The 72,089-nt window shown below is 28.5% G+C and overlaps 1 protein-coding gene across 1 annotated transcript; it reads left to right on the top strand.

Annotated features, from left to right (window-relative positions):
* The first annotated feature begins 46,310 nt into the window (after positions 1 to 46,310).
* On the top strand, positions 46,311 to 68,376 carry LOC113559631. The gene is given in 22 exon segments (XM_026965380.1): positions 46,311 to 46,455; positions 50,102 to 50,566; positions 51,348 to 51,486; positions 51,574 to 51,746; positions 51,862 to 52,019; positions 52,085 to 52,310; positions 52,458 to 52,635; positions 52,719 to 52,867; positions 52,930 to 53,096; positions 54,427 to 54,625; positions 54,711 to 54,866; positions 55,358 to 55,528; positions 55,627 to 55,844; positions 55,967 to 56,078; positions 56,144 to 56,383; positions 56,455 to 56,619; positions 60,798 to 60,879; positions 60,974 to 61,049; positions 61,822 to 62,094; positions 64,278 to 64,910; positions 67,822 to 68,151; positions 68,153 to 68,376. Coding segments are annotated over 22 exon segments (4,629 nt in total). The 3' UTR covers positions 68,327 to 68,376.
* Positions 68,377 to 72,089: the final 3,713 nt, after the last annotated feature.

The raw sequence follows: 72,089 nt of genomic DNA, 5'->3' as shown, positions 1-72,089 counted from the left end.
TGAAAAGTATTAAATTTACAACTTAATTTAATAATAACATAAACCTATTATAACCTTTTTTTTTTTTTTTTATATCAAAAATCCATTTTGAATACGTAAGTAACAAATATTATATATAAAATATTAAGGTTAGTTAAAGCTACCTATACGTTGAAAGGTTTTCATTTGGTACCTAGGTATAATCGTTATTCGAAATATACATTTAATGGCCATATCATAAATAGATAAGAAAATAAAAGTACGGAAATTGTTTTAATGAAAGATGAATTAAAATTGGTCTCTTTATGAATAATTAATAAACATAAAAACGAGTAAAAGGCATACATTTTGGTTATAATAAGCGTAAACTCGTACGGGTTTGTTTTTTTAAAAAATAAATCTACAAATGCTCTAACATACTGGAAATAAAATGTATTATTATAGCCATTAAGTGGACAATGAAAATACTGTTTAATAATTTTAATTTATTGAACGTATAAAATACATATAATAATGTCGCCAATAAAACAATCCGGATGTATACATACAATTTTCTTAAATCAATAAGCGTATAAGTGTTTCACGTTATAAGCTAATGATTTTACTGTAATTAATTTTATTTGTGTAAGTAGGTATTCCAAATACCTAGATATTATTTTTCGTATTTTTATAGTACAATTTTCAATTGGTTTTTCAAGTGAAATTATCTAAATAATAACCCGTCATTTATCTTAATATAATATTTTTATGGTTAACGTTTTACTGTACACAGATATTTAAATCAATGCGATATTATACGGCTATCGGGATTGAAAATAAAAACGAACTAATAAAATATTGTTTACTATACCTACATAAATAATATTATACATTGAGGCGTATCTATGAATATAATTGATCTGATATTTAACTATTAAATAATTATGATATTTTAAAAAATAAGAATTTATCGATAAACTATAAAATATATAATAACAATCAAATTCTTCCAAAACAATTATAATAAATCATAGTCAATCATAAGATAATCGATTCTAGGAACCGCTGTTATTATGTTATAACCCTTCTATAATAATATAGGGCATAATCGTATTATGTGTACATAATATTATATTTATAAACAGTTAATTTTTTTTTAATCTTTCGAGATGCTATCTTTTATAATATACTGTAAACTATTGAATAATTTATAATAATATGTGTATGTTTAGATTATAAGTTTAAACCATCACACTGCGTTAAAGTAAAAACGTCAATGTCTGCATGTCACGACCGCTAACGTCAGTAGTATTTTAAATAATACATAAGCAATATTCGACCGTCACTGAAGCAACTATATATAATACTGTCTACATTTATTACTATCAAGACCCTACGCATATAAGTACAAACGATTGTACGAGTAGAATAAATAGCATACAAAATACTAACATAGCCATCGACCTGTTTTAATAATTAATAAAAAAAATATCAGTATATAGACTTTTCAACAATATAAAACAAGGGGAGGGATGGAGGATTTTATTTATTTAGAAGAAAAAGACTACGTACCGTGATACTTCTAAAGGGTAGGTAAGAAATAAGTTATAGTAATATTTTGTTTTCAAACTATCAAATTAAATTTGTTTTACCATCCTTAAAATAACTACTGCTATAATAATAACAATGTAATCAATTCTATACCAAACTGGGCATGAGCGCATGACAGATAAGCTACGAGTTTATCATAATTTCAGACCGTTAATTTTTATAGATTTTCTCAGTAAAAATGTCCGCCAAAATTGTTAAGCCCGATAAGTTTATTACTCCACATTTGTTCAAGAAATTATTTTTTAAAAGTAATAATATATAATGGATACAATTAATAGAACAAACTAAAAAAAAACCTTTTTAAAAATTTCTCCACGCTTAAGCATTAATAACAGTAGTACAGTTTTTAACAAATATACAGTTATGCTTACGTCCTACAGGTTTATATGTTTTAAAAGTTGTGTTAAGTATTTTATACCTACTCAGTGAAATAATACACCCAAAACTTTTAACGTTTACAAAATTGCAACAAATAATATTGTACCTAATTCTTATTTATTTTAATGTGATATAGACATATAAGAAATATTCTTACTTCAAAACATAATGTTATAAACTTAGGGTATTCAGGGGCATCATTTCATGTTTTTTTTCGGGTGTGCGAAATATCAAGCCGGTCATTTTGAAATTTCACCTGGCCATTTAAAAATAGATATACTACGTATATGTACATTATTCTACTTATTCCAATTATTTCCATAAATCATGGACCTAATCAAAGCACCAACATAAATAGCACGATCTTTTTTTATAACCAATGTGATTTAAAGTTGTAATAATGATTGACAGTATACTAATATTGATAAAAATGTCAATATAAAAACTAAAATATTTAAAATACAATTTAATTTTAATCATATTAATAATCGTGCATTATTTCATCAGGGTACAGGCCATTTGAAACTATTTTAAATGTATGGGGTCCAACTGCACACCGTGGCCTCATCCCCCTCCAATGACGCTCCTGCTTGTATTATTATAATTTTTATCGACGATCTGAGAAAAATAATATTAAAATTATTATTATACTTTGATTATAATAATACATAGTTGTTGAACTTAATTGTTAACTTTAGCAATGTTACCATTCTTTATACATATGATTTATTTGTATTATTAAAATAGAAATATGTCATTTTTTATAGTTTAAGTTAATATATAATAAATACAGCAAAATTTTTATTCGCAATAGCAGACTGTTTATAAGCAGTAAATTTATTTATCTTTACCTACTTATAAAAACATTGTTTTTAGTAAAATAGTTAAAAAAAAAATACACAGGTATATTAGAGGACTAAGTCGCTCCCCTCGAAAAATAATCTTTGTCAGTTTTCATCAAGCCATCAAGTAAGCACTTTATCATTTTATACTTGTGCGCTTATACCATGTAATAAAATGAACAAAAACATTTATATCGTTTATCACACTAATACTAGTAACAGTACTTTACAATCATGAGCTTCTCAGTTTGAAATTGATTGAAAGTTCAAGACAGCTATATTGTGTTACCTTCTTTGAACTTTGAAGGCAATAATCATGATTTATGAGTTATGACTGTCCTATGTCAATCGCTAAAAGCCGTTTTATATCCTTCCTTCAAGTGTTTAAATTTTAATCGAAAAATAATGTTTATTAGATACAGTAGGTAAATATATTTTATCAACGATACATTATTAATGCTTAGTATTATTTAAAGTAATGATAGTGAAAGTACCAGTGGCGGATCCAAGGGAGGGGTAAAAGTGTAAATACCCCCCCTTGAGCTTATTATATTTAAATTTTATAAATTTATAAAAGTATAAAAATGTTTTCATTGATACCAGTTTGTAAGAATAAATTCTAAATAGCGAATATTATAATAAGTAAATAATATAAGTAATTAATGTTTATATTAATAAGTATGTTATTAAGTAGGTATGAATAGTATCTGATGGATATATTTTAATTACCCCCCCCCCTTGATGAATTTCTGGATCCTCCCCTGAAAAGTACTGTTGTAATTGAATACAATAATAAAATATTATATTAAAATGCGTATTTATGAGCGTGGGATGATTTTCTGTTCACTCCATTAAAAGAAAAAAAGAAATTATTTTGTAACTTTAGTCCTCCTAATTTCATAAAATTGAAAACCCTTTGCATAATTGTGTATTTAAAACATACTATAATAGTAATTATGATAAAATTAGTGTTACATTAAAACGAATTATTACTATAATTTATTATAAATTATATAAAGTTGTTAAAATTTTTGATTTGTTTCACTACAAAGTTCCATAGTTCACGAGACTATTAAAATCGTTTGCCATTAAATCTATCAACAAAGATATTTTTTCAGCAAGCACTTATTTTAATATCGATTGAATACTAAATTTTTTTTATTATTCTCTTACTAAATATTATGGTAATATGCCTATACTATAATAGCATTGATTTTTATGTTACAAAAAGATTTCTTAACGAGTGTATACACTGTGTTTATTTTCACGAGGATAGTATAAAATATGCACCCTTTTAGCAATAATTATTCAAATTTTATAATAAATAAAATACATCCATAACAATATTTAATGTTATGATTTTTAGTCTTATTTATGTAAGAATAAGGCCTTTAGTATACCAACGTATGTTCTAGAGAAAACGTCGGTTAAAATTAATGTTAAAACATTAATAACAATTATTGTTTGGTTTGATGGTGGTTCCGCTGTATAAAGGTTAATATAAATATATAAAACAGTAACACTTTAATTATATAATATAATATCAGAACATCCGCGGAGATATCCGAAATTAATGATACTAATTTTATACATAAACTGGTATATAAAATTGTGTAAGGTGCTTCACTCACTGTCGGCTGACGGCTAAAGACGGCTACAGAGAGTTATCTGTGATAATTAACATAAAAATGACAATTTATTATTATTTTTATTATTCAAACCGATTGGCCAAATTGCCATGAATATATCATTTAATTATCATCATAAATTATTTCTAAAGAATTTAGATCAAACATTTACCCGGAAATTGATTAGGACACTATTACATGAAAGTATAATCTCATAAGAAAAACGCAATTTGAGATAACACGTTTATACTATAATATATTATTATAAATTCACATAATACACTAACATTTTTAAAAGAAAATCTGAAATTTTGAAAAATTTTAATTATTTTAATACTAATTTCATGTCTCCTAAAAAAATGTATTTATTTATTGGTTCTTTACTAGAAATGTTTGGGACCAAAACCAACATAATGGAAAAGAAAATATTTATAAATGTAATATATTTTTATTACTCGTATTTATTAATAATTCTATTATTTATAACTTATTTACATTTTATGTTGTATATATTTTTAGTTTTTAACGACAATTTATTCCAATTGTGTTTACAAAATATGTAGAATACTATATGTGTTATGTGCACTAATGTATTAAGACTTTTAAAACAATTTTTTTACGAATAACATTAAATTAATATCAATTGTGTAAAAAGATCTATATTGAACATTTGTAGAAGAAGTGAAGTAATTTAAACAAATTCTCCATTATTTTTCAGAAAAAAAATCATCTTTCATTAACATTTTTAAAATGTCTCAGTGTCTCACTGATTCTCTACTATTGATAGCATTCCATAATGTCGAAATTTTAATGCGGATATCTTGTTATATAATTTCATCTATCTAAAGTAGAAAAATATCGTTTTTCGTGTTAAAAAAAATTAAAAATTGTCTACGTTTTCCATATTAAACATAGAATATTATTTTTAAAATAAATTTATTGGTTAAAGATTATCAACCGGTTTGCTATTATAAAATCAAGAAAAAAAATAAATATAAAATTAACCAAAGATTATTGACAAAATATTATTAGAATTTTTAATTTATGAATAAGATATATTATAAATAAATATAATTCAAAGAAAAGTAGATACTTGTTTTATATACAGTGTTCAAAATAATATATATAAATATTTGTATCTTTTTTGTAATTTTTAAAAACAAAACAAAATAAACATTTATAAGAATATATTTTTTTTAATGTTAAATGAAATATGGGTCGTGATTAGAGTAGGTGTAAGGGTTGCACCCTGCAGACTCTTTTTAATTATCTAATAATGTCTATATTGGGCTGCTAAATGTATTTTGCCCCTGATGGACAGCTTAGTCTAATACAACACTGTTTTTCGCCGACATTATTATTATATGTATATATTATAAATTGTCTACTTCGTTTTAATGACAATCCATGGCAAAAAATCAACTTGTATTAAAATAAATAATGATACCAACTTAAAGTACCTACTTGAAAATATAATGCGAGTAAATATACGTATATAACTCTGGCGTTACGATGAGTTTAAAAACACGTTTTTTTTAAAAAAAAAAAAAAAAAACCGTCATCAATATATGACGAATACTCTGCTATAGCTATATTCAATAGTGCTATGTTCAATCAAGTACATCAAATTGATAACGGATTTTAGTATTATACCGATATCTACTTTATGAAATACGTGCGATTTCAATTACTCATATTGGCTTATTCCGCGTCATAATAAATAGCTAATATACGGTATTTTAGATTGAATGTTGTGTAATGTGTATTGTCATAGATAATAAATATTTTATCATTATTATTTTTGTTTTAGATTAAATTATAAGTACTGGTACTTGATTGTTAGTATATTATAAGTATAAGTCAGGTAGGCGATAGCACTAAGTCATATATATATACACACACAAATATAATATATATATATATATATATATATATATATGTATATGTGTGTGTGTGTGTACTCTGTAAGTTTAACTTATAGAATTATACATCTGAACTTAAATTGTATGCAGTAAAGAATTTGACATAATTAAATATATTTTAGTTGTATATACCATGAATGGTCTAGTATTTATTTTTATCATTATAATAAATAATTTAGAACGAATATTGTACTTACCAATTCTTTAATAATTTAATAAAATACATAGGGATCTACATGAAAAATTATGACAGATGCTTACAAGTATAATACAACTTAAAATTAGTCTAGTTATTTTTTAATTTTTTTTGAGTTTAGAAAATGATAGATAATTTAAGTAACAGTGGAATGTTTCAGGTTCATACTATCTTAATATTTTTTGAGTTACAACAAAAAAACTGATTAGAAATCGTTGATTTATGCGTGCCAATTTCGTTAAAATTTAAAAATTAGATGATCAAAAAAAATATTTGTAGAATCGCTCTTAATTTTGTTTTTATACTTCTTGTAAGAAAAAATTATACTAACCCTTGTATTAGATTTTCAAACTTAAGTTATATATATTAAATATTTTATGAATTCTATTCTACAATATAATTTGAAAATATTAATAACTTTGATCAATTTTGTAAAAATTTGAAGTTTAAATGTTTGTAAAAAATATTATAATAAATGATTATGTATTTTTCATAATTTAGTTAATTTATAAATAACTTATAATAAACCTTGTAATAAATTGTAAAGCGGTTTTAGCTAAAAATAAAAGTTGTATCGTAAATCAATTTTAAAAGAGTAGAAACTTTAAATTCTTATAAATAGCATAAAAAGAGCCAGAATATTTTGAAAATAATTTTGTAATTAGTAAATGGTCTCTACGGTTATTCATTTGTGAGTGAAACAATCACACATCGTTGTAAAATGAATAATCGTCACTTCGCTTAGAATCTAAAACAACATCTTAGGTATATTAAAAATAACATATAAATAAGCATTTGTAATTTAAGGGGATTTAATCCGACCGTTTCTGTCTTTGTCTAACACACTCGGAATATAGACATTTAAACGTACCAATAGATTTAGTAAAGCGATAAGAAATCAGAAAACAGATTTGAAATTGTTTTTTAAGTCTACTTTAGATCGATCAACTGTTCAACATTTCTCTTTTTTGCTTAGAACTTCTTCAAAATTTTAAATATGACAATTTTTAATTTACACTCTTTTAATATAACTTTTTTGAATTTAAGGTGATAAAATAAAAAATGTATGAAAATCGATGTTAAGTAGACTTAACGAAAAATTCAAATCTGTTTTCAGATTTATTAGAGACAGAAAAAATCGGTATCGAATCCCCTTAGTCAAATATCGATCGATAAAATATAATAGAAAAAATTATAATTAGGATAAACTACTTCATTGAATGTTTAAAATTTATTTATAAAATACTCCAATAGTTTAAATCTATATTTACAGTAACATTACGGCAAAATAATAATGCCCTTCTAAAAGGACCATAAAATTGGGCTTCCGAATTCAAAATGTATAAGTCATGTTTTCTCAATAATTAGTAATATATTCAAAATGTATAATTCACCTCTTTTTAAGTTACCCTTAAAAAATAAATTAACCATATTTCATATTTTTTTTAAACTTTTATTACATCATAATGTTGCTTTTGGTAGAAAATATCACGGACCTCATCGTGTAGCTTTAATTTACGAAAAATTGGAAGATTCTTAGGTAAATATTTTGTTATATTAATTTTGTTTAATAATTATTAATTTATCATATTTTTTTCTCAAATTTCACTAAAACATTTTCTTTATGAATTCTTTTTAATGCGCAGTGTGCACCTGAATAATTCTTTTAACAGAAAAAAAATAATGCTGTTAATTTATAATGTCAAATTTTGAATATTGTATGTATAATTTATAATATATTAATAAACATATATAGAGTGATTCTTCAAGCTTGCTCACTTCCATTGTTTCCGCTAGTAAATAATTAATTGAAATTCTGATTTTTGGAATTTTTAAGTTGGTATGTACTTAAAGGACCATTTTTTTCAAAAGAGCCATCGCTTTTATTCCTGTAAATTATTAAATAGGCTATTTTTAAGATGTTTGATGTATCTAAATCGAAATTTGAACAAGTTATATATTTATTTCACTTTGTATACTAAGAATAATAAGTCCATAGCCAATTATAGGTGTGAAAGAAAATATTATTAACATTTTATAATTTGTATAAATTATCTAAGTATCAAATTGTGTAGATTGGTGAATACTATAAATTAGTCATATAATAATGTATAATATATAAATAAAACATAAATATATAAATTATATAGTATTAAATAATTTAAAACTTGTTTATCTTGATTATAGTACATGGGTTGATGAAAAAAATAAGCAATTATATTCACTGGAAATTTCTTTATGTTCCGATTATCTATATCTAGTTAGTTAACTGACCTATATTTACTTTTATTGATATCGAGAATGATATGGATTGTCTTAATAATTAATCATTTATAATAGGCATCTTACTTCAACACATAAATACCAGAAGTTTTACCAGTATTATACTATAACTTAAACTTGAAAATCTTAGAGAATGATAGACGATAATAAACAGATAGGTGTTTACCTATTTTTTCTACTACACTTTTATTGATTTGTAAATTGTTTTACAAATATTTAATATTTAATTATAATTTATAATAACAACCATTATTTTTTTTTACTCAAGTACTTATTATAATTACATATATATTTATATTATAATATGTGGGGCAGCCGCATTGGGGCTCAAGTCTGTCCCTTGCTGTCTTCGCTCACAACTCCCTCGTATGTCAACGCTGACCCTCGTGAAGCTTAGCTCCTAAAACATAAAGGTCACCACCGTTTTCATCTTGAAATTGAATATCTGTAATTTAAAATATTTAAGTATAAAACATGACTAAGATAAAATATACAAAGGTTTTTCAAATAATAGAGAGTTTTTAGACTTAAAGTATTTTATTTAATAAAAATAAATTATTTTATTTTTTGGTTTGTTATGCCAATGTAATATTATGTAGAATATAAAATATACAATTAAATATATAACTTCATTTATGATGATAATATGTCATCAATATAATATTATGTCAATAATATACATATTTTAAGATTTCGCATAAGCATTGTATTTTATACTCAAATTGAGAATTTTTTTTAGTTAATAGAACTTTAAAATGTCTAAAGAATAAATTACAATTTGAAACACAACCAAGAGTTTTTTTTACACATATGAAATAAAATAAATACAATATAAAATATTATTAATTTTTATAATTTTAATAACTTATTTTTCTGGACTAATTTTTGCAATAAAATAAAATACACATTATTTGATGTCGACTTTACGAATAATAATTACATACAAATCTTGGCATTATGAATATTTTACTTATAAATAGATATGATAGTATAGCTTACATAAATCATTGCAAATTAATTAAAATACATCATTCATTAAAATTAACTGCTCTTTAAAAAAAAGTGTTGCATAGAAACTCAAACCCCGCTAAGTCGATACAGTGAAGTTTTTGCTGTAAGGAAATTCTGAAAACATAGGATCTCTATAGTCAATATTGAAAAAAAACCATCTAACGATTACAAATTGAATTCTACTCTTTTGATTTATTTGGTAACGGTAGGTACAGTTTACACAGTGAATTCAAACCAAGCCTTGTAAGTTGTAGTAACAACCACGGATCAATAATGTTAAGTTAGTTTATTCCTAAATCTTTCGTTGAGCAGATATAGATACCAAGACTATAATACCGTTGTAGATACTCAACATTTTATAATATATAAACATATACTATCCCTTTGAGTTTTGATGATAATACATATTAATTGTGTATAGACCCTTAATGAAAACTATTCAATATAATGAATGATAGATTCACATAATGTGTAGTATTATAATACGCATGTTATACGGTACACATTTAATTTTATACTCGTGCAATGATATTTTTATTTTTCATTTTTTTTTTTTTTTTACTCAACTACTATATTATACACGTTGCATTTAACTGTATATTATGGTTTCGTATACCTTGCGCTTTTATATGTATATAAATAAGCTTGTTAAAACACGTGTGTGGTTCAATACACAATAAAATAACTTTGGGAATTTAATTATCAATCTCTATATTCGTGATTGTGTCATTCAGTTCTTAGTACGAAAAAAATGTATAATTATATTACTGTTAAATGGTACGGCAGTGATAAATTATCATCATTCAAGATAAAATACTAAATAAAACTCCAATTGTACAGTATAAAATAAACTGCATGTTATGTATAGCGTATATGCCTATAGTATAATATTAAATTTTAATTACCTATATACGCTATAGATATTATATAAGTAATAATTTTATATTTTACTCAGCATAATAGGTATAGCCTTTTAAGATTGTAATATTTATAACACATAATATTATGTATTACGGTGTATTTAATTACCAATGTTATAGATACAGTATTAATGTTTTGAGTAGAATTATTTTATGAATTTATAAGTGCTGATTTTTAATTACAAATTGTAATGTACATAGATAAATTGTGATGGGTTTCATATATTATAAAATTTAAAGATATAGCTTACAGGATAATTTCAGTGAATTTGATTGTTGAATAAATCACGTTTAGTTTTAAAATATACATCTATAATACATAATATACATATATTATTATGTATTATTGATAATTTTTATAAGCAAATTAATTTTGAATCATCTTATAATTGCTAAGATATCGAAATCTTATTTGAAGTCATCATTTTGAGAAAAAAAAATGTAATGCCAATAAAGTAAAGTTCAAATAATGTATTGTTTAAAATATACAATTATGAGTTTAACTATATGCTTGAAAATTTTCACTAAATCAATCCTCATCATTCTTATTAAAATACTAAAAAGAAATTGGAGTCTCAACCTTCTTCCCGTTTAACTTAACCCCATAACCATTAACCACACCCCAGGTGTACAAATATATTAAGGAAGATAATTCCTATTACAATTTTTATATTACTATTAAACAAAAATTGTATAAATCATTTAACACAAATAAACTATATTTTAAATTCTGAGGTGATTTATATTCTTGTTTCATTCGAAATGTATCGATTTTACAATGTGAATGTGTGTTTTTTTAGATTCTGGACTGACGATAAAAGTATTGGTTTTATAATGATGTGTTTGTGTAATTGTGCGTGTTTATCATCATTCATCACGTTTTGGAAGAGAAAAATTCTTCAATCTATACAACTCTAGTGATTTCTGGTGAAAACTATTATCAAGTTGATAATTTAAGTCAAATGTAAGAAAGTCTTATTAGGTACTTTCCTTAATAAGTAATTAAGAAAACTTACACAAATCATCGAAAAACTAGAATATATTAAATATATCAATACCAGATTTAATAAAATCGATTAAAGAATATACCAAAAATTAGAAACTTCAATATTTTTCCAAATATTTATATTATCATTTCCCAACATAATATAATTTTTAAAAAAAGTTGGCCATATTTGTGTTATCTATAGACATTGAAATTTTGACTTTTTTAGTTTTTGTATAATTTTTATTTGTTAAAAAATATCGAAACTTGAAATTTAATACAAGATTTATCCCTTGTAAGTTCTTATAAAAATTATTTAAACTAGGTATCAAAAATACAATAGAAATAAACGTTTTTTTTTTATATAAACAAAAAATACATTTGAAGTTCAAATTTTAACAAAAATGTGAATAATAATTTTAGTGAGTAATTCAAAAAATATTTATCTTATAGGAACTTTTAACTTTCGTTTTTTACATATGGTATATTATTTTCTATACGCAATTAAATTTTTAATATAATATTAAGACTAATTTTAAGTAATTTTACCCCCCCCCCCCCTTCCACACATACACATACATTGAAACTTCCATATAAAATCTCAAAAATGAATCATGTTTATTAATTACAATTCAATTAAGACATACATTTAAAATAAATGCACTCAATATTTAGGTATTAGCAAAAATATTATAAAAGTTTTCGTTGATATCGTTGTATTTCTGTTTCGACTCCCACCATCGCCAAAAAATGAATGTATATTAGAATATTAAATACAGTCATGAACTCGACTTGCCTTTTACTATACTATAATATAGAGAAATTAATGTATTACAAATTATATTGACATGTATTAAATAGAGGCCGATAAACCGTTTTTTTGTGTACAATGATTTATATTTAAATCCATAAGTTCATTATTTGTGATGATGAAGTATACACTCGAAACAGTCGCAACTCATAAGTACTACTGAGCAAATTCCCCGTTTATTATTATTATTTATTAGTTCAACTGAGAAAAAACACTAACAGCTAAACTTCAATAGTTCTTACTTTATTTTTAATTATCATTTATTATTGAGGTATATTATTATTATTATAAAATAGATGTGAAATAATTATCATAAATATTCAAATAAAAAATATATTAAGAGTAGATTATTTCGAAAATATGATATTTAACTACAATTAATTAAATAATATTAAAATAGATTAGGTTAGGTTATATCAGGGGCGTTGAGTATGGGGGGACTCGAAGGCTGCAGCCCCCCATAAGCTCGATAAGATGAAGCTCAGCCTCCTAAAATTGAAATGTTGTAACATAAAAAACAACAAATAACTATATTTTAGTAATTGTTTAACGATTAGTAATGTTTAGTAATTATTTAGGTAAAACTGTACATGTGTTTATAAAATAGTGGTCCCACCCATGACATTTTAAAAGCCAGGCGCCTCTGGGTTATATTATATTAAAATATTGGTACAATTGTTTTCCATAATCTGAAACTTTGAAATATAAGGTTAACAGTTATATAATAACTTAAGCTATTTCAAAAATCAAATATTCTTTTGTGTTTAACCCAATTTATAGATTTTTAGCGAAACGATGAATGCATTTGTTTTACAATGATGTGTTTGTGTGTGTGTGTGCTTGTACACGGTAAGTATTGATAAAATGCTTCGAATTTCAACTTTGAGAGTAGTTTCGAATAAAAAATTAGATTTAGTTTATACTTTAAAGAGGTTAAAATTAAAATGTCTAGTACTATTATTATTTAAATAAATATTTATACCAGTATTAAAATTGGAAAAAAAAAATCTAAGGAAAAATTGGATTTTTATACAAACTAATTTTTGACAAAATCATTTTATGTTTTGTTAATGAACCGAGTACAAATAAGAAATGATTATAGATACCTTAAGTTTTCACTTAATATTTATATAATTATTTTCTATTCATATGTCATATTTTAAAATTATTCAAACTCTTTCTGAGCTGTTTATATGCATGACAAATTAAAATTATTTTTATACATTTTGTTTAAAATTAATCACCCGGTATAGATGTTTTTTATTTATACTAAAATATTAGAATTTTATAGACACAATTATTTAAAATATTAATTTGAATTTAAAGTTTTGGCCACATTTGTTGAAATCACAGAAAATTTTAAACTATTTTGTACTTAGAAATTAATAAGAACTATTCGTTTTATATCTAAGCTTTGAAATCTTAATATAAAATCTTGCATAAGTTATTCATATTAGAACCACAAAATCTAAAAAATGTGTAAATATATAATTATTTTTTATAGACATCTTAAGTTCAAATATAGCTGAAATTAATTAGTTAAACAATAAATAACGATGTTAATTATTATTTTGTTATAATTTAAAAACTGTATTCGTAGTTTTAATGTATAAATTACCTACATATTATTATAAATGTTCTATATACGCAATGTCATTTTTGATTTATAGATCTTGATAATATCTATTTATACAATGAACCTATTTTACCTATTTTTATTGTTTTGTATTAGGTATTTACAGAAACATTACATTTTTAGTTATATAAGTTTATATAATATAATACAATACATAATATTATTGTAATTATTAAATATTAATAATTTAATAAATGCAATATTTTCGGAAAAAATTATATCCGCCTTCCGTAATACTGAAAGTAAAATAAATGACTTTAATAGCTAGGTATATCAATAAATATACCATAAAATATACTTAATGATAAAGGCTGAAATTCTGCCAGACGGTATCCGCTTAGAATCGTTATTCGTATACAATAATAAATCACTGAATTCAAATTTAACAGACCCATATTATATAGTGATCCACTCGACAACTAATGTACAGCAGATCGGCCAGATCGGTACTCACTTGCCAAGCTTTTTTTAAATTAACTAAATATATAAAAAGGGCATAAAAACATGTATACTTTTTTAATATAATATGTAAGATATATAACGGAATACTTAAGCATTTAAAATATAATTACGTAGTAAAATCTAACTCAATTTAAAATTATTTTTTTGAATCGGATGTTTATCATTTTATTTAAATTTATAGTAGTAAAATATCAAATTCTCAACTATATGCGTATAAAGTATTACATATTTTTTAATTCGTGTTACTAGATTTTTATTTTTTAAATGACTAAAAGCACTCAATGACAGTTTTTATTATTTATCTTTCTAAGTAATAGGTAGATAACCATTGTGTAGTGAAATCATTCAAATATAAATATGAACTAAATAAATAGAAAATCAACTGATATCCCTATGGTTAAGAATAAATACATGTAGTAATTTATTCTTTTTAACTTAAATATATTGTCTATAGGTACAAGATAAATTTTATAACAAAAGTTAACGGTATTTTGATATTTTGTATGGGTACCTAACTAATTTTCTTTACTATTCTATAAAAATGTATTTAACTATTTTGAATTTTTTATTGAAAAATGCATATTTTATAAATTATAGGTAAAATAAATAATAAATATATCATATATCTATGTAATATATCTACCTAATAGAACACCATAACAATGCAATGATATTCGTTACTTTTTAATTCTATAAATAAAATAATATTATATATTATAATTATATTATCTTACTTCATGAGTCATCTCATATATTATATTCTTCGAAGATATATAATTGAAATATAATAATAATACATTAATAAACTAAAAAATTAAATAGGTATAATATATAAGATATTTTTTTATGATTGGTGATAGGATGTGTGATTTGTGATTTGATGAAATGTTTAAAAGTATAAAAATATCTAGTCTAGATAAAAAGACAAACAAATTATACATTATTATTAGTCTTATAACATCACGGAAACATAATGTTATTAGGTATATTATATTGCATTAATTTATTGAATGTACATAATATTATTTTAGAAATCTTAATCAATAATAAATCAAATGTTTAAAATTATTAAAGTATTAGTTTGTTAATTTCTGACATTGATTAATTAAGATAAATACCTAACTATAATGTTGTTGTAAAATATTGATACGTTAGTTTAATATTACAAAAATACAATCTCAAACATTAAATCATTTTAACATAATGTTATCTAAAAACAAGCTACAGCCTATAATATTTGCAGTTTTTAAACTATATGTTTATTTCTTTGTCTTGTATGATATAATGATCACATAAAATTAAATACATCTTTAAAAAAAATTTAAGTGGTGGCTTTATAATGGTGTATAATGTATTACCACTGCAATTTATATTATACGAAATTTAGAGGTCATACTGTTCTTAATAATTAAAAAAATATCAATTAGGTTAGGTTATTTATATAATTTTATTAATTAATTGTTAACACTTAACGTCAAATATCAAGAGAAGGTGTTCTTTCAAACCAAGTGATGGGTGGGTATACAGAAATATTTTCAGCGATAAATATAATTTTTAATTATATACAGCTGCCACTAGTTGTAAATATTATAATTTTTATGAAATCAATCATTCACAGACTTTAAATGTCTGTGTAAAAATTAATAATTATGTCATTCCACTTTTAAAATTCTAAAAGATATTTGATTATTGAAGTACGTTTAGTGTTCACCTGTATAGGCTAAAATTACAAGTATTCAAGTATTTATATGGACGATAAAAACTGCAAGTAACTTATATACCTATAAATTAATGAGTAAAATTGTTTTAAAATAGGAAATTTATGTAGGTACAGTCATACTCTATAGGTATATTTTAAAACTAAATATTCATTTAGTATCGTACATACAGTATACACAGGATAATTAATATGAAAGCATAAAAAAAGTATATATTTTCATATTGATTTTTTAAATATTTTTGCATATACGAACGATTAAAAAAAAAAAAAATCCCGCATGTCGTCATCATAGACTGCAATATATTAGTATACAACATTGAACATTTAATATGAAATTCTATAGTCGCGAGTATAGGTTTTAATTGTTTATAGCTGGTTATGGGAATTTGAAAAATCTAAATAAAAGTAACACCAATTTTAAACGTGGATTACGCGATTGTTGCAGCACATTATATTGGATGAAAAATTTTCTCATTCAGAAATTCCTATATACTACAACCCGTAGGTACAGCCGTATCGGATAGGTATTATAATAAATAGTGTAGGTACGCTCAGGAGAGCCCACAATAATAACTATTTAATATAATAATAATTTGTTATATCTCTTATATAGTATACGCATTTATGAATTTTGCATAATAATATATAATGATAATATTATATTAAACATTAATACGCGTATGATCGGTAGAGGGCGCGTTGTAGTTCGCGCGCGCACACACACACACAGACACGTACACACGTACACACGTACGCATATTTACACATAAACGTAAACATAACATAATATAATATTACCTATATACAATATATTATATACTTTTGTATATACATATATATATATATATATATATATACACATAACGTGCATCTCCTCACCCAACCTGTCGACCACCACTCACCTGTTTGCCATCCCTACCACGCCGCACGGCTCGTTCCACCCGGCGGCGGCAAACAACCCCCACCACCGCGGCAGCAGCACCGGCGACAGCGACGACGGCGGCAGCAGGTGGTTTTTTTTTCGTCCATCCATCGACTACGGCCGACTGCCGAGCAAGTGCAACAGTTTCGTTTGTTCAGTCTTACTAAACTGTAGTGGTTGATGTTTGTTTTTTTTCCTCGGCTCGCGATGAGTACATTTACATCGTATCGTCGTCGTGTCTAGCATCTTACCTACGCATTCGTCTATCCAATCCATGCGTCTTGTCGTTGAATTTTTTTCTTAAACCCGTTTGATATTTATTTATTTATTTATTTATTTATTTTTACAATTTAATTTAAACCGTTTTGCTTTATTTCGATATTTCTCCGGAGTCGTTAAATTTCTTCGTTTTTTATTTATCTATTAGCGATTTCATTAACTAACCACTAAGCTATTATACAATAATAAATTGTCTGGTACAATACAAATAAAACATTATACACTGGAGATTGTGGATCGCGACGTTGTAAAGTAATATATTATTTTGTTTACACTCGACCGGAATCGAGCGGAATTACAGAAAACATTATCGTTTGCCGCCAAACCGTAAAGCCAAAGAACCGGAAACGAATTAACGACGACGAAGACGATATTATCTTCAGGTGAGTTTATCACATTATTAACAGGTTATATCACAGACGATGATAATAATAAAACATCGTTCTATGCTATATAATACGCGTATACCGCCGAGTGGAACGTACCGAGCACTTGCTATGCGCGCGTACTCGACCATATAACTGTATCGTAGCGGCCCGCCGTAGTCGATATAATAATATTATAAATAATGTTATTATAATATTGCGTTATCTATTACGATAATATAATATCGAAATCGTATTATTCATTTATTCCGCGATCGGCCAGATTATCCTGCTGCGGTGGAGGTCGAGCACGGCTTACGCGTATTATTATTATTATTATTTTGCTGCTACCCATACGACATCGTACACAATAATAACGATTGTTATTACAAGTCTGATGCGCGCGGACACGTGATAGATATTGCTATCATCGCCGCCGTCCGACGTGCCCGGAAAATGAGTTTTTTTTTTCAATCTCGAGATTCCTCAAAACTCGTCGTCGTCGGAACGATTTTGTAGGCCGTCGGAGCTGGCAATCGGCTGCGGCGGAAGAGAGCGAACGCGCGCGCGAGACGATGACGGGTCTGGCGGCATTTCCGAGAAACGCCGTCGGGCCGGCCCCGACTACTACAACTCTCGTCGCCGACTGGCCGCCGCCGCCGCCGCCGCAGCCGTCACCGCCGTAGCGTAGTGCCGCCGCGTCGTCGTCGTGCAATCGCGCTGTGGACTTGCTCGAACTATTTATTATTGTATATATTTATAATAATAATATAATATATAATATTATTATGGTCAGCGCGGCGGTGTTGCCGACGTCGTAAAAATCGCGACGACGGCCGTCGGTGGCGCCGCATATGGTAATGCGATTTGGCAACGTCGGAGGAAAGTAGGTGGACGTGGAGTGGACGGGAGGTGGGGGTGCCGGTGGAGTCGTGGAGTAGGAATAAACATCAAAACACGACTGACCCGCCACCCGCATTTTCTGCGCGTGCACAAATCGTTGTTACATATTATTATTATTTTTATTGCCGTCGTCGTTATTATTGTGCGCTGTATAATGCACAACACTATTGCTGCGGACGCGATAGTAAAATGTGCATTGTGCATAAAGTCGAAACACGTAATATTATTATTATATTCATATTTATTTATTGCCGTCGTCGTCGTAAGATTTCGATCGCGAAACGCGCCCGTGGTGAGTGGCGGCGGCGGCGGTGACGTCCGTCGTCAGAAATCGGTTTATTTTTTTTTTTGTTTTTCGAACGTGCGTTAAGCGGTCTTAACGATTTTTCCTCCGATAAAAAGGCACGAGGAACACACGATGCGCGTACGTTGCGTAGGTAAAAACGTGTGGACGATATTTTGTGTGCGCCAAAAAACACGTTTGGAATTATTAACGTCATCGTCGTCGTAGCTATATCCGATGGTTTTTCGTGGTCGTCTGGGCGTCGCGTTTTCCGATCTATCGGATCCAATAATTGCTGTTGTTTTCTTCAAATCTTTTTCCCACGAATTTACGATTCAAGGCGATTTCGCATCGCTTCTGTGTTCAGTTCCAGTTTGTTATTATTATCTCCGATATCATATTTTATCGTTTTTATTATTTGTTATCATTGTTGTACACTATAGTAGTTACAGGTAACTGACTTATGACTTGAGTTTTTAACATTCACGCACCGTTCGTTCGTACTACGCATTAATATAGTCACTGTACACACACACACACACACACACACACACGCGAGTTCGATTACGTCACGCACTCACGCATCGCCACCGTCTACTTAATAATATCGTGACGATACTATTATTATTGATTGTAGCTAATTATTATTACTTATGTACGTACTTACCGATCAAAAATATCTAGGTCCAACTATGCACAGTCGCACGGGTAAGAAAACGTCAAAACGATCTCCGAGTTAATCTGTATATTTCATGGATTTAATTGTAATTATTATTGCTTTTTATTCTGTTGTTATTTAACACACAATAATTTGTATTCATATAAGTCATTTATAGGTGCATATTTTCGAGTCTTGTCATCAATTTATAATTCGATAATATATTCTATACAGCGTATGCGCGAAAAATATCACAATAATTTATTGTTATGAAAGTTACAACTTACTGCACACTCTATATAATCGATATTATACAATAATTTTATACTCTTCGGTTTTACGGAGTCTATAAGATCTGAAACAGTAAATAATACAAAAACAGACAATTGTCTAAAACGTTATAGATTGTACTGGATATCTAATTGCTATTTTCACACCAATAACAATATTTAATTTAATATTTTTCTCTACAAAAAGTACAAAGAACCGCTTGGTGAAATGGAAAGCCCACAACAATATAGGTCCTTTTACATATGCTGTGGTGTTCCTTCCTATTTCATCATAATTCGGTCCTAACTGTAAGTGTTGCTGTAATCAACTTTATTGATCTGATCGGCTTATAGCATCTCAGATGAAAAATATCTACTTTCAGTACTTTTACGGTAAAATAACGAAACGGTCAGGAAAACACGCTCCGCTGTATAGTAAGTTTCGATCGAATCTCGTCATAGAATAGATTGTTGTAGCCTGCGTTTCAGTTGAATTTCTTTAAAGAGGACGATGTACCCGTATGTGTTATCTCTGTATTACAAAGATACAAAATGTCAAATTTGCGTTCAGTAAAACTTAATTTATGTTGTTAGTTTTCATATTGGAGTGGATTTTTCTATTATAAAATTAATGAAAATAATTTAATCTGTGTTTAAGCCTTGGCTTTTTTCGATGTTTCAATTTTTAAGCAAAATGAGTAAAGTATTGTAAATATTGAGTTAAAAATTCTTTTATCTAGCTTATACAAATATAAATATCAAAAAAAACCAACGCTTAGCACAGATAATATTCTCGCCTTAAACTTTTATAATATAAAAATTCATTCTACTGTTAAGACAAATAATAAAAAAAAGGTTCTACTGAACGCAAATTTGATGTGTTGTAAAATGCAAGATGGGACAGCACATATTATATTATAATATTATACGTATATCATATTTACATTATTATTGTGATTAAAACAAGTAAATATTTTAAAAATTGTAATGATCAATAATAACAATTTCTGAAGAACTTTTCATCATATTTTTTTTTAATGAAAATTAAATATCTAAATGATATAAATTATTCCAATGTAAGGATACAAAAAATCGACAACATTCTGTTTTAACTGTTTTTAAAACATTAACACTTTAAAAATATTTTCAAATCTCAATAAAAAACAACTTTGGGTAGGTCGTGTAATTCGTTTCTCTCGCGGCGTAGTACTATGCGTTTACAATCGACCTTTGTTTGTGTCACGCTCTCTATGGGGTTTCTGACCGCTAACCGAAAATGTGTGCCTTTTTTGTTACACTACGATACCAATCATCGTGTTGAGAAAATCGCGGGTCTTTATCACCGGTCTTAAATGCAAAAACCTTAATTGAGTTTGTCGATAAAACGTATTTGTGAACCTAAGCATAAAACAAAATGTTTTATGAAAATGTGTCGCAAAGAGATTACATAACATATTAATGACATTAGCGAATAGAATACTAATAACTTTATGGATATTGTGTTATTTTGTCTTAAATCTAAATTTTAACTAGATATTATTGTGCTTGTACGTATCTTCGTTCAAGAATAAAACATTTCAATATGATCATCTGCAATAAAAAAATAATAATATTTGGAGTATTGTTGTTATATTGGATAAAAGAGTTTTAATTTTATAAACAATTTATTTAGCGCATAAAAATGACAAAATGCCATTTTATGTTCGATATTCTAAGTTAAAATAAAATATAAAATCAAAAAATATTTTACTATAATTTTGTTTTATTATTGCAATAATCTAATAACGTTTGTCCAGTATTTGACCATAGTTTTCAAACAAAGGATGTTCTGAGTTCAGTCAACGATCCCATTGAGTTTTTTCGCGCTAAAAATATTCAATAAATATCAAAACTTTCTTGTCGTTCTGTGAATCTTCAAAAAATATAATACAATAACAATTCCTCGACGACAACTCAACTATTCAACAAATATGTTTTTACGCAGTGGCAATAGATATTAAAATAGTATTCCGAGAAATCTTAACGATTGCAGGTACCTACTATTAAAACATCACCTATATATATCATATTATAAATTATATATTAATTTAATAATTTCAGTTTATTAAAAACTGATATTTTCAGCAGAATTCTCGATATTGAGACGTTATGTTTCTCAAAACGTCTAAACATTACAATTTAATATTCATTAATCATTAATTATCAGTCAATGCCCTTATATAATAATATTTTATAACGACTGTTAATCATAACGGTATACGTAAATACACTAGTACACGAAACCAATCGTAGGTACATGGATGGCCATATTTTATTCTTTCACAAAAATACGCGTTGTTTTCGATTCTTTCCAGACATGATATAATATTGAAGCATAATACAGCATATTTCCGACTAGCTGAGACGCACAAAAGGAGTGAAAACAACGTTCTTGACTGTTTTTTATTATTATTATTATTATTTAATACAGTTGTCATGCATATTTTGTGTGTATACATCAAAAATGAGTATATGCGACCTGACTGACCGGGAGGAAAATGAAATGCATTCAAAGAGAATTTATAAATACTAGTTTGAAAACACCACATGTGTTTCGAATGAGTGGCATTTTTTTCCCATTATTTTTATTTCTTTTTGAATTGAAAACGTGCGTACGTATACAACATTATGGTTTATCGGTCCGTTTAAGATAACCAGCCATTCGAGATTAAAAGTGAAATGCTGTATATCGAAGACTGAAGTAATTTAACCCTTATTGTGGCAATCGTCGGACATGTGGAATACACGTCGAACGTACGTGGTGCGTATACATCTCGACTGTATTTATTATTTCTAATGGTCGGTCGACCGGCAGTTAATATTAGCTTCGCGTAAATAATAATGTACATAATATAATGTTATATAGTTATTACCATTTCGTCGAATTCCACACGACAATAATGTAGTATGATATACAAAACGTAAGTGTATTTATAAACGTATAAAATAATATACAATTAGTGGTGGTGGGGGTGGAATTTTAAACCTCGCCATAAACCCGTGTCCGGTCGCTCTCCCTCCCCATTTCTATTGGTAGGAATATTATTGTAAAATAGTTAAAAACAACTAATAATTAATATTTCAATAAACAAAATTTTTTCATTATTATTCAATATCAAATAATACTATAAAGTATACCTAAACAGTTCACTAGATCTCGTCAATATGATTGATAAATGGGGGCGTGTATCGGATCATTTTGGGGTTCTCACAGGCCACATATTATTCACGTGTATAATACAGTATAATATTATTTTACACTTATCTTTATCTTATCGATTGTTAACCGTTTTAAATCTCGTTATGATTTATGCTTTATCTCCTCGATCTCTCTCCCGGTAGTTTTCATTCCAGCTGCAGCTGTACAGTGGTACACTGCAGTGATTTTATATTTATCGGTTTTTTTTTATCCTATACGAAATATGAAAAACATCACAAAATACGTAAAATTCGTAATTATTAGGGAAAATATTCCTTCTTCATTGAGAATAATAACGAATAATTATTTAATTAAGGAAAACGCTGTGCGCGACGTGCGGTCGTCGTCGATATCAGGATTCAAGAGTGTTTAATATGACATGCGAGCCATCATTATTATTATACAACATCTATAGAATTAAAGCTGCAACGAAGCTCTAAAAATTAGCTGTGAGCGTTGTGAGTGGATCGTTTTTTGAATCGATAAAAGAAAACATCTCGACAACATTTAGAAAAAAAAATGCTTGTACTCTCTTGTAGAAACGGCGTTTTTCATCTAAAACTGAAAAGTAGATGATAATGGATATTATTAATTCTGAGAATTATAACGAACTGGTATTATAATATAATATTTTAATATTGTTGCGTATGTAGGATAAACAAAGGCGGACGGCGAATGCTGGCGTTGTAATATTTTTTTATGTATCTATCGTACGTGATGTATTTTATTTTGAAACGCGTTAACTCGCCGCCCGGGGACGGCAAAAATAAACAACAACAAGGAAGGAACACGAAAACGGGCTGCCGCCAATCGAACGGTTGAGGAGGATAATAATAAGTAATAAGTAATAACCATTATTGTTATCTCGGTTTCGGTGAAATAACATTACTACGTGCGTGTCCGAAAAACGATTACGAGCGAAATGCCTCGGTCTTTTGCTTTGGTGGAAAATGTTTTCATAAGAGTTTGCTGCATTATAGTGGTGGTAAACGTATAGTATTAGGAGTATTATTGTAATAATCGACATGTGTCGTCGTCGTGGTAAATTCAATTGTGACACACGTCCCTTCCAATTGATGCGTCGGCCGTTTAAGTAAATCTCTTTTGGGTTTCGGTATTATGCACGAACAGTGCTGATAATACGATTATGTGGGCGTGGTGGCGTACGTGTTCCTTGAATACTTCGTCCCTCAGATAGTCAGATGCCATTTACGATAATAATACATATTTATTAGGGAGCATTACAAATATTTTTCGACCCAGATTCTAATCTCCAAATTCACGTATTTGTACGTAAAAGTATCGGTTAGAGGTAATGTGTCTTGTTAGTTGTTACTATCGGATGAAGTTTTACTTATATAATGAAAAAACTTTTTTAGGTTGAAGAGGCGTAAATCGTAAACCGTTGTAATTTTTCAAAATTTTTTATAGTTTTCGTTTCGCGATAGACAAGCACATGACGATACGATTTTAACATCCAACTGAGCCTGCTTATAATCTGTATACCTACCTCAGGAACCTTTTTTTTTTATATATATATATTCAATTTGTTACGCCGCCACATGCGAGGATTCACATAGCACATGTTCGGGTGTTCCATTAATTGTGTAAGAACACAAATATTTTTCAGATTATTTATTACCATCCATCCGGCAATACACAATATATAATGATAAAAAGGTTCGTTTTGCCGAGAAAAACGGTCCATTTGTTATCCTCCATAAAAACGCCGAAACTCAGTGTCTCGTTGTTCTTATTATGTTATATGTAGGTACGTCTCTGGAGAAAGTGGATAATAATGGCTTTGGTAATCCATACGTCGTTTTTATCTAACTGTTATTTTTTTTTTCATACGTTTCCGAGGGACCGAATTCCATAGATTTTAGAAACTTATTTTAGTTATTGTAGTAACGGTCGATCGTAAATAAACGAATTTTGGCGATCGTCACGAGTCCGCAGCCACTTGTAAGAGACTATAACTTGTAGGAGCTAGTGTGGGTATGTGTTTTTTTTTCAATTCTACGTGCTCGCGCGTTATAACTGAGATCAATTTCAGTTTCCGCCAAACGTTGTACTGTGGCGGGGGATACGGCGGGGCGTCCGTATTGTAGTAAAGCAGCATAATAATAAATTGTGTGTGTGTCCGTTTCTCTCCCCCACAACGACGTGTGTGTGTGTGTGTGTACTTGCCGATCACAAATCGCCGGTGCAGCAGTCGTATTATATAGGTGATGGGTATTCATTACCATACGGGGGCGGCACGGTGTATGGGCATCATATGATCTGTGGCGGCGGTACCTGTACACGCCATTGTATACGATGACAATAAAATAAATCTGCAGTTTCGCCCGCGGGACGACTCGCGGTCGGTCGTTACAAATATTATACCGATACATCATATTATTGTTGTTGTTGCAGTTTTATTGTCGCCTAAATTATTGTCATATCGCGCGTTGCACAGGTGTGCATATGCGTATAATAACGCGGGCGTCTCGCGTACACAGGCGTATACGATTACACGCGCGCACGCACACACACACACACACACTGCGCAGCACCGTCGTCGTGCGAGACGTATACACTGTCGCCTCGGCGGTGCGTGTGCAATAATAATTATGTAAATCGTATCACTGCACGCGACAAACCGGAGACGGCGCGCGGATGCGTTTTTCTGCTCCGTCGCGTATTTTTACTTATTAATGTTGTCATATTATGTATATATATATATCTCTTGCCTCGTGCGCGTTTAATATTATAATATTATTTCGATTAGCGTGTCGTACGGGTACGGCGCGTGTGGGCTATGCGAGTCGCTCGTTACGTATTTTATTGATAGTGGCGACACACGGGGCACGTGCCAACCGCAGTCACATGACGCTCGACTCGCCGCCGCCGCCGCCGCCGACCCGTGGGTGACGGCGAACCGACACCGGTGTGTACGTGTACATATATATATATATATACAGTCGCCGCCGGGTGGTGGGTTGTGCGGGGTACGGCGGTCAGCGGTCTGCGATTCGATGCGCGGGCGGGACGGCGCCCCCTTTTTCCGTTTCATTTCGCAAGCACTTACCCCGGTCGGCCGGGATCGCGCCGCCGTCAGGGCCCCCTTCTCCCCCCCCCAACAACCTCTCGCCGACGGAACGGCCGACCCTCGCACCGCCCTTCCAGCGCGACGCACACATTCGCGTCCCGGTCCGGAGGTATTTTTAATAATATTATTATTATTATTATTATTATTGATATTACTGACGAATTGACAAACGTAGGAAATTGAGCAGCGAGTATTGGGGGGGGGGAGGGCGAGTTCGCGTTAGCGATTAATTTTACTATACCGATTAACGATATTTATTATCCTCCCGGTCTTAACGTCATCGGGCAGCGCCGGTGCAGCGCAGTGCATATATCGCTGGTGCAGTTCACTCGGCTGCACCCGGCGGCGTGTTGCCGCGGCTGACTGATCATGCGTACGACGACGACGTCTTCAATAATAATTATAAAAAAAATATAGTAAATATTATGTAATGTATTATGTATATATCTCGACCCGTAGTGTTTTGCGTGTGTACAAACGATAAAACACCTGTAATTTCGCTACATCGATTAAAACTGTACCTATCGGCCGCGCACAAAAATATTATAAAATATTAACTCGAGAGCAACAACTACTGCGCGCGGAGGAGTACGACTGTCTAGCGGCTCGTAACAAATTTGTCGCGGCATTTAGATTTATTTACCGTGGCACGGCAGCTAACGACGACGGTTTTAGAGGAGCAGCAGCCCGTAGTTTAGAAAAAAAAAAACCCATCCATAAAACGACGACGACCTACTATTATTATAATATACGTATACTATTTATTTATCGGCGGCGGTGGTGGTCGGAAATTAAAGTGGATCGGGGCATGGATTTTCAAGCGTTTAGCGTTAAATCGCTCACATAAATAAAATATAATATTAAAATGTCACGAATACTGCCCCCGGAAGTGTGTGTGGGCTCACGGAGTGTGCCGTCTACAATAGTTAATAATATATATATATAAACGATATGTGATATATATGTACGTGACTGTATAGCACCAACTCGCGAGGCTCTCTTCCGTTTGCGATCGCGGTGGCGCGTTTTATAATTTAATATCATAAATAATTATTATATTATGTACCGCCGCCGCCGCCGTCGTCGTCGTCGTCGCCGTCGGTCAAATCGTCGTCGTCGCCCGCAGCAGGTGGGTCGGCGGGTCGGGCTGTCGGGATGCTCTCCGGGCCGCGGGTTCCCATATACTTACCGGTGGGCGGCGGGTGCCGCTCGCTCGAGTGTGCGTGTGTGTTTGTGTGTGTATGCATGTGCGGGTGTACCGCGTGTGCGTGTGTATGGGTGTGTGGGTGCGTGCGTGTGTGTTGTTTGACTTTGCGCGATATCGATTCCCGCGCGCGCCGTATACCCGTTTGTCCTCGTTATTATTATATAATATTATTATTATTACCTATTTGTATATTATATTATTATTATTATTATATTATTATGTACATCGCGACGGCGTTACACCCGCCACGCACACCGTTACAACATTGCGTATTGTCGATAGTGTTATTATTATTATTATTATCATCATCATCATCTTCATCGTCATCGCCGTCGTCATCATCATTATTATTTTAATAATATGATGTTGCGCGGCGGTTTGCGGAGGAATAGTGCACACTAGTGCGAGTGGAGTACTCTCGTCGGGATAGTATTGTGATAATAATAAAGCGTGCGATCCTAACCGTCGGTTTTCGGTAGGTACATTGCATATTATTATCCCGACGATTTCTAAACAAACGTATATATAATATCATATTGTGCTCATTGAATTACCGCGCGCGCGCACTGTACGTATATAATATATTATATGGTAGTGTATACCTACCCAATAAAGTTGGGTATTGACACAATAACATCGTTTTCCCGTCGGCGGCAGTGTGGTGTAGTGACTATATTATATATGATGATCGATAACCGTCGATGCAGTATAGATAACATTTACCAGATAATAAAACGTATAGTCGAGTCCATACGATCGTATATCGTACTATACGCACAAACGTGTTTAGCGTGTACGTACGGCGGTCATACATTTAGCGTGCGATTGTATTTCGCTAGGTCGTGGCCGTGCATACGTATACCTTTTTTTTTTTTCAGTTTACGTGATTCTCTTGGAGATCCCTTTAGGACACGCCCACACACATCAATGTATTACACATTTGAGTCGACACAATAACGTGTACGAATTAGTGCGGTTGCAACAATGAAGCTTGAATTCCTAATGTCGAAATCGCGATATCATCTAAAGAGTTGTTGTTAATGTCGAAAGTGGGCGTGAGTTTTGAAATCTGCGTAAACGCAAAACTAACGAAAAAAAAAAGGCTGAGAAAATTATTTTGAAAACTGTCGATTACAGTAACTGCATAATAGTGTTAGGAATACATTATGGTATAGAACGCAGTATAGCACACTACGGCCATAGCTCGGTGCTATCAATCCGTAGGTCATAGCCCATAATTTATGGCGATATCGAATAATAATGGTATTACCAGCGGTTATTTTTTCTAAAGATTTTTTTCGCGACTTGTCATCGTGACGAACATAATTCATTATATTATTCTATTAGATAATACCACAACAACAATATTATGCTAATTAGTGTAACAAATTACTAGTATTACACCACTTATAAGCATATTATTTATGTTCATGTTTACGCCGCGATCGGCCACCTTCTCGATTGCATTATAGTGTATACAGTATACCTCTACGATACCCACCGTAGACATAGCTCTGACTTGAGTAGAAAGAGGACATGTTAGGTACTTGAAACAATTAATAATGAAAATCAGAAAACGATTGTTTCGGAATTAGGATTTAATTATTTAAATTTTCTCGAAATAAATGTAGCGACGAGTGTCGTACGATCTCACCCATCAAATTATTGTGTTTAATTTAAATCTCCTTTTAATATTTTAAATGACGTTATTATTACAATATTAAAGTGTACCAAAAGTGACCGCACTACCGGAGCATCAAGTATTTAGGTTCCTGACGTATTTATATTATTTATCGTTAAAAGTAGATAATTATTTTGCTTTTAGATATAGTGTCAGACGTCAGTACCGTAAAATCAAAACTAACTTTTCAGCGACCATCACATAGCTATATAGTAACTAACCATTAAATGTATGATTAATTTTAGTAATGCAGAGTGCAAACGTTGAAATGCGTCATGAATTGTTCTCGGGTCGTGCATACATTTTTAATCCGAAATTTTTGAAATAAACCTTGGAAATTAATTTTTGCTTTTTGCGACCTATTTTATTTTGCAACAAAAAAGCGTGTCGTTACCGTCGCTCATTGTATGCCTATTTTTTTTTTTTTTTTTTGCTATCAGCAAGTGGCGGGTTCGTAGACCTGCCGTCCAGGAGTGTATGCATGGTTTTCTCGGTTTAAAAATACGGCCATTGTAATGGAAGTCACTAAAAAGACAGCTTTTGTGATTGAAATCTCTATACGTTCGAGTCCCAGCCACGCGGGGGGTCCCGAGTGTAGGTCGTCAAATCCTGTAGGGACGGTTCTATTATACGCCTTTTTGGTGAGTAAGTATACCCTGCGTAGAGGATTCAATGATATATAAGATATATGTATATATACATGTTCGTCGCCTGTAAACCTTGTATGTATTGAATTCCAGTGCGTTAAGTAGATTAGATTATAGTATATGTGTTTGCAGTATAATAGCACGAAATTCTTTGATTCGTATACATCAATTTATATTATTTTATTCCATTTTGTATACATTTATATGACCATTTAATTCTTTTGTATCTGCATGTACGGTTGTTTGTTTGGGGCGTTTAAAGTAGTTCACCTAATGCTACGTTTAGTATTGCATCAGTTCGCAGTCGCGCTGCTGGAGACACGCAGCTGCAACTGCATAATTGACTAACCGTATACCTTCTAATAGTTATATTATTATTATACTAAATGAGAAAGACCTTTCGGTCCCGGATGTCCGCGGAACGCCGGTGTCCGATATCGATACGCGTATGGAAATCCGTTTGCGTATATAATATTATACTCTTGTCGGGCCTTTGGTGTGGGCGTATATTAGCAGCTGGCAAAATATAAATTCTATAACTGTTGGTCATAAAATGTCGCGTACTTGTGTTTGTGTGCGCGTGTACATATATACATATACAATGCAATGTAATATAATTTATCATTTATTCATATGTACATTAAAGGGTATTTATATATTTTACCCGCGGGATGCGATGTAGCATCCTATGTATCGACCCTTCCCTATGCCAATCGAGCGTCCTCGTGCGTGCGTTTGTATCATTATTTATTTTTTCTTGAAACTTTATCTTGCTGTAGTATAGACGCACGACGGGGAGCCCGCGCCATCAGAATCCCCAAATCTGGCTAGGGTCGTATAACACGCGTATTTTTGCGCGTGTATCGAGGTTGGACTCATGTTATAATGTTTGAACGGTCTTGACAAGGGATCATTTTCGTCCGACCGACTCGACAGCGCCGAGTTGATGACGGCCGTCTTGGCGTCATGTTCATGTATATAAACATAATGTATTCTATAGAATGCATCATTAACGCGAGTGGCACATGAATGTAAAATAATTGAACATTTGTGTAGGGATATAAACTGTTTCTAATAGGTAACAAAAAAAAAAAAAATCCCTCAATATTTTTTATACAAATATTAATATTTAGAAAAATAGTCCTACTTTAATATATTGGGTAATAAGCAATAATAAGCATGAAATTAGTTCAAATATTTAGAAAATGTCGTTTATTGTATAAAATATAATAATATACATAAAGGCTATAAGTAATAGGTTACTTATATTGTATATAATTTACTTAAAACAGTTGACATTAACAGTTTACGTATTATTGTATGAATGTTTTACATAGTTAATTTCGTGATCCATGTTAACAAAACGGTAATTCCCCATCAATGACATAAATTCAACGTTTTTTCGCTATTCTTTTTCGGAACCAAAAAAACTTAATTTAATTGAAATATGTATTTTAATTATAGCAAATATAAAATGTCTTGAAGTATTAGTTATTTTGCATTAAACAATTTAAGTTAATCTTAATTGTTTTTATTTCTTAAAAATTGCAATAACTTAATGAATCATTTAAAATAATTATTCGCTCAAATGAACAAGCTAGGTAGGGTGAATATATTTTATGCTCGGCGACAACATATAAACCCTGCCCTCCATGACAAATAAAACGATGAAACATGATTAATTGATGTGTGTATATTTTTCTGGCCGAGGAGGGCTACTGTTTCTCTTTGGTTTAAATTGTATAGTACATAATTTTAAACATAGTAGGTATCATTCAATTATAATATATTACGAATTAAATAGATTTAAGAGTATAAAAAAATAACAGTATTATCACCAAGTTTAACCTCGGATGACCGTAGCCACATATTATTATGATTGGTCATGATTTCCATTATGATAAACGGTGAACGTGATCGATGCGCGCCCCCGTTATTGTATTTTCCATTATATCAATAATGACTATAATTATTGTAATAATTATAAACAATTCGTCGTCATTATACTGGTTGTAAATAATCAAATGTTTTTTTAATGTGATCTCGTCTTAATTTATTTAATCCACAGTGTCAAATGATAGTTTATCTGACGAATCTTCCTCCGCGATGCTTTTATTTGTGTGTAGCTCGCACAATGGTAAATAACATAAATATTTAATAATAGATAATCGTAATGAAAACAATAATTTGCCACCCCTGGATGAACTAAAAATATGCAGCCTCGGGCTACACTGTACATTTGCATCCTCCTAAATATGGCACTGGGGGTAGGTAAATATGAAAACAATAAAAATAAAAAAATATTTTCTCAAAGTTTGTAATAAATATAAAGCCACATGGTAATAATAATCGATAAAACGCATGTTTATGAAAAATAGCTTTTTCTTTCTCAAGGGTTATAAACGGTTTTTATTGTGGTTATTGTTATTTTATATTACCTTGTCGATTCATCGTTATTTTACACCCCTTCAATATTATTTAGAGAAAAAAAACCCTAACCATTATATTATTATCTCTGATATTATGCGTGTTTTTATGGGCTTTACTTTGCTCATTTTTATCGGTGCGTACAATAAATCTTACTTAAAAATGATTTTCTCCACCTGTCCGATGTAGCTAAGCATTATAATTGTCAACAGAGAACCAAATATTTATTACATAATATTTTGATCTATTAAGATTAATTTAGGACCCCCTCCCCATGACCCCTTTTTATGGTTATTATAATATCGTATACTATCATTTTATTTTACCAGTTATTTTTTTATTTTCGGCGTTTTCGCGAATGATAATTTAAAGAAAATCCAATTGCACTCGACCCATCTTATATATTTTTAAAGTTGTAATAAAGAATTTTTGGAATTTAGATAACCATCTAATGATGTATTTTTGCTTTTTGAGAATTTGTTTAATTTTATTATTCCAAGTAATTAATACGAATTCCTTTCAATACTCTAAAATTATAACATTTCACTTTTCATTTCTCCATTTACTAGAAATGTATGCTATAAAGTACGTTTCGGTATCTTGATTAATCGGAATATTGCGTTGTTTCATTTTGTTATTTATATGGTATATTTATGCATTTTGTTAAAATCTTATACATATTGGTATCAGTTCTGCTTAACAATTATGAAGTTTATATCCGTTAATGAAATTATATTATAATCAATTACATCAACGCTTGATATTAATTATGTATTGTGGTTTTATTTTACTTTTACACGATGCTTTGGTAAATAATTGAATGGCGTTGGAAACTTTTGTTATTTGTGCACATCGTTCTATCATATACCTATATAGACGGTTCGATTACGAATGATTGATCGTCAATACTTTTCAATGTTTATATTATATTATAATTCATTAGCCATAAAGATGTCTTTCCGTTTATATAAGTTTTTTTCTGTTTAATTGGACTAGGGATAACCGCACAAAAATATACACTTCCAATATAAATACATTTTTTAAACGAAGCTTATAATATTTTTTAATCTCCTTACAGTTATTATTACGATAATGAGATTACATTAATTTTCGATTGCACTTTGAACTTGCTGCGGTTGTTTCCGTTAAATTGTATTTTTTTCAACTACTCGTTAGTCCGTTATATTCATTTAGGTACTCATTAGTGATGTTAAATATTATTATTATAATATTAATGCTATACTATATATGTATATAATATCTACCGCTGCCGGTGCTACTATAGTGTGATAAGAAAATATCTGATAGTTTTCATAACCAAGATACGGTACACAATAAGTACACAATAAATTACTTATACATTATATTATGTAACATAATGTAACATATCAGATTTCAGTGGTTTATGTTGTATACTTGTATATAATATTGATTTTAAGGACTTATATAAGAACAGCAGTGGCATGTAAATAATAGGTAAACAATAGGTTATATTAGATATTTTCGAACCCTGAGCTGTAGGTAACGCCGTACTTAAAAGAAAATCGACGTGCGTAATAATATGTGAACTCCATTGCAAATGAAAAATAATTACAATACTTAATATTAAAAGCTCTCCGTGTATTATTTTAATTGAAACGCAGTTTTTCATAATAATTGTATATTATTATATCATTCCCTTTCAAAAACATAAATTCTGTTAATCTCTCTTCCATTGAACTACATTTTAAAAGGAAATCATTACATTCCTTGACACATTTCATATTATGTTTCATATTTCATTGACTACGCGTCTTTTATTATATTATTTCGTCGGTCGCAGTGCGATTTTATTTTTCAGTCAAAATACAAATTTTATGCACTGTAGTAGGTTTTTGTACACCGCGGTAATGATGTAATACACGGAATACGGTTGTGTTCCCTCCACCCTTACACTGCCGCACAGTATAGTATAACAATAATAATTATAATTATTATCGACCGTCAAATATGATAATTCGGAGTGAGCAATATATCGTAATAAATTCGTGACGTCCGTTCGCGCACCATAGCATAATGGCAATAGTGATAATAATTATTGATAAGTATTCACATTTTGCCGTATAAAAAACTGAGCTGAAAATCGTCTCGACGAATCGGCAACACCGCATTACTTATACCATACGAACACAGTAGCCGGGTATAACAGCGACACACTATAATATAATATTTTACGAGCGGCCTCCCCGGCGGAATGTCGATCTCTCGGTAGCTGTTGGTAATCTCGGCGCTGCACGTCTACAACAGCACGACAACGATCGTTGCACCTGCTGCCTTTGACCATGTCTTTACCTTTTATTACTTTTTTTTTTTTTTTTTTTTTTTTTAGTGCATTCGCTTATTATTATTATTATTATTACTTCGATTTTGTTTCATTTATATGTTTCGCCTGCTGCACAAAAACTACCTGTTGACTTCGATGTTATCGTAACCAATACCTAGTATTATGTGTACGCACCCACCTCGCATATTCTATCGTATTAAACGATATAATATTATTACGATTGAATTTGTCTCTTTAAATACTTTAATTCGTATGGTATTTGTCTTCAAAACCGTATCGGTCGATAAAACAAATAATAAAAATAATGGTCATTCCGAAAGCGGTTAATTTATGCCGACGGTTATTTTTTTTTTTCATTCGATATTACCCGTTTGCGGTTGCCATCACGGCATCGCATATTGCTGCATTACACCGATATGTATAATTTATATTTATATATACATGTATTTTACCGCTATTTACGTCGAAATTGCAATTATTGTTACAATGGTACTATTTTATTATTCGTCAATAATGCACATAATATGTATATTAATAATATTATACTTAACCCATTGTTTGCTCCTGTCTGTATGTATACCTAATAATAACAATAATAGTTGATGATAGTCAGTTAAAATAATATTATATTTGTAATAATATTCGATTGGATTATTTTTTCCGCGGGCATTGTAATGTGCATACATTGTAAATATTTCGTTAAAACACTGAAACACTATTTTGCGTACATATATAGTAATTATATATCTATATAATAATAATAAATTAATAATAATTTTCGAAAATACGGTTGTTACGGTGGTAATAGGGGTGGCGGCGTCGACGCAGTAGGGGGTGGTTGTATACCGTTGTCGGCGTTGGCCATAAATACAAATTATATGTATATATGTATTATATATATAACGACGAGGGCGGGAATATGCTTGCAGCAGTAGTAGCATCGGTGCAGGATTCAACCTTGCTAATGCAGCCCCCGGTGTGACCTACATAAATCAACCCCCGCGACCGGCCTTTGCTTTCGTCACTTGTTGCCTTTGTAAAGACGACCGTTCCCAATATGCAGCGGACACCGATGGCGGTGCGGGCAATTACGGATGATGCAATTATTAATTTTAGTGTTCGGCCTGTAGCGTAATGGTATACCTATTAATAATTATAATAACAATAATCTTATAGACGAGCACGGCTACAACAACATATTTATTTGATACAACTATATATTATTTTTTTACGTATACGTTTTGTATTAGATAAAATGTAATATTTAATTTTACAATCCGATACACAAGAACAATCCCTCGACGATGTCGTTAATGTAACAAATTAATAATATAGTATAATATAACATATTCTCGATATACGACACGCAAGGTATAGCCGGTACTTATAGGTAACTCTGATGTCGATGTGTATTATATAATATATATATATATATAGTAATATTACATTGCCGTAATTACTTAATATATAAAAACGGTAAACATATGTACATCTCTGGAAATGCTCATTACCATAATATCATTCCAGTTATATTTTTTTTATTCAGAACAACAAAATTTCGTCTAAAATAGTTGAATTGTTTCTTTTGTTATATTTTGTGCTTATTTATAAAACAACTTTCTATAAAATATTATAAACCTAGGTTTAAATATTTTACTCCTCTCTTGTGTACACGTCGATATTACATCCTCGTATAGTCGTGTTATCATAAAAATCCTTCTATTCTGCACATAATATAATTATAATATTATGTTATATATTCTATCGTGTTATGCAGCTTTTGCTGGATTTATAGTATGAATTTAATTTATTTTTGTACATTGTAGATATTAGCTGATATGCCGTATACATGCCTATTAAATTATTATTTTTTTCACGATATATTATCTTTTGATATGACGCTACATATATTGTATATCAATTATAGTATATATTATATTAAATTATGCACTAATCATAAAAAAATCGCACCCTCAGATCCAGACCGCCTCTTATTCTTTGTATTTGTGGTTCTGAGAATTTTTTTTTAAATTTCAACTTTGAACTAAGAATGTAATTTTTATGTTATATTATTTCAGTGATTTAAACCTTTTATTTAACATTTTTATATGTTATATGTTTTTAAACTCTTTGAAAGGCAGTTAGTATTATAACCACCTTTTAAATTATAAAAAATATTTTTTCAGTCATACATGTATCAAACATTATCACTGTTGTCAGTATCAACTATCATTTCCATCGTTTTTAATCATTTATTATCATTATTATTTTATTACATCTTGCGCAAATAGAGTTTTTTCCAAAATCAATTTTCGCCCCACAAAGACTAGTGAAAATTACGATATTTAGTATTTTCTTGTTATTAATAGAATTTAGCTTTATGATGGTTTTTAATTCAATCATCATACAATACTGCTACATTTTGATATGGTGTAGTATTACTTTGAGTATTAAAAACAATATCAGCTATAATTGTGAGTAATTCACGAGTAATGTGAATTATATCAACATTTTGTCTAAAAAGCGTTATTTCAGTCCAAAGTATGAACAATAAAAAAATTTCTTCTGTATGCATATTATATCATTTAATTGTATTATTGTTACACCAAACGTGTTGTTTTGAGTTTTTTGAGATTTAGAAAAATTTAACAGGATAAAGAGACTGCTGGGTATTGATAAACCCGTCATGTTTTGCTCATCCCAAAATAGACCGATGGGTAGTTTATAGCGTAATGGTGTTTAATTTTTATAAAAAATTTAAAATCGACAATCCCACTGTTTTATTAGTTCTTCCTTATATTCAGGGTTATTTCTGAGAAAATCGTACAATAACCTCTTCAAAGTTACAACATAAAGTTTTCGGTTTCCTATTTGCGTTGCTGTGCACGAAACTTTTTATACCTATTTTACTACCAAAGTAATTTATTCATATCACTTCCAATTCACTACATTGACAATTTATATCACTACCTACAGAATATCAGTGGTAATACTTATATTTTATAATTTCTAAGACGTCAAATTTTAAAATAGAAAATACCTTATTTATTAGAACAAAAATAATGGAACTTAATTAATTTTGCATTGAAAGGCCTTTAGTACATTGATTAATGTTTCGAAACTATACTTAAAGTATTGCACGCAACAAATTACTAAATAAAATAATACTTTTAAAAATACATAGGTACATAAGTAGTAGGTACCTACTGCGATCACAATATTTATCACAATTTTTCAAAGAAATCTTAACAATAATAATTATAACATTTTATTTGTATAATTTAATAGTGATTAATGATTACTAACTAAATTCCACATTAAATAAACAGGCAGGCGTTTGATTGCTCCGCCCACCACGCAAGGCGTTAAAACATAGTATTTGTTTAGCATACTATTTCAGATTCAGAACAGCTAGTATATTGGTACTTCGTACATTTACCGCGGTTTTTTTATTGCTGAATTGTTTATTGTTCATTCATAGTACCAATGTAGTATTAGTTATAGATAATTATATTATTTTTAAATAAAATGAATATCTATATTCAGAAAAAAAATATGTACCTATAATTATTATTTTCTGTTATTAGATTACTGTGTAGAAACTTGAAACTAAATGTACATAAACTTAAAATGGTTCATGGAATGTGATAGGTATGAGTATTTTCTTTACAAACTAATTAGAAACATTTCAGTTTATCCTATAAAAAATATAAAATAAATAATTCTTAAAAAAAAATAAAAAACAAATAACGTATTGCTTATACTTGTTAAATATAATATGTTATAATTATTTTTATAAAATACTTACAATACTGTAAATCAGAGGTTTATAATTTGTTCTTAACATCTAAATTGTAACGTCTTAAAATTAGACATTATTAAATTATGTAATAAATGTAAGTTTGAATAGTACTTATTGTATGACCGTAAACGTTTTACATTGTTATAGTTTACTTAACTTTTAGATACAATAACTAGTTTACTTGCAGTGCTCTATCGTCTATCTCATGATAACAAAAAACAATATATAATATTATATTCATAACAGTTCGTTGAAAAGAAAACTAATGCACAAGTTGAAAATTACGGTAGTAAGCATATATGCGTATTGTGCGGTACAGCAACAAATATATTTATATTTATAAGTAATAAAATATATGCATGATATGCACACATTTGAAATTTGAAACCCAGGTATTTAATATTATAATACGTTTCTATTCAGTGAGTCAGATTTAATATCGAACGTTCCTTAAGAAAAATGTGTTTATCAACTATGACGTCTGGAAGACATTTTAGCACAAGTATTGTGATTACTGTAGGTAAAGTGTACATAATATACTCTATATGGGCTATAAACTGCTAATGACTAATGCTAAAACACATATTTTTTCATGATGTTTATATTATTATTTTATGTAAATTTAAAATTTTTCAAAAAGTGCATCATATGTTTCCAAATGGACATTTTGATAATCTCATAATTTTGGATCTTTACATTTCTTTTTAAATAGACGTGTAATTTTGAAGTTTGTATTAAGCAGGGAGAGGTTAACTGTTTTATAAATTTGTTATCGTTAATCGTTTTAACGTTATATTTTTCTAAATAGAAATCAAATATCCAATTTAAAATTAATTTTCAATAATATTTTTATACCTATTTTAATTAATTTATACAATTTTAAGTCACTATCCCCCCCCACTCTTTCCACTCGTAGTTTCGACTATGCAAAATAATGCTAGGTAGTAAGCAAATTAATTTATGATTTTGATCAAAATAATTGGATTAAACTAACCTTAATATAGCGTCCATTTTGCTTTATTAGATTTTCAGATTTTAGTTTAAAAGTAGTACCTATTTAATTTAATTATTATAGAAAAACATAAATGAACGTTTATAGCAAAGCCAAAAAAAAAGGAATTCAAACAAAAAATTTCGGATAAGAAATTAATTTCTCACTAAAAATAATTTGTAAGTTTAGATATAGCAATTTAAATATAAAAAACAATATTTAAATTTATATTATAAATTGTTCTAATGTTTAATTTATGTTTAATAATATGCTTCAAAACAAACAATGAATAGCTTTTATTTGTGTTTTCTCGTTTATGATTCTAATCATTATTTATATATATATATATATTAATATTATTCGGTACTAACAAATATAACTACACATTACACGGCGTATATCATAAATTAAATACCATACATTTTAATTTTATGCTGCTTTAATACTAAAATTATTCATGATTATTTCAATAAGTATTGACGCGATTGAATTTTTTTTTTTACATAGTTCTTCATTATAAAAACAACGTTTTTGAAAATAGTTTTATTTTTATCAAGCGTTTTAAGTAATATGAGCTGAGTTGTGCAACATTTGTGGAGATCTCCTGTGACACTTCACATCGTTCATCTAAACTTTACCTAAGTACCTACTTACAACTAATCAACTATCAACTCGTTCGAAATTGTGATTTTTATATATTAATATTCTTTGGAATATGGAATTAAACATGTATTCTAAAATGTTATTAACTTAAAAAAAAAACAGTAACGAGATATGAATAATTATTTGAAATATTGTTTAAGTTTTAAAGTTTAGACAGAAGACAAATAGTATAGATGACACATTGTATTATTCTTTTATTGCATTTAAAATAATGAAACAAGTTTTAATGTGATTGGAACGATTGGGTATTGTTGGTAATATAATTTTTAATTCATACTACTCGTATATGCTTATATTTGTATTGTAAAGTAGACCTTATACAAACATGGTTTTCAATAAAAACGTAAATAATAACGTGTATATTATGTGTATATTGTATGGGTTGTAGGTAGTAGATATAAAGTTTATTTTGTATACATTTTCCCTGATAAATAGTGTGTAATATGTATTAAAATCCACAGAGTAATTTTATGTTATTTTCTTCACATATTTCAATCATTTTCATGCTGTGTAACCTCTATGTTCATAGAAACTGTTTGAATAAATTAAGCACCTGCTTATATTTACAAAAATACTAAGCTGGGTAAGGTATAGACTATAGAGGCTTTGGCGCTTGTCGTAACAAGTCCTTTTATTTTACATAGTAATAATAGCGTATTACTATTTTAATTTGTTGTGCATTTAAATCTAATATACGCATATACCTTTAATAAAAATATTATAATAATTATTTTTTGTACTAAAAATCAGTCATAATAATTTTTTTAAACTGTAAAAGCAATTGAGTGACCTAATTAAAACACTAAATTTGTATACATATATTTCTCATATTAACGGTAGGTATAAGATTATTGAATTTTAGATTGTAAAAATAAAGTTACATTTTTTTATTTTTTTTATTTAAATACATCCTCATAATTTGTAAAAAAAAAAAATAATTTTAAATTATTCAAAATGAATTTATATTTATAATATGCCATTATAAATTATTTTAAAGAAAGCGGCATTGATATTAGTTTTACATTTATGTGTATTTTTTATATTACCACGTTTTGGATTTGAAAATTTAATTTAATCTTCAATATTGAAGGTAGTTTTTGGATTGTTAAGTACTTTTAAAAAATTAAAAACTAATAAAAACCTCCGGGACATTGAAATTGTCATCCTAAATGTTTATGTTAACACTTCTATTATATTATTTTTGAAATGTATTGGCTATCCATGTTTAATTATTTATTATAATTTTTAAAAACAAGCAAACCCTTTTTTAATACAGGAATTAAGGCATGTAATAGACATATATTATAACATTTTTTTTTACAAATACTCATTAACGATATTAAATTATTTATTTATTTTTTAATTATCTATTTCTGAAAATTTCCACTTTTTCAATATATATTTTTAATTATTTTTCCTTAGTCAAAAAGTTTGACAGTTTTTAATACAAGGTTCTTTGTAAGTGTTTTTCTTATAGCAGTTAAAACATTATATCAAAAATACATTGATATATTTTTTTTATAAACGGATTATGTTAATACTTTGATGAAAATGGTCCATTAACAAAATTATGAAAATTATTTTGTAAACTAAATTTTTAATTTTAATACCTAAAGCTGGACAATTTAGTTCATAAGACAGTGCATCTTATATTACTTAAAAAATATCAAAATACATAGTTGACACATTTATTTTTATAAGCATTTGATGATCACATTTTTGAAGAAATTGGATATTCAAATTATTATTTTTATTTTAACAACAATATTAGTTATTTTATCGTAATTAAAAAAATATATTAACTAATAGAAACTATAGAAACATTAAATTATTACTTAAATCATAGTATTTTCTATACACAGTACAATTTTAAAAAATAATTTTATCTAATTTCAAGGTATTTTACCACGAACCTATTCACACCATTCTATACGATATGTCGGTAATAACTTAAAAGCCGGGCTCAAGACTTTAGGACTAAAAAATATTAAATATATGCATCGAAAGTATGTAAAATATGCGCTATAATATGCTTTGAAAATAATATTATTTATAATATACTCTCCACGAATGATTTAAATGTGAATGATAAATGTATTACAATTTTTTAAGCATAATTATATGCTAAAAATACCTCTGTTATTAAATAAATACATTTTTATTAAGAGATTTTTGCTTGAATTTGTATGTTTTTTATTTTTAGGTATGTTATATTATTTTTCTTATCTTGGTCAAAAAACTTAATCCTTAATACAAGATTACTTATGTTTATCTTAGAATAATTTAAAAAATATTGTTAATATCTTTTAGGAAACGTGTCATCAAAATCAAAAAATATGTAAGATGCCCTAATAAAAAAATGCATATATAATTAAATTAGCACGTTATCGTATATCCATTGCTAAAGGTTTAATTATTGTCATATTATATAATATTATAGTGTAGTTATAATATTATGTAATTTATTACATTTTAATAGTGTATTACATGGATACTATAGGTACCACATAGGTAATAAGTTAATAACATTCATAATAATAAATTATACATTATTAATAATAATATTTTATTAAAATATGTTATCATTTATATTGATTTGTGTTCATATCTAACACGTACCTATATAGTATTAAATTAATTTTAAGAATAAATAAATAGCGATAAAGAGTTAGCATTTTCGGAAAAATAGGTACTATTTTAATAATTTCCTTGTATAGATAATATACCTATGTCTAATAAACCAATTGATGGTAGCACAAAAGTTTGCCTCTATATGTATATATTTTTTGTATATGAAATAAGAACATTAATTATATAAATGAATGATTATTATTACAGTTATTTCTTATAAGTTATTTATTCTGTTTTCTTAGTTATATTTTTATTCGTTTATCAACACGGATTGATTTTGACAGTGCAATGTAATGAAATTCAAATACTATTTACCAGTTTAATGTAGGCAAGCTTATTATTTTGTTGTATAGCAAATATTAAAATCAATATATCTGATTTAATTTGTTGTGAAATGTTCATCATAATTTATATTATATTTAATTCAAATATTTAAACTAAACTTATATTTTGAAAACTTTCAAAATTACTTTTTAAGTTATGTAATATTTTAAAATTTCATAATATACTCGTAAGTATGGGATGATATATAAACTTATTTCTGTAAATGTTCCGATACATTTTTGAGCAAAAATTGCATTGTTATTAATAGGGCTCGGATTTATATGTATTTATGAAACCAAAATATGTATTTTAGTAATATGATTTATTTATTAATATTTAATTATTTGATATATCTATATGAGTTTTTAATGAAACAAATTATATTTTAAATAGTAAAATTATTTAAAAAAACGTGATGACAGACACAAAAATAAAAATAAAGCACACATCATTGTAAAATCAATACATTCATCACTCCGTTCAGAATCTAAAAGGTGTTACAAATTATAAAATAGAAATAAAAAAAGCTAAAAAAAATAAAAATTTTAATTATCTTGATTAAAATGTATGATAACAGCCATTTTGAAATTTTGAAATTCAAAAGATCTTTGATTTGGTCGTGAATTGCCTTATACTGACTAAATGATCTTTTGGCTTCCACTGATGTTATTGAACTATATTGCATTTTGACTATGTCTGAAGGAGTAAGTTAAATCTACCGTAGATTAAGTTCAATAATTGGTATTTTTTTGTTACTATGTCGTACTTTTGGAAATTTGGGGAGTTGTTTGTATTGAAAAATACAATCGTACATAATTAATGATTATTAAAAAAAATCGTAAATGAACAAATTGTCAAAATATGTAGGAAAAAATGGAATTATTGAAAAATATGTAAAAACATGTACTTATGGCAAAATATATAAAAATATGTAAAATAAAATATAGTTAATTTCATTGGAAATCCCTTGAAACGAATTTATCACACACTTAAATTAATTTATCAAGGCACAGTAAAAATATGTATTTACATATAAATCCGTTTCTCAATTTGATTCCGTTTCTTTTTATTCATAATATATAAACTTTTTTTTTGAAACTAAAACAAAATGCTATTTCTTCTGGTTTTTAATGTGACTATTATAAACAATAAATAACGTTTTAAGTAAACACATTGCTGAGCCTAGCATGCGATGATTAAGCCAACCCATAATATTTAAGACACGTGTATTCGGGAAGGTGTATATTATGTACGCGCGAATACAAAATAACGTAGTGCAGTTGATACTTGATAGTTTTTTATTAACTATTATATTAGTTATTAGTACAAGTTAATTCCAAGACTTAGCATTTTGGCATGTCAATGAAAAATAATCACAATACCAATAGTAAATCAAAAAAAAAGAATAGCAAGCTTGAAATGAATAGTTATTTGTTTTTATTGTAATATTATCACTGTTCATTTAATAAAACAAAAGAAACCCACTGTAACATAATTACTAATAAAGCACAGTCGTTCTTTTATCCACACATTAAAAGGTCAATTGTAAATTCCGTAAAAATTATATATAATTATGAAAATTAATATAACACAATGTCATATAAATGGGCGTAGTGCAATTATAGATATTTACGTCCATGAAATATGATTTAGTTTGTCATTTTGAACATGGATTCATTTGTTTGTAATTGAAAGTGTATCGGTACAGTCGACCTTAGGATAATAAGCAAAATATTAATTGAATACTGACGACTAAATAAAATTATGCTAATGTTATTGAAAAGTGAAAATCATTAATTCTGTGAACTTATAATATTACGCTTTTTTTAGTAGCACAGTAGTATTTATAGATTGTAGATTGGATACTTGATTTCGAATTATTATCGTTCTTTGTATAAGTTGTTGCTATCAAAAAAGTCACTACTTACATATTTTTGTGAGAATATGATTTAATTGTTACTAAAGAAAAAAAATCAATGATAATTTTACGAGTGGTAGCTTACACGAACCAAATAGGCATTTACTCCAAACTGACGTGATTGATTTCTGGGTGTTTTGTAGTAGCTTACGACGTATATGTATATCTTTTTAATTGGATTGGATTTTCACAACTTCCACTAAGTATAGGTATGGATTAATTTATTGTCAATAGCAAATAAATGTCAAACTATGAGGCATCGAAATCATAAAGTACAGTACCCGATATTTGTACAAAACATTCACGAGCACCGTAAAATTATTAATACCAAAACTACAATAGTGCCGTTCCCACAAGCTTGTCGCTTTGATTACGTTTTTACAACTATGCCGTTTGTTATGTTTTTACTACTTCGTGATAAATCCCCCGAGATAACTTTTAAAAGTCATAATGGCAGTCAACTATACTATGCGATTCATTAAACTTAAATACATGACGAACTTTTTACGACAATGGAGTTTTAACGTTTGTGACGTTGATCCACAAAAAAATTCGGACATCCATTATAAAATTACACACCTATATTATGATATATAATAATAGATATTATTGTTGAAGTACTTTATTATTTCTATTTTTGAAATTACATAATAATTAATAAACCATATATTAGGTATAACAATTAAAAACAAAAATTGAATTTCTGCCCAAAAGTTATGTTGAAATTATGTCTAGAAACGTAATATTTCAAAGGTAGATAATTAAAAGACAATCAGTTATTGCAGAAATGTGGGAATATAGTTATTAATTAACATAGCTATGAATTAATTTAACAAACCATGTGGAAATTTAACTTGCTTTGTATATTGGTAAATCTAAAAGGCTAAAGGATTATTTACATAATAACAATTCTCATCCAACTATTTAACGTAAATATATTATATTGTACATATATACATGTACAATGTACATATATTGTGTTTAGACGCAACTCCGTGGAAGGATGTTTGAAGTAAATGCTTTATGATTAAAATGAAATTGATGGTCCTCGTGGATATTTTGTATATATTTATACATATATACATAAACACAGTAGACGTTTTTAAATTATTGAGTGGGTTATTGGCTATTATTAACTCATTGATTCGTAAATGTATTTAATATAAATATTGAAATGCCTTTGTATCTCGTAAACATTTCGCTCTATGCAGTTGTACCTCGAATATTATAAAACGTCGAATTTTTTTTTTATTCCATTTGTTATTTATTACAGGTTATAATATTGAACGCAACAATACGTTTATGGCAATGGAGATGTAAACATGGGGGAACGACAATACATAAGAAGTCACCGACACAGTTGGTGGCCACCGAGACCGCCATGGATAACATTGATGTTGGTGTCATTATTAGTTAATTTGGCGTACACTTCGATAACCTGTGGCCCGGGTATTAAATCAGCTGGAGGTAAGAATACGAATTGCTTTTAAACATTTAGTTGTTAAATATCTTAGTAAATAATGGTTATATAATAACACTATTAATTGCAATGCAAAACTATAAAACTATAATATTATCTGACAAATTATGGTGTCTTCGTCTATACTGTTATTCGTAATATTCTCAGCTATATGAAGCATACCTATTATATTATTACTGTAGCGCCAGTTTCTCTTGGCAAGATACCAAATTGAACTCTTAATTAAGAACGCTTCATCTAATTATATAAAAAACCGTAAAAATAAAAAAAATAACAATTATGTACTTAAATAAGAATATAATTATCGCGCTATGAAATTCATATAAAATGTAATGGGTTTAAACTTAAAAAAATAATAATTTATGATGTATATAATTTCATTCTTTTTTATAAAATAATGTAGCCAATGTAGGTATACAATAATTATAAATCGTAGTTCGAATTTCGGCAATACATTTAGCCGCTAATATTGAAAATATTAAAGTTTAAAGTTGCAATGTATTGTTCAACAGCCTTCACTAAATGTAACATAATAAATTAATTTAAAAATAAACCACGACACTATTGATGTATACTGCTATGAAATATACTAGATATCTGAGCCCGACTATAGATTCCTTTAATGTACAAATATTGTAACTGATACTTCTTATTTAATCACATAGAGGTGACTTATAAGTCAGCTATAACCTAAAAATGAACTTCAAAATCTTTTATTTCGATATAATTTAATTTAGTACCTTAACTTACAAGGTGTTTTATGCACAAAATGTATACACGTGTATTTAAATTGTTCAATACAGTTTTTTATGTGCTTAGCAATGCAAAAGTAAAAGAGTTGAAAATATTGATTTTTTTTTTTTTTTAGTGAGCTTTATTTTTTGCATTCATTACAAATTGTTCTCAATATTTTTTATCGGTGCCATTTAAAATATTATACCTCTTGAATGAGAGAAAAGACGGCCGTTTTAATATTTCATTTTTTCTAATAAATCAATTAATTTTGAATTTATTAAACTTTTAAGGAGATAGGTGTTGCTTTTTAATTTAGGACAATCCAATAGTATAATTATTAAACATAAACTTTGTAATCTTTAGTATCATCATTGTTTTAATATTGATTTACCAACACTTACAAAAACCATTATCATAAAATATTACAATAATAGTATTACCTACATTAGTTAGTTATATAATGTAAAAACTATAAAATATCTGTACTAAATATAACCAAAAATAAAAATATAACATTTTTTTATACCAGTGTTGTAAAAATAATAATACTGCAAACAAAATAAGCCTTTTATCAATATTATACTAAGTAAATATTATACAACATGTGATTTTTTAAATCAAATCTCTAGGGAATGCAGTATCTCAAAGTCACATATTGATATTTATCGTAGTATATAATACTAGATGATAAGTAATAATTAATAACTAAAATAATGTGACACACTGCTGTTTTTTGTAATACACAATATTTTAGTTGATATTAACTCATTAATATTAAATTTTTTAATGGTAACGTTAAAACAATTTTAATTTAAATACGGATATGCGCTTTCTTACTGATGGTTCTAATTATTTTATTTACCTTAAAAATACAAGTATCTAAATTGTTTTAATGTCATCACTCATCATATTATTAACATAGAAATTGAGTATAAATTAGTAGCTATAAAATATGTTTGCACTATTTATACTCGATGGTACTTTATTATACTATAATATTATTATACTGATACATCACATTTCTTTAAATTTTATTTATCGACGAATAATTTCAACAGATTTTTGCCTTTATTATGATTTTAGATAATTTTCAGATATAGAATCGGTTGATTCCTTACGTTTAGTTATTTTGTTTGTTTTACTATAGTGCAACTGCGTGAGAAAAATATCTTCTTGTTATTGGTGCTTGTAAAAGTGACAACGTCGTGTGTCCGACTACGACTGCACTATAGCCAGAACCTCGGATAAAAAAATGTTTAAAAAAATATTGAAACCATTAGCTTTTGTAGTTTATTGCAAACTAAAACATCTAATACGTAGTACTTGACAGCACCATTTAAATGCGACCAACTGGCTGGACTAATGGCTTATTTTTACTACTTTGGCGTATGACACTAATTATCTATATTCTAATTTTAACACTACAATATTATTATTGTACAATATATTTTATAACGTTTCTAATCTGCTGCGGATAGCATGACGAGGTTCTCTTTGTTTGAATTTTGGCGTGGTCGAATTGCTCGAATGATAATAATAAAAAAAGCATCGTGGACATCACGAAATTGAAATAATTAGAAACGCCAATTTCAAAAACAGTAAAAACTATTCGTCACTAAGTATGTCAATTGGGATGTGAATGGTTTACAAGAGATTTTTTTTCGGAACTGTTTCGTTCGGATATTGAGTGTGCCTGGTCAGCACGCTCTGCTTGACACTCGCAGTTCTACGAATTGCGAATACTACTGTGCGCAACAACAACTTCGAATGGTCTACATCATTTTAGCTTTTATAATTAATAATGATGATTGATAAACGCCAAACATTAATATTAACTTATTTATCTTTTACTGCCGGTCAAATTCACGATGCTGACACCAATATATTTTGTCTGTAAATGAAAACTCACTCGGAAAGCTATAGGTATACATAGGTATAAGTACTGGTTAAATTCGTGTACTTACACCTACTTAAAACTTGCATCATAAATACGTTTTGTTAGTCTCGTCTTATTTTTTATAATTGTTGATCTGTAGCATGTTCATTTTTTATTTTAAATTATTATGGACGTAGGAAAAAAGGTTATTTCGACACCATAATATTTTTATTATCCCGTTGCTTACCTAAACTATTATTACTGATTATTATATTAATATATAATACATATTATAGGTTATTTTTTCATAAATTAGCGCAAAATTTTGTCATTTCTTACGGTTACGATAATTTAAAGAATTTTAAAGAAAAAAAAATAGCCAACTAAATAATTGAAATAAGATATAGCATTTTAATTATTACGTAAACTGAGGGCCAAAAACGAGAGTCCCAAAAAGTGTTGCCGACCGTGATAATTTATAATTATAATATATTGTATACCAGGAAAAAAGTAATATTTTAAATTTAGTATGCATATCCATTAGATCAATTGTAGTTCTGCAATAGTGCAATATAGTTTGCATATTTACGCTATGCGCATGCACACCTAACGGTTGATATGACGAGTTGTAGCCGAAAAAATATTTCTAAATAAATTTCAAGCGTTTTTAAACTTATTATAATCTTGTCATTTTATTGAATTAGTAGTCGGGTATTTAATATAGAAATACGTATTATCTTAAAATTAATTTTAATATACATACTTATTATTAATGTGTAATTATTTGCAATTATTATTATTTTTTATTAAATAAATAAAAACTATAAATGCTTTTCTTTGTATATTATACTTTATTTACAAAGACAATTTGTAATTAGAAAATATAATTTACATTTTTTAATTTAGTATGTTTTGCTCGATTATCGACGAAACCAATATTCAGATCCACCTATCCATTAAATGCCTTTATTCTAATGTAATGTGTGTGCGTGTTAATCACAATGTGGTGTTGATAATTTTAGTAACCGTTCCGAGAGGCGACATTGTCATTGAATACGGCACCGGAGTCCCCTTGGAAATCACGTGCGTTTTAGATCCCGATAATGAAAAAGTGCGAAACCTGTTTCGGAATGATACCGCTGACGGCGGTGAAGCTACTACGCCGAGTCAGCGGATCATGTTCTACAAGAACGCCGAACGCGTGTCCAGACAGTACATGACAATTATCAATTCAACGGCGGCTCAACTACACATATCCGATCCGCCGGCTGGCCGAGATACCTATTATTGCACGCTGTTACTTAACGAACAACTGCGTCCTAATCACGACTACGATAATAGCAGCGATGCACAGTTATCCACGCAGTCTAGCGATTCGCCGACGTTTCCCACCCAGCCGCCGACGAGTTTGGAAACCAGTGGACCCCCTTCGCTGGTATCGCAAGCATCCGAGGTCGGGGTGTGCCTCAACAGCGTTGCCGTCGGATGTGAGTACTCCGTTTTTTTTTTTTTTTTTTTTTTTTTTTTTTTTTTAATTATGAATAGTATTTTAGTAATTATTTGTAATAAAAATCGTTGTAAACCGTAAAAAAACTGTATAATACTGTATGTGTACGCGTGTTCCATTGCGAAAATTAATTTCATATGAATTTCAATCAAAATTCCGACAGCGTTTTTAATGTTTAAAAATTGCTCGGGATTAAAATTTATCGGACGAGATGGCAGCTATAATAATAATATTAAATACACCGATTATTTAAATAAACTTTCAGCTCAGGATGAAATATTGCAGTTCAAGTTTATTGTATAAGTACTGCAGTAAATACAAATATTTTACTGTTTTATTGTAGTTGAAGTGCAATCGTTCAAACTGTTATTTTCTTATCATTAGTCGAGACTGATATGTCTTCTTTGATTGATTATTTAATTCTAATTATTTATCTTAATTTTGTTTTTCTCGAGTTAAGTGGATTATTAGCATTATTAATATAAGCCAAACACTTCGCTATTTTCAAGTACATTGTTTTATTTTAAGAGTTTTTAAATAATTGTTATACACACAACACACTAAACATACGGTGAGGTTGTATATCCTTTCAAATCTCATTTTTTTTTAAATTTTAGTTCTTGTAATTTATATATTTGTGTAAATTATACACATACCTACTACCATTGATTATACATAGTGAATACATATATGTAATATAATCAATACTACCTATACAGAAATAACAATTATTTTAATATTTTAAATATATTGTTTTTTAGATAAGCCGGCTATAATTACAAATTTTTCTTGTATATCTGATAATTGGGTAAGTTTGACATGTAATTGGACCAAACCAGAGAACCCAATTAAAACATCATACAAGTTATTCTTCAGATTACCTGGTCGTGCTGGGGGCAGGTAATGTATAATAGTAATTTATATAGTTAGGGTTAATAACTAAACTATTTTTTTCCTACATTATAAAGAATCTTTTTTTTTTTTTAGAACTATTATAAATTGTCCTAAGGATTCAGATTCCAGAGAAAATACTTGTTATTGGGATTTCTCTACTACACCAATATATAGACAACCATACGAATATTATTATTTTACACTAATTGGTGATAACATATTGGGAAACTCAACTACGACTATTCGTTTTCATCATTATGCTAATGGTATATTACATAATACTGCTTACATTTTATTTAACTATGAAATACAAATGTGTTGTGTTAAAATAATAACTGTATATATTTACTAAAAAAAAAAATGTTTTTATGTTTGATTTAGTTATCCCCGCGAGCCCTATTAATATTACAGTGGTAGATAAAACTCAATCTAGTGCCATGCTAAGGTGGTCTGTAGGCACAATGACAGCCTTTCCACGAGAACTAATTCATAAGATCGAATATAAGTCTCAATGGGATTCCAATCCTGAACATTGGCATGTAAGTGCTCGTGCATTTTCCAATAAAAATAACAATTATACTAGGGTAACATTTATTTTTCGCAGTCCGTAAATGTAAGTGATGTTTGTAATTCGTCATCAACGTCCAATCACACCAGTTCTTATTCAAATTGTCGAGAACGTGACACAGACTATTATTATTTTAATGTAACCGATTTAAAATACCCGTTCACGCATTACGATTTTCGAATATATGTACGTTCTTCAGTTGCTCGTGGGGAGGACAAATGGTCTCCTCCTGGCTGTATAACTTTGAAAACCAAGCCTTCGAGTAAGTTAATTTATATATCTATATCGTTACGCGTAGTTTGCACAATATGATAATAAATTCGATTAAACTTAATCATTTAAATAATATCTATTTTTTCCTTCAATAATATAATTTAATTAATGTCATAATATTTTATAATGCCTATAGTACCTAGAAGACCTCCTCGAACTGATGTAGGAAGCTTTGAGTGTGTAACGTCACCTGTCGATAAATCCAAAAGAGACGTGTTTATTTATTGGCAGAATATTGATGACAACGAGAAATGTGGTGAATCGTTTGAGTATCGTGCTTACTATACTACCACAACTTCAGATAATAAAACCCTGTTAGTACTATTTTTCAATCTACTTATTTATTTTAATTTATTACTGAATTAATTTTTGAATTTAAACTTGTTTCACAATACAGTATTCACCGCAGTAACGAAACATATAAGAATTATGCCAAGTTTGAAGGACTCAATACCGACATCGGATACAATTTTACTGTGTATTCATCAAATAAAGAAGGTTTATCAACCGAGTATTCAACAATTTTTGTTCCCAACGAATCAGACAGTAAGTACACAAATGTAATTTAAAATTGTTTGAGTAAGTTTTAATGTTGACTGTGTTATTAGAACTTGACGAACCGTTATCGTTTACAAAAATGGCATTTGATGAACGAGGTGTATTTGAACTTTCGTGGAAAAATGCTAGTAGTCAAAAATCATTAGCAACTAATCAAGTTAATGATTATACTATATTTTGGTGTGAAAATGATAAGGACCGTCCATACCAGTGTAATGTATGTACAATTTATTAAATATATATGGGAATGGGTCACATCATATTCGAATGCTATTTGATGATAATACAATTATTATTGTATTTGTTATTTTCTTCATACTACCATTCTATACTTTATTTTATGCTATTATACATTATTTGACAAACTTACTAATATTACACTTTTTTTTATTACCATTTATATATAAGTTAATTTACATTGATACCTACTTTTATTAAGTTAAGTCGAAACTTGTATACTCACATTATTTCGTCATCTTGCTAATGGGTTTTATATAACCCGTTTATTTATAAAAACAAATAAATAATCATAAAACAATAATTTTAGTAAGCCGAACGTAAATAATCTAAGTACATTAACATGTATTGTTTATTGACTTTAGTTAATTAAGTTAATCAACTATTGAGTTATAAATTGATGGCAAACAAACAATATACCTATTTTACTCTAGAAGTTAAAAGTTAATTGTGAAAAAAGTATTAAGAGGATGACAAAGCACTTTGTTTTTTCTGTGACTCATGCATGACATAGTGAATTGGTGTTCAATAGAACCAATCCGGTATTGTTAAGTTAAATATTAGAGTTAATCGAACTATTATCTAACTTTAAGATAAGGAAATTATCTTTGTCTATACGTTGACTTTTTTACGATAATTCAATTTTTATATCCGCAAATTAGGAGTATATAAAATATTACAATTTAAAAATGCAGAAAAATTGAATTATCGTAAACATCCAAAATATGAATATAATATATATAATATTATTAACTTAAAGTTTTATTATAATATGTTAGTTCACATAAATATTAATAAGCTTACAAGAAAAAGCTGATTCTCTGAACGTAAATTTGCCATATTTCGCACGGGTCAAAGAGAAAAAACCAATAGTGCCCTGACATCCTCTTAACTTAACACAATCAAGAATAAGTTGATTAATTTTTTTTCAAATTACCACCCTGCAAGTTACAAAAATCGATTTTTTTAAATAATACGAAACATTTTGTTAAAATACATTCTACTAGGTATACATTTATATCGGCATATGCATACTAGCAGCTAAAGATGTTTAGACAATTATACGTTTTGATTAATGAATAACATTAATTTTTTCATTTTATTTAAATCACAGTTATAAAAATCATCAACATGATTTTAACTTAACTAAAGTTATTTTTATAGACACTTGAACTAGTTGAGTTAAAAAACAAAAAAAATAACAAATTTTAACTACTTCAAATTTTTAAACATATAATCCCCACCCCCAAAAAAAAAAAAAAATAATGTTTATATTTATAATTGTCATCAAATGTGATTTTTATGTACAGGGTTATATGAATTGGATGCATATACCAAGTTCAGAATCTTGCTATAATATTACTGTATCAGATCATATGAAAATTTATCAATTTGCCATAAGCGCTAACAGTCAAAGCACACCAAAGACTGGTGTTACTAGTATTTATCAACCCACTTATACTAGTAGTGGGATGGTATGGGCATCATGTACAGTACTACATAATAAAAGTATAAACATTAATAATTTATTTTATTCGTTAAGTTTCTAATGTATAGATTTGAATACTGTATTTATACATTTTTTTTTAATTAGTCGTTGGAAAAATAAAAAATGTTTGGATAAATATGATTGGCTCGACATCTATGGAATTGAGATGGAAACTCGACTGCTCTGACAGAATAGGCGCAATTCTAGGATTTCGTATATTTTACTGTCCTGTAGTATCCATAAATAATTCTGCGTGTAAAGGTAATAGTATTTATTTATCTTATTTATAATATTTATTTTGTTCTGGTTATGTATTATAGTCGGTAGAAAAAAATATTAATCATTATGAATATATTTCGAAGTATTTAAATATAAACTAAAGTAAAATTGTCGTCATTAAACTCTTATTTCTACAGTAGTAAAAGAAAATATTTAAATAATTGTAGTAGGAAGTGAACATATCTCACTATAATTCAACTATGAAAATACATATCTAATTAGTTAATGATATTGATTATGAAATATAAAGTTTTGTCTTGAAAATACTTATTATTTTAATGTATACTATTCTATAGGTAGTTTGATATATTTTATTTTTGTATTAATTGAATAATTGGTTGATGTATATTGTATAATTATTGAATTAAATTTAAATTTAAACTTTTAGAATAATAATTCTATAATAAAGTTATATTATTACGTAATATAAGATGTGAAATTAATTATTTTTTTATTTGTAAATTATATTTTAGAACCTATGTTAAATAAGACTGTTAGTGGTGAGATGGCACAAGATAGCAGAGGAATAGCAAGCATTACAGATCTCAAATCATATACTACATACATGGTTACCATTGCATTGATCACTAAACATGGCGAAGGATTACATAGCGATCCTTTGCTCAACACCACTCTAGAAGGAGGTATATTTTTGTATTTGGCATATTAGTAGTTCTAATTCAATTTTCACTATCAGAATAATTGTATTCATATTTATTAATTAATGATGTTTAATACTTAGCACCCGACATTCAAAACCTTATTATAAATGTCACGAGTCTGACCAATACGACCGTCTCTCTTCAGTGGTCGCCTCCTAAATTCACGAATGGTATTGTCCGTTACTATCATATTTATTATTATTTGGACGATGTATTACAGCAACAGGATCTGATTGATTCATTCGACGAACAACAGGTCATAAATGAACAACGTCGTGTTACAGTTCATGACACAAAGGTTAGCATTTTAATTTATATCTTAAAACATGTCAATATTTATTCTTCATAACATTTTAAGAAAAAAATAAAAAAAAGTATTTAATAACAAAAATAATAAAATAAAATAAATTGTATGTTTAGTGTCGTCTGGAACACCTTGAGAGTTATAGAAGCTATACAATTACCATTACAGCATGCACAACAGTTTGTTCAGAGCGCTCACTTCCCATAAAAGTGCGAACAGCTGTAGGACGTGAGTTAAAAACTTTAAAATCATATCAATACAATTCAATGTTATATATACATATTTATATATAGTGCCAGGAAGGGTTCCTCAACCAACATTAAATTACGAAAACAGCACTAGGGTAGCTGTGTCTTGGCAGAAACCCGTGAAACCGGCTGGTCCAGTGGATTATTATGAATTAATTGTAGCGCATCATAGTGGGCCCACAAATTCACAACAAACTACTACAAATGGCGGATCGTCTTCACCCACCGCTTTAGCTTCCACTCAAATACAAGAAAATCCTAACAATTACTACTACCGCAGCAATTGTAAATATCATTGTACTCAATTTTAGGTTTATTCATAAAATTTAATAATTTTTTTATTATTATTCACCTAGCAAACGTGTTTCGTGTGCCTGTTCCCGATTGTAATAATGAACAAGATAGGGGTCAACAAACGTTTTCATTTGCTGTAAGAGCTGTGAATAACAATCCACTGGATCCTCATACGCCATATTATGGTCAATGGTCGACTCCAGGGTCGGTCAATTGTGTGTTGCCAGGTAATTTTTAATGAACAATTTCTTTTAATATATTTAAAATTTTCACTGCGACGATATTTAATGAATTATTAAAAATATAATGTGCTTATTTATAAAAATGTATAAAAACCAACATTTAAGCAAATATCAATTATTTAAACACTATGATATTGGCAATAATAACATGTAGGTATATATTTCGAAATCATAAATCTTAAAATTAATAAAGTTTTATATATTTTATAATATTTGAGAATAGGTATCTTATAGCTGAATACAGTATTGTAAAATTTAAAATGATTAACAGATATTTACAAAGATGCAAACATCAAAACTTAAAATAACGTAATATTGTTTAACAAACTATTATTCTAAATGCTAAATACATTTTATATAAAACGTACAGTTTTGTTCCGGAAACATTGACTGATTCAAAACGTCCACCATTAAGTTTGAAAAAATAAAATTACTCTCATTATTGAATTTCTTTTTTTCTTTTGTTAATGTCTATTTGAACGATACATGTTCAGAAGAAGTTATTGATCTTACAGCAATTGTTTTACTATTGGTAGTTTAGTAGTTAGTACCTAAATAGATTTTTTTTAAGCATTTATTTTTATAAGTGTTCCAATATTTTTAGACTCGAGCAGAACGATAAGTATATAAATTTTATGTTTAAGATGTTATCATTTGTTTATTTTCTCTGAAGACAATTTTCTAGTAATTTTTGGAATCGATAAAAGTAGTTCATGTACAAATTAAAAACTATAATACATGGTCATAGTAATATTTATCATAAAGTTTTAAATCGGAATCTTGACGACATTCATCAAAATCGAAAAAATTGCAAAATTAAAAAATTTTGTTATTGAAAATTCTTACTTGAATTTTGAAAGTTTAATTCGAGGTCCCTCATAACAGTTGCTATTACTTCCTAATAGTGATCTAGTACTTGAATATTATAAGTAATTAATATTTTTTTTTCGAATTGTACGTTTTGTAATCAGAAAATTTGGTAGATATGTGTTTCACTTATTAAAAACAACGATACCTATTTTAATCATTATGAATTTTAAATTAAATTTATAAAAGTATGATATTTTATAGTAAATAAGTATGTTAAAAATTGTTAATAGCAATAAATCAACCATCCAAAGTGGACTTAGCTTACGTGAACCATCACTTTCTTTGATAATGAAACTTTATATTTATCATTATTTCGTTGTACAATAATTAAACTCCTCTGAAACCTGTTACAACTTAAAATAACCTATAACTTCGAATTATATTTGAAATAAAGTTCCATTTTCAATAAAAATAAATTTAAGCTTTTTTCTGGTTAGTAAGTAATTATTATTATACATTGCATATGGTGAATATAATAATAAATATAATATTATTAAATTAATTATAATATAACCAAAAAATACAATATTATACAATAAATAATAATAAGTATATGAAAATAATTATTCGTAATATCTTCACAGTACCATAATTTTTATACAGTAGTGTAGCCTCTTTATTAATAGATGTACCAATTTTATTATAAGGCGATAATTTATTTAATTTTATATATCTAAAAATAGACACATATTGTTATGTCGTTAGTGGGACGAATGAAAAAACTTTACGGGTCGTTGTGATGACTTATTTTTTATTTATATAATATACTATATAGGATGTACACGATACACTAATAAAAAAGTTGTATATTGTTTTAATTTCGTGAACCGTCCGCAAAAAGAATAGGGTCTGGGTCGCCGATCCACATCATGATTCCGCGGGGCATCGCTTCAGTGTATTGTTATAATAGTACCAATTCTGGCTAGTCAGTTTCGTCCTATAATATAAACCTGGGTTGAGATGCAAAGGCACTTACTTTTTTCCGGCTTTGGCCTAGGGCTACTCGCTACATTTAATTTACGTGGTATGTATCGGTGTAATTCCGACAATAGACCCTTTTTGTACTATAAAACGTATGTAAAATGTCACTACGTGTAATATAAATATATAATATTAATTTAAAACTACTCATAAATATATTTTATTAACAAAACATTTAAGTACACCTAATATTTGATTGACACAGAAATAATAATGTAAATGAACAATAAAAATTGTTATGTTGTTGGTTTTTGTTTTCATAATGTGTAAATTTGCTCATTTATTTAATTTTGATTAGTTAATTTAAAAGATTTTAATTACAACAAGCATTGACAAATAAAGTATAATTTAAAACTGCAAAATATCTTGACTTCAAACATGACTAATTTAATTATATCATTCTTCTTAAATTTAAATTAAGTACTTTCACATTTGTTGTTAATCGAGTGCATTAATTATTGCATATTAACGCTTTCACATTCATTATATTTATATATAAAATTAATCGTCTCGAAGTACATTAAACCCCAGTCTTCAATCATCTGCAGCCTCAACTAAACAGTTTTTACGACAAATTTTAAATTGCCCTAGAAGTTATAGTTTGAAGACAATTTATCTGTTTGCTGCATTATTATAAAGTACCCTAATAAACGAAAGGGTAGGTTTTATTTTTTCACAGTTATGGAGATATATATTTTTTATTTTTATTATTTAGAGCAACAATTATTCAAATGCTTTTATGTGAGCAAAAAGTAAATACCAAGTTCGCAATATACTTATTACGTTAGATATAAATATTAATAAAACGAATTCCATGTAAGGTAAACTATTATACTATTTCAACGTATAATAATTTTACTCGACGGTTGAAAAACAGACTCAACATTGTAAAAATTTACAGTTTTAGAATTTAGGAGATTAAAAATAAATTCGATTGTAGACTACACGATAAACAAAATTATAAAATAAACAAATAAGGAACAGACAAACCATACACTCTCCGAACATGCAATATAATATAATGTATCCTATTATTAACACAAATCAAATTAAATATACGTGTTATAAACTTATAATTTATTAACTAAGCAATTACACAATGTAAAATATAACGCGTATATATTTACCATTTTAAATATATTTAAAAAATTAAAATTACTTATTACTTTTTGTTGGATCGTCTCCAAAGTCGCATAGATGCCAGGCTGTTGTTACTGTAGGTGTTTTCCTAGTTATTGCTAGCTTAGAATAAAATTGTTCAAACAACTAAATAACATTAAAATCCATTAAAATAACTTATCTCAAACCCTAAAAAGAAATATGTAATATTAATTTTTATAATACCTATATTATAATTTTGTACTATTTCTGACCTTTTAAAATATATCAATATAAAACATATATAATTATGTGGCTTAATTATCTCTACTAAATTATCGAAAAATAGGAACGTACAAACGGACACAAGCACGCTCCACTTCGTAAATACTATACTAAACACGTTTGGGTTGGAAATTAATTATTTACAATCATGACAAAATTATTTTGTTTAAAAAAAAATATATTAATGGCAAATGGAATATTGCTATATTATATCAATGTATCATATTCTGATATTTAAAAGCGAATAAAACGCCGTCTTAATGATTATTATTATTATTATTTTAAGTATATAATTTAACACAACTAGTGTTTATATAGGTATTAAGCTATTCCTGTCCCATTTTAATGTTATATAATCTAGTAATAAAATATTTTTGGATTATAATTCATTAGAAAATAAATAGTTATTTACATTTATAATACTTTACTGCTTAATAAAACGTAATTTTAAAATATATCTCGAAACAGACATAATATGAGTAGTCGGTTTCTCAGATCTCTAAGTAGTACATTGTGTATCTTACTTAAAAGTGGTCATATCATTTTCCAAATACTTTCATTGTCATATTGACTAATTACTATTTGATTTTTTTTCTCATTCTCTAATATGTATTATTTTAACTTTTATAATAATACGTATTTAATGCCCATTAAAAATTAACCAATATCATAATTCATAATATTTAAGTCTTAAGATATAATAAATATACTTGTATTAAATTTATTTTATAACCATTATAAATTATAATACACCTAACAAACTACTTACATTCAATCGTTTTTGTGTTTTTATTTTTATTTGTACTTATACCATATTATAATGCAGTGAATATTGTAAACGTTATCGGGTTATAATATTGTTGTAACATAATTGTTTTTTCACTATATTATTTTTCTCTATAACTAAGTTATTGTGGTTTTTTCCTTAGGTCTTCCTCTAGCGCTTCATTTAGTCATATGGTCATGTTTGTTCATCGTTTTGTCCACTGTTTCCACTTACTGGGGTAACAGGTAAATTTCATATGTACAAATAATACTTATTATATTGTTTTCAGTATCGTTTAACTTTAATATTATTATAATGTATATATTTTTTTTTCGTAAGACTTTGGAGAAAATACAAAGTGATGCATAACGTAGAAGTAGTTCTACCACCCACGTTGAACATCAATTTTAAATTTGTAAGTATTTGTCTATACTCTATATTATTATATGCATTGAAACTTTCGTTAACGTTAGGTATTCTCTGTATTAACTTTTTTTATTTTGTGCTGTCGTGCGTTCTAATAAAATGTATTACTATTGTATCATATTCACTCTGAATAATTACTAAGAATAATTTAAAACTGCTTAAATTTGTAAGGTAGAAAATAAGAAAATTATCGGCTTGGATGCGGTTAACACAAATTTATATAGTTACTTACTTTATACTTATTTACCAACAGTATTGTACCGCTTTAAGAAGTATAACACAAAATTCGTATTTGTGGTTCGTCAAATATATTTTACCCGGCAAAATGTCGATAGCAATAATGGTTATGGCAATATAGGTAATAATTATAATGGTATACGGTCCCTGCAAATTACTGCCTTCGAAAGCTTTTCACGGCATATCGCGACCACAAGCCAAACAATGAGGGTGGTGTATACTTAATTATTATAGTTTTGCCAAAGCATAGTAATATTTAAACAACGACAGCGATATAATTACCGTCATTTTACTTCCATAGTTACCTATGCATTTCGACAACGCGCTTCGTTCGTACTATACCCTCTTCCACTGATAGTGATAAAACATCGTCTATACGTATTACGATGATTTGTCTAATTCAACTCGCCCATCAACGCTTTATTTTTTCATACAGTATTTTTAACTCCGTTCACGAAAGTTTCTCGTCATTGTGTTAAATTATCGTTATGATTTTATATTAATCACACGCCAACCTGCTACAGGACCATTACAACAACTTTGGTGAAAACGTGTTGGACTCGGGTCAACAGTATTACGTGGAGGACGGTCACATTATTTACGAAAACGCTCCGACTGACATTGATGCCACCACTATCGCGTTCTACAACGGAAATTCGTCAGGGTCTAATCGCCGCAAAAACAGCAGCGTCAATGCCAGTGCCGAGCGTCTGCCGTCGTCCCGGTGGAGTCCCGCGACGGCTTCGACAACCATTACAGTGGCCGACGACGACGACTCTTCGTCCAGCAAACATCAAGTGAATACATTATTATTATTATTATTATTGCTAGATATCCTCCAGACTTTATCGTATACACCGGGAAATACACTGTTGAATATCCCTATAAAATACAGTTAAGCACTGATAATTGGCAAAATATACTCAGATGCTCAATCTCAAAAGCAACCGCTTTAAAATTAAAATTTTTTTTTCTTAAATAAAATTTTGAAATGTAAATCAATAATAAACTATGAAAAATATTTTCAAGTTATAAATTATTAAAAAAAATATGTATACTACTTTTGTATAAGTTTAATAACATAATATTTTTTTTTCGATTTTTTTAAAAAAAGTTATTGAAATACGAAAATCATGGTCAAACAGAACAATTTAAAAAATGTAGTTGTAATATATTATTATGTCCGAGTAGAAAAATAGAAATTTAGAATAAAATTCGATAAAAACTTATTACTTACTACCCACAATTATAATTGGAAATATATCGATGTATTTCTAATATATTTCCAACAAATTATGGCTATATAATATTATACTATAAGAGTGTGGGATGGCTTGGTGGTCATAATTCTAAACATGTTTCAAAATCATGATTCCGTATTTCAATATAGACTTGTACTCATAACACGTTACTTGACCGCATGTCATTATAGTACGTACCTATACATCTCATGATGTGACCGATGAAATGCTTTTTGTCATTTGACAGCTCTACTTAATTATTGTTGTGGATTTGTTTAATTTATAACTGGTATATATACTAGAGGATATTTGCAGGTCAATTACGTTTGCTTTACTAGATCTGTCATTTAAATTAATCCGTCTCAATACATAGGTTTTTTTCACTGTACATGATTAAATCCCCAAGATAACGTCATTTGTTGTTGGAAACAATATTCAAAATCCTCACTGTCCAAATAAACGAATCGACAAACATCCAGGATTATTCCATAAATGTCCCTTAATTTATTAGTCTAAATAGTAAATATAAATTGAATGTATAAAATTCGAGCATTATCTCTCTGGATGTATTATACCCGTATTTTACATGTCAAGGTGTATTTATTATATTTATTCTTACAAAAATAACAATTAAACTTTTATTTTGATCATTTATAAATTTAAAATTATTTCACAGGTTTCTTTACACAACAATGTGCGAATTATGATGATTAAAAATATTAATAATAATATAGTACCATTTTATACAAAAAAAAATGAGGATAAAATAAATTTAAATTTGTTAGTGATTATAGAACGGTTTATAAATATTTAAGTTAAAATTTCAAAACATATTTTTTTTTTAAATTACAAAGGATACCTTATAAGTTAAGTTTTGCTTATTGCAATTCATCAGAGATATTGAAAATGCAGTCATATTTTTTTCAGTACAAGTTTAAATTTAGTCAACATTTTATTATTTATGATAGTAGAAGAACAACCTTTCGCAATTGCCTAGCAATTATCATAACATTCAATGCATAGTGAAATTGTAACGAGATTCCAATGATCCTATTTATACAATTATTTTATTATATGTCTGTATAAATATCGCAAAAGTTAATAACAAAATTATTATTATTTAATTTACATGATAAAATTTTATAAAAATCAATTATTTTGTTAAAGTTTAATGCATGTTTTACACACATAATACTAAAATAAATAACTAACGTCTAACAGAAATATAAATATTATGTATATTATCAACTATATCCTTATAGCAATTGAGTAAGATCTGATACATAGTTCCAATTTTTACATACATCAATGAACTCAAATTTAACACATTCACTATCTATTCAATGACACGATGTACACTCGAAATTTACTTTACGAGACAGATTGATTTTCCTAGGTTCTTTTATAATATAATATTAATAATTATAATCGCAATTTTTTACGGTATGTCGTATGATAAAAAAAAAACATAAGTACTTGATTATTGTTTTCTGAATAACAGTTTTTGGTGAACCGGAACAATCGAGATGAATTTTACCGTCGATTATTTTGCATGACAATTGAATTCTATAGAATTATTCTCTAACAGTTAAAGGGTAGTAACTAGGCAAGGCGGGAGAGGTTTAGTTTTTCAACGAAAGAGGGTGTAAACGCAATGGATAATCATAATAAAAAAAAAAAAAAACTAAAATGGTCATTAACTCGTCCTTATTTTTAATGTCGTTATTGACTGTTTACAGCTCATAATGCCATCGTCATCGTTGCCAAAAACGAAGAGCGAGAGTCTTAGCGACGGCAACAGTGTGAAAAGCGAAGAAGAAGTGCTAGAGGCGGTTCAGCCCACGGAACCTGTCATGCCGTTCTTTTCGTTGCCAGCTACGCCAACGATAACACCCATCCCAAAGATCGGCAATACGACGGTGGCGCTATGCGGCAGCAACATCGTCCGCAGCGGTAACGGTTACCAAAGCGGCGCCGGTAACAGCGGTTACCAGAGCACCGGCAAAGGTTACCAGAGCAGTGCTAAAGGTTACCAGAGCAGCGGTAAAGGTTACCAGAGCAGCGATAAAGGTTACCAGAGCAGCGATAAAGGCTACCAGAGCAGCGGTTATGGTTACCGGACCAGTAGTAATGGCTACCAGGGCAGCAACATCTGTCAGGACGTCACGAAAAACCGATTGGTCGGCGACAGTGTTGTTGTTGCCCCTGCGGCGGTCATAAGCTGTTTTGTGGGCGACCAGCGGCAGTCAAATGATAAACACCTCAGTCGGTGTGGCGGTGGTAATTCATCGCCCGCCGCTGATGGTGGAAAAGAATTTGTATTTCCCGCCGTGGAATCTATCATTGACGAAAACCGGTCACACCACGAACAGGCGAGTGAATAATTTTCGCTATGACTTGAAGGTAGCTTTATAAGTTATAAATGTTATAATATTTAAATTGTATATTAACACGTTGTCCTACCCTCCCCCCTATACTACCACTAGGTGCGTACTAGGTGCATTTGAGTCCCGTGCTTGAACGATGAAAAAAATAACTAACTAATTGAATTAATCCGGCATGAAAGAAATATATTCTAATTAAGGGAAAAGCTAAAAATATATCAATCGAATCCACAGATTTATTTTATTTTTATTTTGCATTGTATATATTATGTGAATATATAGGTATATTGTGCATTTTTATAGTTATAGTTGGAATAAACCAACACTATTTAACACTTTTCATTAGTACATTAACCGAATCCAACTGAAAGAAATGATTTCATAACTAAAGAAAACGAAATTATAGTAAAAATGTTGCAGCTGTTATAAATAAAATATATATGACTTAAATGTGTAAAAAGCTTATCGCTAAAGTTTTCACCGATATAAGATAATAAATGTATGTATTATTTATTTTTAACAACTTAATTACACTGTATATTACACATATTTATCAAAGTTGTTGAGTATTCCGAAATTAACAAAAATAAAACATTAATAACTATTTATGTAAATACATTTTTTCTTATAAACTGTCTTACGTTTGTTAAAAGTAAATGAGAAGGAAAATATTATGTTTTTAAAAGTTTGACAGGACTCGGTTAGTATTAAGATATAGACTAAATTAAAGTGTGCTTAAAAAAGCAAAAATTAAATTTAAAGAAGTTTATTGGTGGAACTCATTTCATATGCACCCTTATTAATCACTACCACAATCTCCAACAGTTAACGTTTGAATATTTGCGGAGAATATTCCATGACCTCAAATCTCAGAAATTATGATAGAAATTCGATAAAACTAAATCAATGGCATATATCGATGTCAGAAGATTGTTAAACATAATTCGTAAAAATGTCGAGTATACGTATTATATAATGTTAAATTTCCTCGACTGGAATAGTGTTGCCAGTTGATAATAATTGGCTGTTGTATGTTACGCAATAATATTATGTACCAACTATTGACGTATAATAGCAGTTAAGAATTACTTCCAGTTTCAAAAAATGACATAAATCAGTGATTTTTAGATTATCATGATGATTTAGACTTTTTAGACGACAACTCGTTTGTTGTGGACACAAAAATCATATTTACTAGATTACTGCTCACCTCCATTCCACTCTATAGTCATACTTTATATTTTACGATTTCAAAATTCGGTTTGCATATTATACAATGATTATATGCATACAATTTTATTGTTGATTATAATTTATAAATATGTTTATAGATACTTTTATAAGCCACTATAGCTATCCCCGTGCACTTCGTTACTCGTACAAAATACATCCCTATTAAATTTGATTGCCTAATGCTAACATTTAACGTAACGTGTGTAGAATGTGGATAAATAATATTTTCTAATTTGCGTATGTATGATATTTCGGTCATAACTGTGATACATTACATAGTTGTTCCGTCCAGCGTTGCTTCTTTTTAACCATTTAACAGCAGTATTTTTTTTTTGTCGAGTAACCTAAATTTGAATAACTAATGATTGGTAACAAGAATAAAAAAAAAAAAATAAATATTTTTGTTTGCGTTTTAGCCGATTACTTATAAAATTAATAACTATATTTTGCATTAACTTAATATAGAATCAGAAATAGGTACAAAACTTGTTGTGCGGTGTACGGTGTATCTACTCTTTCATTTAGATCAAAAAAATCAAATAATCGTATGAATAGTTTTAGAGGGCATTCGTGACAAATATTGCCGTTTTCACATTTATTTAGATTATAGATGAAATGAAAAAGTTGTCTTAAGCAAAATATTATTGACCAAAATTTACCTAACCGAATTTGTTCAGAATAATGTACTCATTTTGATCATTGCAATATAATCACTTATAATAATAATATTTTAATTTCTAATGTACTCGGGTCATAGCAATCACGTACGTGATATTACGTCCACTGTATATTATACAATTATTATAAACATTTTATATTGTATAAAATATTTTATTTTGGTACATGGAATGTCTCAAGTACCCGCAAGTTTTTTGTTAGAAGGGGTACAAAAGTTATGTGCAATCCATTATGTAATGTGGAAATAAGACGGCTAGTACTTGAAAAACTATAATACTATAGATTACACCTATCACGAAACAAATTATTAACAATTGTTTGAACTTTGGGAAACATCACATTATTATTATTATTATCAACACTACTGTGCGATACTCTGTTCTAATGTCTACTATAATTAATAAACTTAATTATTTAATGTTGTGAGAATCCGCGATACGTATATCATACTTCATCGTGCAGTTACGTGTGTGTAACGCCAGATAGTAGGTATACCTACAACACGCATGCGGGTTCGATGTCCTCTTCACTATTTTATTTAATAAAATGTGTCATTACACTTATCGCTTCGATCCTTTATAATATAATGATTGCGGTGAAAGTTTAATTGATGACAGCCGGGTAAAAATATAAAGTTGATCGTACGAGGAAAGCTTATTATAATATATACGTCATAATATCGTTCAAGTTGTGCATTGAAACAGCGGGGATTAAGGGATGACGAGTACGTCACAAGTCTACGTGTGCTCTCCGCGATTTTTTTTTCATTAAATATAATCAACTCCCCCCCCCTCTTGCGCTTATTCAGTACCGCGGTGGCGACACACCGAGTGGTGCACGCCATACCTTCCTAGTCGATTTACTCATATATTCTATACGCATCTGGTACAACACCCTCACAGCCTCACAAGTTTTAATGTCCAAAAAAAATTATTAGATTTTTATTTCACAATTTTGATTTATTTTTCGTTTTATTTTTTTATCACAGAAAAGTGAACCGTTGCCTTGTTGCCTCGACAATAAACAACAATCGCCATTGCCACGGCCGCCACAACAACAAAACCGAAACGACGGCTATTGTGGCAAACAAATGATGATTGCAGCGGCCGCCGTTGCCGGTGCCGCCACCAACAATCTTGGCAGAATCAACGGCTGCGAAACGACAACGCTAAGTCAACAGCAACAGCTACCGTTGCCGCCGCTACCGTCCACGCCGCCGCAACAACAAAAACTGCTGCAATCGCCAAAACTGCTGCAATCGCCGCCTCCGCCACCCCCGTCGCCGGCGCAACAACAAAAACCGACGACGGCGACGCTTCATCGCTTCGAGCGCTGCGTACGTCATGTTGGACATGGTGACCGCGGCGGCCGAGAAAAAGCGACTACTCCACATGGGCGGCGGACGAATCGACTACGGTAAACCTGTCGTCGTCGTCCAACAGCCCGCCGTATCGGTGGACGCCAGTTGCGCTACTTCCACTGCTCAAGTATGAAATAATCGCGCTCTGTCTATAATATTATTATGTCTTATGTCTAAAAAAAATAAACACGTTTTTCCGGTTAGTAAGTTATAATAATTACTATTATCATACATTGCGAGGCAATTATTATAATAGTTATTGCATAATGTTATCAAAATCGATAAAAAAAATTTAAAAAAAAAATAAAAAAATGACGTAAAAATATACAATTTTAAGAAATAAAAGTAATTCCAAAATCGAAGTGACCACATAGTATTATAATATAATAATATTATGAATTATGATAAACGAAGGATACCGGCTCCTCTCTCTGCTGTACATATTGTATTATTATTATTATTTTTTATAAAAATATACCGTCACCCTCTCCCCCCCCCTAAGTGTACATAATATTATTGTTTACTTTATAGTTAATTATAATAATTATAGGTTGGTGAATAAATAAACAATTAGATATGCACGCCTAACACACATGAATTTTGTGAAAAATGCTCAATCATTTTTAAAAATGTAGTGTACGTAGATAGTAATAAACAGACGTCTATCAATATGTAATATTATGTTTGACAAATGCCGGGTACGATAAGTGTTATTGTAAAAAAAAAAAGCGATCGGTTATAATAAAAAAAATGTTGAATAAATCATGACGAAATTAATTTTGAAACACGTCCGAATTGATTGAACAATGTGTCAGTGTTTTTTTTAAGTTTATTTTTTAAATGTATTTTCATTAATACCTTAACTTCACTGATCAAAGCACTAATAATAATATACAATTTAATCATAGTTGTAGTTGTTATATAAACTTAATAACTTTCAAAACTTATAGTGATCGTATAATACCCACACTCATAATTATATGTACTGTATATGAGCGTGCGCATACAATTATCACCTACCTTTATTCTTATGGACAAGTAAAATCATTTGTTACGTATAAAAATTGGTATTCGGTGGAGGGTCTCAAATTTTTGTTCTACATTAAGTTAAATAGCGCTCAATTAATTGTGTTCAGTCAACGGTATTAGTACTGTAGTAGTAGTAGTATACACAAGCACTAATTATATGAATTTAAATTATACGGGGTTTTTTTTTATTGTGAGATTTTATATAAGTCTGTTGTCAACGACGGCTTTTGTTGGTCCAATCGTTTTTGACGAAAAGTGAGAGAAACGTATCAGTGTGTTACACATACATACATACATACATACATACATACATACATACATAAAATGTGTTATTAAAGATTTTCTTGTTTTGTACATTGAAATATTGTGTGTTTTTTTTATCTTTTAAAACGTACCTATTGTAATTTGTATTTCTTTAAATGTTTATTGTTTTATAATAACATTATAATTTATTTTTATATTTATTTTATTTCAAGGTACATATTATATATACATAAATATATATAATATATATATATATATTTATAATTCTTTCTTATTATTTGAAATAATTAGAATAGTATTTTGTTTTTGTTTATACTTTATTATTTTATTATATTGTATTTGTATAATATACATGTAATATTGTCATGGTGCCATAAAGATTGATATTAAATTTAATATTGTCTATTTTTTTTTTTTATATATATGATTGTTAACATAAGAGGCTTTACAAATTAAGTCAATAACCTATAATTTAATTTAAACAAAAATTCTTTTTGCAATGGTAAAAACTACTATAGCTAAGAATTTATATTTTACAATTATATTTAATTAGTTTTAACAATATATTGTTACTGGTCTCGAAAAAAGTCTTAGATGTAGTTAGCGCATTATTTTCTCTAATTAATTCTTCCAAAGAGGATAGTTCAAGGTGTATCTGGGACATATGTACTTTGGGCCCCGTGTAGTGTTATGTTATTTATTGAGAGAAGTTTGTACATCGATCAAAAATTAGGGTTTATCCTTGTTTTTTTTTTATTTATACTTGTATGAGGTTTGAATGGCCAATTATTTCTCTAGTCGTGATTGTATAATTTGTTTGACATCATATATGAGGTAATGAATGTTGTTAGATTTGGTTTATAAAAAAAAAAAAAAAACATTTTAATCAGAAAAGTTATTAGTTGGATAATTTTGCCTAAGTCGCTTTCTATGGAGTTACGTTGTATTATGTTTTTGTGTATGCTTTGGTGTCAGTTGAAAACTTTATTTAACATAAAAAAAAGAATGTTTTCATTAAACTTTCGCATAAGAAGTATCAAGTAGGGCAAACCGGGGGCTTTAATATGGTATGGAATAATAAGTATTACGAGTTTCCGAATTATTGTTGGAAATGTAATTTATATAGACCACCTACTAGGAAATGGGTAACATAAGAAGCGAGTTTCGTATCGGTCAAAAGTGAAATGATAATTGGATAATACATTTGTTAATTTTTACTCAAGACTTTTTGTCACGGAGGGATTGGTAGAGGAATTTAAGCATGTTACCAGTTATTTTCCATTTTAAGTACTAGCGCAATGACATTTTTTCGCCAGACTCATATCTTAGACCTTATTATTGTTATTATTATTTTTATTTGTTTATTAATGAAATGTAAGTTGGTGTTATAATGTTTGATTATATTATTATTGCCATATTGATGTTTATAACCCAATTTTAAATATTAAAAGTGTTATATTTATACATGTTGACACGTATATTATAGGTAATATGAAATAATCATAATACCTTTAAACTGCATTACCGTACTTTTGCCACAAGAAAAAATAAAAGATAAATATTACTGTTATTTTGTATTATTCATTGTTTGTGATAGGATTACTTAGTGGAACTTTGAATAATTTTTTTTTTATCGATAATATCAAATTATTATCATTTTTAATATTTTTGTGAATGAATATGTTTCAATAAAATTATACGTTATTCAATGACAATTAATTATATTTTTTTTTTTTTTTGTCCAACTTAAAATAATATTATATTTAACAATATTGAGGACGTTATAAAGGTAATTAATATCTTTATTGTGATACATCAGTTGCAGGAATGGTATCAAATATAATACCTATTACATAGCCTAACCTTTAGAATTAGCTGATAAATAAAACAACTATAATACAACTATACACATGTTATACTCGTAAAATTAACAAATTAACTTAAAATGTGTATAAATAAAGAAACAACATTTTTTAACTTGTATTGAAATTATATATTACGTGCGTGCTATTTATTCTATGCACGTTAAGACTCATGTTATACCTACAGTTAATATTGAAAATTCGTAAGTACATTTTAATAATTGATTATAATAATTTGGTTTGATAACTACAGTAATGACATTTATTTTATATTAAATTGCAAACAATAGCATCACACTCATCTATATCTAACAGAATACAAATTATAAATACATTTTAAAATATACTTTAAATTATGTTAATTGTATATTTTAACATTGGTTTATACATTTAGTGCTCCACTACACATACACTGATTATATTAAATATATACATAATAAAAAAGGTATTTTATTTTATAATTCATTTTACTGTAGTAGATAGTCTATTTATATATGCAATATGTTAATTGTCCAATACCTAAACAACTTTTTAAAATGTATTTATACCTAACTCGACGTTTTATCTATTAACAATTTATAAAATTATATTTTTATAACTTTTTAAATAAAACCTTAATAATGTAGAAATATTTTTAAGAAGTTGTCATTATATTCAACACTTATACCTACCTAGTTTAAAATTAAAATGATCTTTCTGTAGTTATCAATACATAGGTTCAGCTATTATAAATTATAAGAA

The sequence above is a fragment of the Rhopalosiphum maidis genome, chromosome 3, assembly GCF_003676215.2.
Source record: "Rhopalosiphum maidis isolate BTI-1 chromosome 3, ASM367621v3, whole genome shotgun sequence".
NCBI lineage: Eukaryota > Metazoa > Arthropoda > Insecta > Hemiptera > Aphididae > Rhopalosiphum > Rhopalosiphum maidis.
This window is presented reverse-complemented; position numbering and strand designations above follow the sequence as displayed.